The 72,089-nt window shown below is 44.8% G+C and overlaps 1 long non-coding RNA gene across 1 annotated transcript; it reads left to right on the top strand.

Moving 5' to 3' along the window:
- Positions 1 to 53,838: 53,838 nt before the first annotated feature.
- On the top strand, positions 53,839 to 59,320 carry LOC138750330 (uncharacterized). The gene is made up of 4 exons (XR_011349263.1): positions 53,839 to 54,002; positions 55,104 to 55,293; positions 55,899 to 55,979; positions 58,853 to 59,320. It is a non-coding gene; the product is annotated as an uncharacterized lncRNA (long non-coding RNA).
- The last annotated feature ends 12,769 nt before the right edge of the window (positions 59,321 to 72,089 follow it).

Genomic DNA, 72,089 nt, shown 5'->3' with positions numbered 1-72,089 from the left:
TCATTCAAACGTAGACGGATGAAGGGGGTTATGATAGAGGTATTCAAATTATGAAAGGAATAGATAGACTGGACGTGAGTAGACTCTTTCCCCTGAGGGCAGGGGAGGTTGGAACAAGAGGGCATGAGTTCAAGGTAAGGGTGCAAAACTTTAGGAGGAATGTTAGAGGATGCTTCTTCACTGAGAGAGTGGTGGCAGAATGGAATGATCTTCCAGAAGAGATAATTGCGGCAGGGTCCTTTCTGTCATTTAAGAGAAGGTTGGATGTGTACATTGATATGAGGGTGTTGGAGGGATATGGCCAGAGTGTTGGAGGGGAAAACTAGTGGAGTTGTTCATGTGAACTGGCACAGACTTGAAAGGCCAATATGACCTGTTTCTGTGCTGTAAACTGTCATTTGGTTATATGTGCTGGGCTCCACGGGACAAGGTGGGACATCATTAAGAGTTTGCTGCCAGCGGGTTTGAATTAAGCCCCGTGATTATCCCACGCATTCCGGCAGGAGACTCCAAAAATCGAAAAGATGTATTAACTATTTCCATGAACCCTCCACTTTTACATCTATTTTTCTAAATCCACCCCATAATCTAGACATCTTTACTTAACACAAACCACATTTCTTCTCCCATTCAAAGCACTCAGTAATACACCAAGGCAGTAAAATAAAAGCTCAATGCTGGAAATACTCAGCAGGTTATCTACTTGAAAAATAATCGGAGTTAAAACCTTCAGGTCGATAACCTTTCACTGGGATTCAGAAAGATGATCAAATAAACCTGATTCTCTTTGCTGAGAAAAAGAAGAGAGGGAAATAACAAATTGATTACATGGGATGAAAAGCCCGAGCAGCAGAAATGGCAGTGATGCTGGATGAGTGGAGTCCACTCATTGATCAACACATCTGTCTGGATGGAGGGGTAAAGGATAAACAAGACAAACACGATGCTGTCACTGTGAGGTACAATACGACAGCTGCAGAGAATCTGAAATGAAGGAATGGTGAAAATACTTGTTTTTGGATCAATGTGACAAAATTTGACCTGACAAAAGAAAACAAAATTGTTTTGCTCTGCCAGAACTCTCTAGATCAAGGGGCACAATAAAATAGTCCAGAAGCCAACATTATGAAATTGAACAGCCAAGTTACGCAAATCGGCAGCAAGAGATAAAACACTGTTACATAATTCCATGAAAGTGGTGTCACAGGACGACCGGGTTCTAAAGACAGCTTTTGTCATCTTGGCCTTCATTAATTAACATATTGAAAATAAGAGTTGGGAAGTTATGATGAGGTTGGATAAGATGATGGTGAGGCCCACTTAGGAGTATTGTGTGCAGTTCTGGTCACCTAGCTACAGGAAGGGTATTAGTAAGATTGAAAGAGTGCAGAGAAGATTTACTAGGAAGCTGCCAGATCTTCAGGAGTTGAGCTACAGGGAAAGGTTGAACAGGTTGGGACTTTATTCCTTGGAGTGTTGAAAAATGAGTAAGAGATTGCTTAAAGTGGAATATGAATGGGAAAAAAGGCTGAGAAAGACTGCAGTGGACCCAATTGTGAAGGAAATATTTTGCTTGAGAAAAATTGTCATTGGTCTATTTCCTCTTGAGTTATGAAACCACGCACAGAACAAGTCAATGAGGTACAATTAAAACAGTGGTTTTCAAACTTTTTCTTTCCAATCACATTCCACCTTAAGTAATCCCTTACTAACAGAGCACTTCTGGCACAGGGATTAAGTGGAATATGATCCGGGAGGTGGGGGTGGGGGTGTGGAGGAGGAGTTTGAAAATCACTGCTCCAGATGAAAAGGTTTCTCCATCTCCTTTTTCAGCAGACATCCTTTTATTCTGAGGTTGTGCCCACTGGTCCTAAACTCTCGCACGACTGGCAAAGTCCTCTCTATCCAGCCCTTTCACTAGTCATCAGATTTCAATGAGGTCCTGCCTCATCCTTCTAAACTCAGGTGAGTATAGGCCCAGAATCATCAAATGCTCCTCAAACATTATTCCTCTCATCCCCAGGATCATTCTTGTAAACCACCTCTGGGCCATCACATCCTCTCTTAGAAATGGGGCCTAAAATTGCTCACAACACTTACGAGATCAGGACAACCAGAAGGTGGTCACGGGAGGGAAGACAGCTGCAGGAGTGCCTAGAGTCCGTGGATTGGATGGTGTTCAAGGAGTCAGCTGAGGGGGGGGGGGTCGGGTCGTGGCAAGATGGCGTTGATAAAAGACGTGAGAAGACACCTCTCCCTGACTGAACTGTTCAATACTCGAACTGTAGTGACTTTTTTGACTTTATCAATGTTTTGAACAGAAATTTACTACAATAGGATTCTGGAAATGAAGAAAAGAAAAAAGCAGTGTTGGGCACGACCAGTTGGCCCAATAATCACAGAGACAAAGACTGAGGGGAATGATAGGCTTTATTACACACAAGACTGCAGGCCCGGGTCCAAGTGAGGGAAGTGAAGGGAAGGAAGAGGTGGCTTGACCTTTATGGCCTGGGTCACAGGGGAGGAGTCTAGGAGAGGATGACATCAGGAGGGGGGGGCAGCCCATGCCTGTTGTGGTCAGTACATACAATACCATATCATAACAAGCAACTTAGAAAAAAACTAGGTTGTCAACCTGTGAAAAGTACAGAAGAAGCAAGGCCGACCTTCCAGAAGGAACCTCGAGACCAGTTAGAAATGAATCTGAAGCCTCAACGTGCAAGTCAGGACCAGCTGGAAGAAACATCTACATCCTCTGCACATCTGGAGATGAAAGATAGCACCGAGATCTTTGGCCGATCCTGGAGGAGCAAAAGTGTGGAATTCGACACGAGCCAGGCTTGACTAAGGAGAGTTGGGCGTGAGTACCAAAATGCAAGCATGAGTTACCAGGTAGGGGACTGTCTGTATGCAGTGGCGCATCTGAAGATGTTCTCACTTGAAAGAATTTCTGGATCCGATCCATAGTCCGGCTGCCAGGTAGGAGGTGGAAGAGAAGAGGTGGAGGAGGACAACTCAGAAGTTCAAGAAGAAGAAGAGCAAGATTTACTACTTGCTGCAGTTGGACTCAATGAAGGGAGGCCTAAGGCTTTAAGAACATCTCCTTCTCCAATGAAAGCTGTTGTTTCACCAGATACCTTCCCCAGACTTCAAGGCACATGTAACAGGGATGGAAGTCAACCTCATGTCTACAGAACTGATCCAACAAAATGAAAAGATGATGTCTTCTGTGAACTAAGGTTGTGAAACTTTAAATGATCAATTTGCTGTTATGGAGGAAATAAATGGCTGGTATGTGTGAAGAAATTACATCTATTCAAGTTGATATTAATAAGAGTTTAACAGCAGTGGACACTGGACAAGATCAATTTAAGAAGATAGAAGACATTTTTATTGACTGTAAGGACCGTGTGGACCATTATGCGGAGAGAATGGATCATATTGACAATTTGTTTACAGGCTGAGATGTCCAGAAGAGAGATTTGTTAAAAAACATTGATTCGTTGGAAAATCAAAGTTCTCGTAATAATATTAAGATAGTTTGTCTGCCGGAAGATATTGATGATTCAGATCCTGTAAAATTATTTCTGGATCCACATGGGCAGGCTTGCATCTGTCCACACTAAACAGCTGTGAATGCCCCCCAATGTCCAAAGTATACACAACCCCATCCTTCTTCAACACAAGGAAAGGGCTCTCATACGGTCATTGTAATGGCGCTCCTGGGACCTATCTGTGCACAAAAACATAATCAGTGTCCAGGAGTTTTGGGGGCACATTCTATTTAGGGGAACCAGGCCAGTGGGTAGGAAAAGATTTGCTGATCACAACACCATGTCGAAGATGCTGAAGGACGTTCAGATCAGAGTTGGTGTGAAATGAATGTCCCATGAAACTGTAAGGACCGTACCATAAACCATCTCTGCGGACAATGCAGACATCTTCATTTGGAGCCGTGCACACTCCCAATAGAACCCATGGCAATTCATCGACTATATTGTGTCCGGTGAGTAGGGCCTTCAGTTGCCGATGGAAACGTTCCACAAGTCCGTTGGACTGTGGGTGAATTGTGGTGCGTGGTCTGATGCAATGTGGGTCGGGAAACCAAATCTAGCCATCCAATTAATGATGAATGCTATAGCCCTTGTCTCAGTGTCACAAGATGGAAACGAGATGGCTTCTGGCCAGCGTGTGAAACGTTCTACGACTGTTAGAATGTATCTCATGTTTTGAGATTTTGGCAATGGTCCGAGCAGATCCTCATGCACATGTTCCAACCACGTGTGTACCACTGGGAAAGGTTGAAGAAGTGCCTTAGTGTGCCGTTGAATTTTGGCAGTCTGGCATGAGGTACATGTGCAGACCAATTGCGCGACGCCTCGTGTACTGGTTTTCTGCCAGGGGATTAGCAACAAATTCTCTTCTACGACATGCTTTAGCAGCATCCAATGCACCTACTATGTACCAGAATTTCATGTCCTCTGCCATTATGACACAAGACAAAACTAAGTTTCATCCTTGGTTGATGGGTCTGGAAAGGAGGCAAGTGAAGTCCTAACATCGATTGGGAAACACAGTCAGTGAGAGGTCAGCATGGCTTAGAGTTTAGACAACGTGTTCAGGACTGCTTTTTGCAGCAGTATGTGGAGATGCCCACGAGATGGGGGGCAGTGTTTGATCTGTGGTTAGGGAATGAAATGGGGCAGGTGGCGGAGGTGAGCATTGGGAAGAACTTCAGATCCAGTGATCATGGGTTAATTAGATTTAGCTTAATTATGGAAAGGGATAGGTCATGTCTGAACTCAAAGGTCTTTGAGTGGGGGAAGGCCAGATTTGAAGAAATGAGAAGAGATTTGCAAAGAGTTGTGTGGGCTGATCTTTTAGCTGGAAATGATGAACAGGAAAATTGGAGGGTATTTAAAGGTGAGATTTTGAGAGTACAGGATCATTTTGTTCCAGATCGGCTGAAATGTAAGATTATAAGTTCAAGGGAGCTGTGGATTTCTAGAAAAATTATGAATGATTCGGGATAAGAGGGAGGCCCATGCTCAATATAAGAAACAAAAGATTGATGAGATTTATGATCCTTACTTATATTGAAGAAAGAACCTCAAGAGGGAAATTAGAAAGGGAAAAAGAAGGTATGAAGTATCCATAGCTAATAAGGTGAAAGTGAGTCCTTCGGGTTTTTACAGATACGAGAACAGTACAAAGAGGGTTAAGGATAGAGTCCGTCCACTGGAAAATGGGAACGGTGGACTATGTGTAAGTGAGAAGCTGTATGAGATGGGGGAGATATTGAACAATTTTTTTTCTTTTCTGTATTCACGAGCAAAAGGGACACTGGACTATGTGAGATAAATGAGGTGAATGGCTTAGTTATGGAAAGGATAGGGATTAGTAAAGAGAGGGATTTGGAGCTTCTAGGGTCAATAGAGTTGGATGTCTCCTGGTCCTGATGGGATTTTCCCCAGGACATTAAGGGAGGTCAGGGAGCAAATAGCCGGGGCTCTGACAGTGATGTTTCAAACATCACTGGAGAAGGGTGTGGTGTCGCGGGATTGGAGGGTTGCAAATGTTGTTCCACTGTTTAAAAAAAGCAGAAGGTGCAGGCCAAGTATTTATCGGCCAGTAAGTTTTACTTTGGTGGTGGCAAAAGTTATGGAGGGTATTCTCAGAGATAGTATGTACAAATATCTAGATAGGCAGGGAATGATCAGGGGCATCCAGAATGGGTTTATGAAGAGAAAATCATTTTAATGAATCTTGTTGAATGTTTTGAAGAGGTGACAAGGCAAGTGGCTGAAGGTAGGGTGGCTGACGATATCTATTTGAATTTTAGTAAGGCTTTTGATAATGTTCCGCATGTAAAGTTAGTTAGGAAGGTTCAGTGACTAGGGATTAATAGATAATGAGATGGGTTCAGAGGTGGCTGTAAAACAGACAGCAGAGAGTCATGGTGGACAACTGTCTGTGAGGATAGAAGCCTGTGACGAGCGGTGTGACTCAGGGATTGGTGCTGGGTCCCCTGATGTTTATCATTTATTTTCATGATTTGGATGAGGGGGTGGTTTACTGGGTAATCAAATATGCAGACGATACAAAATTAGGGGGACTGGTGGAATGTGAGGAAGGTTTTCTTGGATTACAGGATTTGGTTTGTTTGGAAAAGTGGACTGAAAGATGGCAGATGGAATTTAATGTTGACAAGTATGAGGTGCTGCATTCCGGAAAAAATAATGTTAATATGACATATGAAGTTCAGGGATGGGCATCGAGGAAGGCAGAGGAACAGAGGGATCTTGAGTTATGGTACAGATTTCCTTGAAAGTGGTTTCCCATGTAGACACGGTAGTTAAGAAGGCATGTGACATGCTGGCCTTCATAAATCATAGCATAGACTAGAGTATAGCTGTTTAAGGCATTGGTGAGGCCATGTGCAGAGAAGATTTACAAAAATGTTGCCTGACTTACAACATCTAGGGTACAGAGGAAGATGAAGGAGACAGCGACTTTATTCATTGGAACGTGGACAATTGAAGGGGGTTATGATAGAGGTATTTAAAATTATGAAGGTAATAGATAGGCAAGACATGAGTAGACTCTTTCCACAGAGGGCAGGGGAGGCTGGAACAAGAGGGCATGAGTTAAGGGTAAGGGGGTAAAACTTCAGGAGAAATGTTAGAGGATGTTTCTTCACTAGAGTGTGGTGGCAGAATGGAATGATCTTCCAGAAGAGATAGTTGCGGCAGGGTCCTTTCTGTCATTGAAGAGAATGTTGGATGTGTACATGGATATGAGGGGGTTGGAGGAAATGGGCAGAGTGTGGGAAGGGACTGGGGAATGGTTAGGGAGTGGAGTGGTTCATGTGAAATGGCATGCACTTGGCTGTTATGGCTTGTTTCTGTGCTGTAAATTGTCATATGGTTATATGTGCCGGACTCCACGAGACAAGGTGGGACATAATGAAGTGTTTGCTACCGGCAAGTTTTAAAAAAGTCCCGTGAGTATCCCACACTTTCCGGCAGGAGTCTCCACAGATCAACGTGCCATTCCTCGGCACGCTGCACCAAGCACAGTCCATTAAATGGGTGAGTACACAGCTGTCTGTCTTATGTTTTCGTGCGCCCACAAAACAACTCTTATTCTGCCTTGTCTCACTGACGAGCATCCAGTCCAGAGACCTCCATCCCCCTCGTATCCCTGAACTTGTCCAAATTCTTCAATGCTAACATTGAGCTCATATTTCCTCATGCAGCTGGCAGCTTGTTCCACTCTCCCACCACCTTGTGTGGAGAAGTTCCCCCTCATGTTTCAACTAAACTTTTCCCCTTTCATCCTTGGCCCACGTATTAAGGACTTTTCCAAGAGGCGGAGTCTGAAGAAAACAACCTCTATCCTCAAGGACCCTCACCACCCAGGCCAAGCTTTCTTCACCCTGCTATCACCAGGGAAACAGGTCCAGGAGCCTGAAGACGAACACCCAATGGTACAAACACAGCTTCTCTCCCTCTGCCATCAGATTTCTGAATGGACAAGGAACCACAGTCACTCTCTCACTTACTCTTCATTTTGCACAAATAGATTTCTTTTTTAAAAATGTAATTTATAGCAATATTTGCACCTATATTGTTGCCACAAAATGACAAATATTGTGACATGTTCATCATAATAAATTTTTAATTCTGAACACTGCGCGTACATCAGAAAACAATCATAGCTCAAAAAACAATTTTAAAAGATGAATTAACTATTTCCATGCTCCCTTCCCTTTTATGTCTATTTTTCTAAATTCACTCCATAATCAAGACATCTCCACTTAACCCAACCCACATTTCTTCTACTATTTAAAGCACTCAGTAATACACCAAGGCAGTAAAATAAAAATTCAATGCTGGAAATACTCGGCAAGCCATCTACTGGAAAAATAATCGGCTTTAAAACCTTCAGGTTGATAACCTTTCACTGGGATTCAAGAAGATGATCAGACAAACCTGATTCTCTTTTTGAGAAAAAGAAGAGGAGAGATAACAAACTGAATAAGTGGGATGAAAAGCCCAACAGCAGAATTGGCTGCTGGATGAGTGAAGTCGACTCGTTGATCAACACATCTGTCTGGATGGAGGGATAAAGGATAAACAAGACAAACATGATGCCATCACTGTGAGGTTCAATACGACAGCTGCAGAGAATCTGAAATGAAGGAATGGTGAAAATACTTGTTTTTGGATCAATGTGACAAAATTTGACCTGACAAAAGAAAACAAAATTCCTTTGCTCTGCCAGAACTCTCTAGATCAAGGGACACAATAAAATAATCCAAAAGCCAACGATATGAAATTGAACAGCAAGTTATAGAAATTGGTAGCAAGAGATAAAACACAGTTACATAATTCCATGAAAGTGGTGTCACAGGACGACAGGGTACTAAAGACAGCTTTTGTCATCTTGGCCTTCATTAATTAACATATTGAAAATAAGAGTTGGGAAGTTATGATGAGGTTGGATAAGATGATGGTGAGGCCCACTTAGGAGTATTGTGTGCAGTTCTGGTCACCTAGCTACAGGAAGGGTATTAGTAAGATTGATAGAGTGCAGAGAAGATTTACTTGGACGCTGCCAGGTCTTCAGGAGTTGAGCTACAGGGAAAGGTTGAACAGGTTGGGACTTTATTCCTTGGAGTGTCGAAAAATGAGTAAGAGATTGCTTAAAGTGGAATATGAATGGGAAAAAAGGCTGAGAAAGACTGCAGTCGACCCAATTGTGAAGGAAAGATTTTGCTTGAGATAAATTGTCATTGGCCCATTTCCTCTGGAGTTATGAAACCACGCACAGAACAAGTCAATGACGTACAATTAAAACAGTGGTTTTCAAACTTTGTTTCCCCAATCACATAGCTCATTAAGTAATTCCTTACTAACAGAGCACTTCTGGCAAAGGGATTAAGTGGAATTTGATCCAGGGTGTGGGGGTGTGGAGGAGGAGTTTGAAAATCACTGCTCTAGATGAAAAGATTTCTCCATCTCCGTTTTAAGCAGAAATCCTTTTATTATGAGGTTGTACCCACTGGTCCTAAACTCTCCCAGTACTGGCAAAATCCTCTCTATCCAGCCCTTTCACTATTCATCAGATTTCAATGAGGTCCTGCCTCATCCTTATAAACTCGGGCGAGTCCAGGCCCAGAACCATCAAATGCTCCTCAAACATTATTCCTCTCATCCCCAGGATCATTCTTGTAAAACAAGTCTGGGCCATCACATCCTCTCTTAGAAATGGGGCCTAACATTGCTCACAACACTTACTAGATCAGGACAACCAGAAGGTGGTCACGGGAGGGAAGACAGCTGCAGGTCTGCCTAGAGTCCATGGATTGGATGGTGTTCAAGGAGTCAGCTGAGGGGGAGTCCCGTGGCAAGATGGCGTAGGAAAAAGAAGTTCGAAGACACCTCTCCCTGACTGAACTGTTCAATACTCGAACCGTAATGTCTCGTTTGACTTTATCAATGTTTTGAACAATAATTTTCTACTGTAGAATTCTGGAAATGAAGAAAGAAAAAAAACAGTGTTGGGCACGATCAGTTGCCCCAATTATCACAGAGACAAAGACTGAGGGGAACGATAGGCTTTATTACACACAAGACTGCAGGCCCGGGTCCAAGTGAGGGAAGTGAAGGCCTGGATCACAGTGGAGGTGTCGAGGGAGGAATCCAGGAGAGGATGTCATCAGGAGGGGGGTTGCCAGCCCGTGCCTGTACTGGTCAGTACATACAATACCATTTCATTACAAGCAACTTAGAAAAAACCTAGGTTGTCAACCTGTGAAAAGTGCAGAAGAAGCAAGGCCGACCTTCCAGAAGGAACCTCAGGACACGTTAGACATGGATCCGAAGCCTCAACGTGCAAGTCGGGAGCAGCTGGAAGAAATGTTTGCATCCTCTGCACATCCGGAGATGAAAGATGGCGCCAAGATTTTTGGCCGGGCCAGGAGGAGCGCTAGTAAGGAATTCGACACGAGCCGGGCTTGACTAAGGAGAGTGGGGGGTGAATGCCCGAATGTGAGCTCTAGATACCGGGAAGGGGACTGCCTGTATGCAGCGGAGCATCTGGAGATGTTCTCACTTGCAGGAAATTCTGGATCCGATCTACAGTCCGGCTGCCAGGTATGATGTGGAAGAGAAGAGGTGGAGGAGGACAACTCAGAGGTTCAAGAAGAAGAAGAGCAAGATTTACTACTTGCTGCAGTTGGACTCACTGAAGGAAGGCCTGAGGCTTGAAGAACATCTCCTTCTCCAATGAAAGCTGTTGTTTCACCAGATACCTTCCCCAGACTTCAAGGCCCCTCTACAGAACTGATCCATCAAAATGAAAATATGATGTCTTCTGTGAACTAAGGTTTTGAAACTTTAAATGATCAATTTGCTGGTATGAAGGAAAAAAAATGGCTGGTATGTGTGAAGAAATTACATCTATTCAAGTTGATATTAATAAGAGTTTAACAGCAGTGGACACTGGACAAGATCAATTTAAGAGGATAGAAGAAGTTTTTAATGACTGTAAGGATCGTGTGGACCATTATGCAGAGAGAATGGATCATATTGAAGATTTATTTACAGGCTGGGATGTCCAGAAGAGAGATTTGTTACAAAACATTGATTCGTTGGAAAATCAAAGTTGTCGTAATAATATTAAGATAGTTGGTCTGCTGGAAGATATTGAAGATTCAAATCCTGTAAAATTATTTTTGGAAATAGATTCCAGAGATGTTGGGAGTTGAGTTTTTTTAGATCGGGCTCAGAGGGCGTTAAGGAGAAAATCTTTTCCGGGTCAAATGCAAAGAGCGGTTCTTTTAAGATGTTTGTGATATCAGGATAGAGAAATTATATTGCGGCTTGCGGTTCAGAAAGCTCGCCTTGATCAAAGCCCTATGATGGTTCAAGGCAAAATGGTTATATTTTATGCTGATTTAAGTCAGGAGATTATTAAGTGACGGAAAGAGATTAATCTGGCCAAAGCAGTTCTGTGGAAGAAAGGGTATAAGTTTACTTTACTTTATGGGCCTGATCAGTCTCAATGTTTTGAGAGTCCTTATGGTGCATTAACTTTTGTGAATTCCTTCCCAGATTTGAAGGAATCAATGGGGAAAATGTCCGAGGATAAGATTGGGATGGGTATGGGGAAAAGAAGTTGGAATCAGAATTGGTGAGTGATGTTGAAGATGAAGCTCAAGCTCAATGTGGGTGTTATCACTGGGATGACTGATGGGTTTTAATGTTCAGTTGGGGGGTGGTGGTTGACTCGACTACTTCTAAAGTCATCTGCCACTTGTGGTATTAGCTGCACCTGGTCCACAGAGGGGGATCCGACTCTTATACTCGTAGGTTTTTTTACAGGATTTTCTTCTTTGAAAAGAGGGGTTTGTGAAGAGCATTTACTTGTGTGAAGTGTCAATCTCAGGAGGAAATTAAGTTATGGCTCATTTCAATTTTGTGATCTTTAATGTTAAAGGACAATAATCCGATTGAATGAAAGTGAATATTGGCATATATAAAGAAAATGAAGGTTGATCTTGCTTTTTTGCAAGAAACTCATATGTTTGAGAAAGAACATATGAAATTGAAAAGAGATTGGGTCGGACATGTTTTTCATCTCCATTTAATTCGAAAGCTCGAGGTGTTGCTACTTTGGTTCATAAGAAGATACCGTTTCAGTTGGAATCATTCTCTGCCAAATCATTTTCTCGAAGACAATCAAGATAACTAACCTGTTCATTGAGCACTGTGCCTGGACTCAGATTCACAAACTCACCTGGCAAGGTCAGCATACAGCCATTGACTAGCTCTACCACTAAACATCCATGATCTGCCCTAACAGCAGTAGGCATGCAAAGGAGAACCATGGCCAAACGTTCGCTCCATGGAGGTGCATCACCACCTGCTTTCAATTGTCAATGGAAACGCTCAAAGAAGCTGTTTGCCTGAAATGCTCAGCGATAATTCAGGTTGTGCCCAGAGGATCAGTGAGAGCTCGGACCAATGCTGACTCGAACTGAAACCTTTGATCTGTTGTAGTAGTGCCCAGAACACCAAAAGATGGAATCCAATGATCCACAAAAGCCCAAACAATTGTCTCTCCAGAGATGCCGATGATAGGAATTTCATCCTGCCACCTGGTCGTCCAGTCCTCACATGTGAGCAGATAAGTACATTGCCGAGTTGGCAGAAGTGGACCTTCCAAGCCACAAGGTGCACGTGCTGGAAATGGGATTCCAAAACAACAAAATCCCCCAGCTTGAATTTCATGTGCCTGGAGACTTTAGGCCATTGAACCAGCAAGCGAGTCCTTGCCCATAATACAACATTCTGTTCAACATGAAACCAGATAAAATCTTCCTTAACCAGTTTGATTGATGCTCTTCTACCAGGAAGAGATAGATTATGAAGAGAAAATCTCCTGCCTCATAGCTGCCACACAAACGGCAGAGTCCTTCCTGTTGGGGGAAAAAAAATCACAGGCCAACTTTTCACCCGATTCATCCAGGGTCACATCTTGAAAATGGAGACCAGAGTTGACCTGATGAAATCGGCATCAGTGTGCCGTGCATGAGCCATGGCAGTGAAATCGATGGCAATTGTTGGATGTAATGTCGCGCCTGGATCGGGCACCAGCCACAGCATTCACTTTTCCTCAGATATGCTGTGTGTCCGATGAAAATTGTAGGATGAACTCCAAGTGCCAAATCTCTCTGTGCAAATAGAGATGTGTGCTTCTACTTTCAGTATGCAGAAGAGGCTGGTGGTCTGTACAAATTGTGTAAGAATGACCTTCCAATAAAAAGCTGAAATATTGAATTGGAAATTTGGATTCATGAGAGAATTACAAATAAATTTGTTTCAAAATTGTATCTACTATTTCAAGAGGAATCTCCAAACCCAGACTTGAATAAATCAAAAGAAAGATGGGAATTGCATTTGGGAACTGAAATTGACCCTTTTTGCTTGTCTGACATTTGTTGAGACAGTAATTAATGTTTTTGATAGATTAGTTAATTACAAATTTATTCATCAATTATATTTAATGCTATATCAATTAATTTATTGCAATTTTTTCAAATTTATGTCTTAGATGTGGCACAGAAATTGGTACGTTTATACATTCTCTTTGGTCATGTCTCAAGGTGACATCATTTTGGAAAGATCTGGGCAAGTTTTTGGAACAAATTATAATAATGTTTACCATCAACACCTGAGCATTTACTTTTGGGAAATGTATATGATTTGGAAGCCTAATTCAATTTCTCAAAGAACAATTAATTATTTTTATAAGTTGCATTGACAGTGGCCAGGAGATGTATAGCAATTCCATGGAAATCTGAATCCCATCTTAAAATTGATTGTGGGGAAATGCAAAATTGTATTCCCTTAGCAAAGGTGACGTATAATATTAACTGGGTATGATACATTATTCAAAATATGGAAACCATATTTAGATATGGGTTTGGATATCTAATGTATTAACTTCTCCACCCCACCACCACTTTTCATTAATCTTAATGGTTGAACCTTATCATGTTGGTTTAATTCTAATATTTTTTTAATGTCCTGCCTTTCCTTTTGGGAGGAAATAGTTATCACAGGAGCTTTGAACCTAGATCTGTTTTTTTTTTCATTATACTTTTCTTCTCTTCTCACTTTTATGGACAGTACAACCATTTATTTGTTATTCTATTTTGATCAATGTATCATTTGGATACGATTCTGGTATTATATTGTACTGTATACAAAACTATAAATTAAAAAAAAAACTGAAATGTTTCACTGCGAGATAGATAGCTCAGAGTTCTTGCCCAAATGTACTATACTTTGCCTGAGCCGGTGACCGCTTGGCTGAAAAAAAACACCGGAGGTTCCAATTGCCCACAGACTCGTTGTTCGAACACTGCTCCCACAGCACTGTCAGATGCATCTGTGGTAAGAGAGCAAGATCTTGGGCATTTGATGTACAACCTTAGTGACATATGTCAGAACAGTGTTCACATCATGGAAAGCATAAACAGGATGGTCTCCCAAAGATAATGTCTTTTTGAAGCAGAGATCAGATCCTTTGAGTCGTACAGCAAGAGGTGTAGTGGCATTCACCAGGAAACAGCAATAAAAATCCCTCATACCTCAAAACCATCACAACTGGCCAAACGTAACAGAGGGAGGAAATTCTCAAATTTCACGCACTTTCCATTCATCAGGCAAAATACCATGTGGCATAACTCTAGCTCCCAAAAATACAAGATCAGAAACACCAGAAACACTTTCCTGGGATTGATCATGGTACCACATTCCTCAAGCCTTAGAAACAATGAGATAAGGTGGCTCTTGTGCTCCTCTTCATCCACACTTACAACCAGATCTCCTCAATCAACACAAGCACCAAACAAACCCATGGACAGTGAGTTCGTGTTCCATGAACCACTGGAATTTCTGAGCTGCATTCCATAGACCGAATGGTTTTCTCAGAAACACAAACATGCCGAACGGGAGCATCACTGCTGTCTTTGTGACATCCAAAGACTCAAATGGAATATAATAGTAAGCACATTCTAGATCTATTTTGGCAAATGCAGATTTGCCATGGAGGTTTGCTGAGAAGTCTTGTCAATTTGGAATATTGTATCAGTCAGGCATGGTGGAATTGTTCAGGGGACGATCATCTCTGCAAGGCTGCCAATCTCTAGTTTGTTCAGAACCACATACAATCGTGAAGCCCAGCAGCTGTCAGATCTGTGGGCTAGGCACAATTCTTGCCATTCCAATTTTGAGATTTTAAGATAATCCGGGGTATTACAAGCCTGCGTCTCATAGACCCTGCCTTTATATGGTGGCTTATTGCATGTCTGCACACCATTATGATGGGGACACGAGGCGAGGAAAAGACTTGAGGAAGGCTTGGAAAGGGCAGGAGCCAGGTTGAAGGCTTGTCAGGCAGCAGATGGCATTGGAAGGACAATAAATGTAGCTCACTTGCATTCAAGAGCTGCAGTCCACACAATGGCATTTTGACAAATACATCACTGAAAAATGTGACAAGAAATTCTCTCCCAAAGTGGAACTGGCCACATTTACAACTGAAAACCCACCCAAAACGATGTGAAGCTGAAATGAAATGCAAGTGACCTCTGGGCATATTTGAATAAGAGAATCATTTGTAGCTGAATGAACACATGACATATTAGCAAATCTATGTTCCTCAGGAGTTGGAGGGACAGGCACCGCTCCAAAGTGACAGATAGTTTTGGAGTTTTACATAGAGATGCCAAACTAATAACCTATTCTAACAACTGCCTAGAATTGTTCCATTTTTCTCAGTTGCCTTCGATAATCTCTCCCAAATGAGGACAAAGGAACATCGAATCTGCTCCGTAAACTGAAACAAAACTATTTCTTGATTTAATACTCAGTGATCTGGCTTCCACTACTGTATGTGGCAGCCGTTCCACAGATCCACGACCCTCTGGCGAAACAAGTTCTTCCTAATCTCTGTTTTATAGGATAACCTCTAATTTTCTTGTCCTCGATTCACCCACCAAGGGAACCATCTTACCCGCATCCACCCTATCTAAACCTTTCAATACACAAAATCCCTCCATGAGATTTCTTCTTTAATTTCCTGTACTCCAATGAATACAACCCAAAAGCTGTCAAACACTCCTTGTACGTTATCCTTTGCATTTTGGGAATCATCCTAGTCATTCTCCTCTGCACCCTCTCCAACAACATCACATCCTTTCTCACATAGGGGGCCCAAAACTGCACCCAGTACTTGAAATGAGGTCTCACCGGTGCCCCATAGAGCCTCATCAACACCTCTTTACTCTTGTACACCATTCCTCTTGAAATGAATGCCATCATAGCATTCGCTTTCTTCATGACCAATTTCACCTGGTCATTAACTTTTAGGTTTCCTTGAACAAGGACACCCAGGTCCCTTTGCACATCCAAGGTCTGAATTTTCATCCCATCCAAATAGTATGCTTCCTGTTTATTTCCACTGCCAAAATGTACAACAGTAAATTTCTTGGTGTTAAATCTCATCTGCCATCATTTTGCCCAGTTTCCTAATCTGTTTATATCCTTCTGCAACTTTACGGTTTCTCCACTTCCTACTCTGTCCCCTATCTTGGTGACCTCTGCAAATTTGGCCACAAAACCATTTAAATCACAATCCAAATCATTAATTTATTTTTCCTTGGAATATATCTATCCTGCATTCCTTTTATTACTGCCACATGCCATTCCAGAATCGATCATCACTGAACCTGAACATGTTTATTGTGATGAACGTCTTCCAATAAATGTTCTGGGTTTAATTTTTTAAAATCTTGTTGTGGTTCCTCTTCATCACCTCTTTGGAAGCTGAATTCACAAAATTTTCCAAATATTTTTTCAGCAATAATTCTGTGGTACAGAGGATTACTCATCTTTCCTAGAGGTTAAAAGTTGCATTTTGATTTTGTTGTCTCAACTGAACATTGTACAAGGTGAAGGCTGATTAAAATGGATTCCGTAATGATGGCCTTCAAACTTTGCATTATTGCTGTGGCTACACAGCTTGAATGATAAACTGCTGTTTCTACAGGGAATTAACTCATGGAAATGTTCTAAATATATTCATTGGAGATAGACCTCTGTGAAAAGTTTACTGCCCATCGGCAACAATCCTTGAAAAGAGATGAATCATCACCCAACAGAGCAGCCCAGGAATAGGCCATTTGGTGAACAATATCTGTGGTGACCATGATGCTCATTTAAATTAATCCCATCTGTCAGCACATGGTCCATACACATCACCCATTCCTTCTTGTTCATGTGCCCAACCAAATGCCTCTTAAATTATGGTGATTTCACCACTATCCTGGCTGTGTGGGCCCTACCCCCACCGCACTGTGCAAAAACCTGCCTCACTTTTCTCCTTTTCCCCCTCTCATGTTCAATATAGGGATCGTAGTATTTTTACATCTCCCACGGGGGCCGGGAAAGAAGAAATCTGTCTTCTCCAGGACTACAATAATTGGATAAATTTCAACCAGGTCATCTCTCACCCTCCCATGCTCCAAAGAAAAGTATCCAAATTTGTCCAACTTCTCCTCAGACCCAATGCTCTATCCCAAGCAAACCCCAGATGAATTCCTTTTGTCATGCAGCAACTAGAATTGCAGAAAATACTCAAAATGTGGCCTAATCACATTTAATACTTAATGCCCTGCTCAATGAAGAATACTTTCTTTAACACCCTACACTTGTTTTGCCACTTTCAAGTAGCTCACGCTTGTACCCCAAGATCCCTCTATGCAACAGTATGACAAGTCCTCTCGAAGAGCAAGACACTTGTCCAGATTAAACTCCATCTGCCATTTCTCTGCCCACATTTAAAAGTTATCGGTTTGGAAGGGAGAATACGAGGGGAACTCGGTGAATCAGCAGGAGAGAGAGTGAAACCTGTGGAGGGGGGAGGTGGTGGACAGGTTACATGATTTTGGAAAATTCCATATGCATACTATCGAGTCACAAATGCAATAAGAGATGGTTCCTCTGGATTTGACCTCACCCTGACAATGGAGGAGGCAGAAGACAAAGGTCAGTGTGAGAATGGAATGGAACTTAAAACGGCTTGTGACCATGAGCCAAGATGGCCATTGTGATCAAATTGGAGGTGCTCAGCCAATCTGTCATTTACTCTGCATTGGGTTTCCTGCCACAGAGAGAACAGACATGGTTGCAGGAGGTGATTGTGAAACTTTACCCTGCATGAGAATCCCTCGATGGTGGTAAATGATGTAGATTGCAGGAGAAAATGACTGAGGAGGGGGAGGAATTAGGAGTCTGTAATTAGTTGAAAGATCCTACTGCAAGATTCATCAACAACGAGTAGTAAAGTAGCTTCAGTCTATTCTCCCTCTCAGAAAGATTTAGTTAATAAACAAAACAATGTTTCAGCACAGCCAGGGGCAAAAGGGCTCTTAATTTATTCTTACAATCAACAGACTTTGAAATTACCCACCGTAAATGCCTCAAAATTCAATTCACTTCTGGTGGAAGTATAAGAGCCAGTGGCTTGCTTAATCAGATTAGCCTATTCTGAGTTTCCATTTTGACTTTCACACCATCAAATGCAAGCCCCAGTTTTGTTCCCCAACTATTTTCTATCCTTACCCTCTTTGCAATCTCATCTACCTGAAATTGGAACAAACAACAGCCAATTTTGCCATGTATAAATCAAAATAATTTACCCACAGTTTCACATCACTGTAGCCACTGAGGGATAACTTGTGCCCATCAGGAAACTGCACCACCCACTACAGGGTGCTATTTACCTTGGTGTTAATGACTCTTTTCCAGTGTTACTTTCAGACATAATGACATATTCAACATGCACAATATTTATTTTCTTACTGACCAGAACTATAAAGCATTGTGTGAAAAGGTAAAAAACTCAAGTCAACCAGGAGATACAAATTTCTGACTGCAATGTTGCTGCCCAAATTTGCTACATTATTGAAGTCTCACAGAGCTTACAACAGATATTCAAATCAAGCAATAACAGAAATAACAGAATATTACGGCACGGTACAAGCCCTTTGACCCACGATGTTTTGTTGATCTTGATATTTCCAGCAAAAAAAAAAACCCTGTAGCAGCTACTGCGGTAGATGCTACTAAATAAAGGAAAACACATACAAAGGTAGTCAACTCAAGACTGGTTTATTGCAGACATACAGACCTTTTATTCCCTGCCTCTCAATGAGAACATTAGTGAACACCTGGTCCAGAGGACCAGCAGGTTAAAGCTACCAGCCATTTGTGCCCCATGCCTTTAGGCAGGGGCTTCATCTGATCCACTCACTGTACTTTGGTGCCCAGCACTGTTAGCCTGCTACGTGTCAGGTAAGTCTGTGAACTGACGGTGACATTGCGTCCGCTACAACCCTGTTTTTCTTTCACCCATGTAAACCTGTCTTAGAGTCTCTTAAATGCACCTTACGTGATATTGTAATGGATAAATATATTTGGAGAATTTGGTAATATTTGGGATTTTGGTAAGATTTAGAGTAGGTTACATACATACACACACATATATTATAAAACATTTTATTTGAAAGACTGAAGAAATATTGAAGATCTCTGGAGAAAGTTATTCACATTCACAAGTTGGTGTTAGTCGAACTGATGTCATAAAATGAATGACCATTGTTTGAAAATGGAGCCAGGATGGCTACAAGTACTTTTCTGCAGGGTGCTTAGAGGAAAGTCACACGTGGGTTTTGTTTATCTAACAACAGCTTGAGCAGAAGAAAGAACTCCTGTTGTTTGGAATAAGAGGAATGGAACTATGTAGTAGCTTGCAAAAATAAGTTACCATCTGGAAAATCCTGATGGGGCAAGTTTCATCATCCAGACATTGAGATGACTAATGAAGGTACCTCAGTTGTGGAAATCCTGGAACAACAAATCTTTAAAAACCCTACAAGAACCTTCTGAGCGGGAAACATTTACCTTTTGAGCACCAAAACCTGGTGAAATTTAGAAACGTTCAATTCTGTGCACAGCAGAAGAATTGCCTGCATCCAGATAACTTGGAAGAAGGAGAAGTGAGATTGAACAATATCTGCTTGGATAATGACATTGGGAATGTTCAAAGTAGGAAATGGGTTCTACCAGCAGGAGTTTCTATTTGACAAAAAATATTGATAGGTGGCTGGCAACATACGTTTCTTAAAAATTAATACTCTACCCTCTCCCTCCCTAAACCACATTCAGCCCTAAGACATCTTTCTATGTTGCATTACTGGGACCACCAAGGACCTGACCCATTTCCCATCTCTCCTTACAATGCCAATATGGCAGCTGCCATTAAGAACTGACAAATCATATGCAAGATGAACATCATCATGACATCCTGCTTAAAAAGAAGTGTCAACAAACCTTCCTAATTTTGTCACTACATTTTTATTTCGATTCTCATGGGGCATGAGCAAAAAATGTCCCATCCATTGGCTCACCAAATTATGAGTATAATCATGATCCCTGTTCAAGAAAACCCATAACCTTCAATGGTACACAGATAATCTAGGAAGAATTTTGTAATAAAGTTGAATGAAACATTGAAAGAATTTCCCGCTTATAAACACTGAGATTGTAGCATGCCAAGAGACCAGGTGAGCAAAAAGAGGCCAAATCTCTGCAACACTCGGATAGTCCAAGATGGCACGGACTCCCCTTCACTGCCAAGAAGGAGCCCGCACCTAGCACCATGTATGGGCTGAGGAGCCCTACACTTCCACGTAGAGGCAGACAGCTGGAGAGTGATGCCATGACACAATGACGTAAAGCTGGAAGTCAGGGAGTACGTCACCAGAAGTGGGTGGGCCAGCGAGCACACATGGGGAATTTAAAACAGTAAAGCCAGTCTTTGGTTTACTCTCACCTTGGGTGGATGTCTCTTTATTTGGTAGCGCTGCCACAGCGGATGCTACAAGGCGATAACTTCTTACTTGCTGCAACCAAACAGGTCTGCATGATACACTAACCTAAATAGAAAACATGTCCAGAAATCCCAGAGATCATAAATTCAAAAGGATTGGTGAAATCTTTACCTTGTATTTTTAACACCAAAGTACCTATATTTTTAAGCTATTCGGACAGGTAACTGAGAAACATTACATTTTAAACACATGGTATGCCAGGATCAGAAGGATTGGAGCATTATTGTTCAAGAGACACAACTTTTAAAATAATATCATCTAACTTTATGAAGAATGTGATACTACAACAGGAACAACGGATGGAATCAGACACATTCTATGAACATTTGGAAGCAAAAAAAAATGCATTGGTTTTCCATCCCTTCCTAAGCGACCCAATGACCCCAAGTCCTTCCCGACTTGCGACCGCAATGGAACCCAAAAGTTCAATCAGATACCACAATGGTCGCAAGTCGGAGTTTTGCCCCCGTGCGAGGAACCCTGAAGTCTTAGAGCCTATTTTTAAAATCAAATGATTTTCAAAGGTGAACAGAGACACAGGACACGTAAAACCCAAAATGTGCGGATTGACTTTGTGATTCAGTTTCTCAGGGTCCATCGGCTGGGGGAAGCCATCTTAATTTCAGTGCGCATGCGCGACTTGTGGCTTTGCTGAGTGGCCCGTCAGTCGGCACGTGCATATTAGCCGCACATGCGTAAACCCAACTCCAAGTCGCAAATCGACCGCCCATGCGCCAACCAGACTTCCAAAACTTCTTCTTGCCCCTCCCCCGCCCCTTTCCCACTGCCAGTTACCCCACGGCCTCCGGCCTCACCCTGTCGGCGCCATCAGGCCTCGCACCGATGCCTCGGCTCCATCCAAACATCCCGCCGGTACCGGCCACTCCCGGGTGGGGCCCACCGGGCTGCTGGTCGCCCGTTTTCCCTGGACCGCGCGGCTGAGGAAGGACCCGGCGCCTCCGCCAACTTCCTCCCATTCGCGCCCGCGGCGACGCGACGGACCCCGAGCAGACGACGTCGCCGCCAACGTCCCGCCTCCTCACAGCAAGAGCCAATCAGCCCGCGAACCCACCCATCAATCCAACCCAACCCCAGCGTCTCATCCAATAGCGGCCTCACCGAATCAACCCTTGACTCGCTCAACTACTTGTCCTGGTGAATGTCTATTGCTGCTGGGTTTTGGGGTCCTTTGGGATCATAACATGATAGTCTGACGACGTACATGGACTTCCTTCCCACTCCATCCATTTTGGACCCCCACATGAAGAGTGAAACTGCTCCAGCCAGGGCAGAGGTGTGTGAGATGGGCCTGGTGGGAGATGGGGGTTTGGAGATGGGCCTGGTAGGTGACAGGGGACAGTATTGGGGATGAACTCAGAGGATGGAGACCACCCCCGGAGCTCCGGTTCACCAATGGGTCACTCACCTTGGCCCACGGTCGTGCGTTGATCTGCGGGAATGTGAATTAGATGCAGTTGAGGTTCATCTCCTGGGTCTGCTCCCTGGTTGAGGTCCCCAACACCTGTTGGGACAGAAACCACTTTCACCACTGGCTCGGGGTGGAGCAACAGGAGGGTGACAAGGGGAGGGGATGCAATGTATGCGTACCAGGTCAGGGACATGGGACGAGCCCAAGAAGTGGAGTGGTGGTGAAGGCAGAAATCTTAGGGGCATTTAAAAGGCTCACCAAGTGTCACAATTTCCCAATAACCGATCGGCTGCTTAGACTTTAAGAAATGTCTTCAATGAAAATTAAATATCCTTGGAATTTTCTACCCTATTGAATGTGACTGTGCACCTGGCTGGAGGTATTTGGACATACTATATAAACCTTGCTAAGTGCCAGTGCAGGTTGGAAACGTTCGACTTCCTTGGGGGTCAAATCAACAGGCACGGAACTAAATCCTGCTTGAAAAGGTAGAGGATGTTCAGTGCTTCCCCAAACCCCGCATAATGAAGGGGCTGCAAGAATTCACTGGTACCATTAATTTTTATCACCGATTCATACCGGTAGTGGCCCACATCATTCGGAGAAAGGTAAAGACATTACCTGGGACAATGAGGATTTGGAGGCGTTCCAGAAGGCCAAGGACGCACTGGCCAACACAACCCTTGTGGTACACGCCAGTCCAGAGACACCCACCACTCTCACAGTAGGTGCTTCCAGCACAGCAGTAGGGGGTGCACTGGAGCAATTCATCGAAGGGGAATGGCAGCCTCTATCCTTCTTTAGCAGACACCTCTGGCCACCTGAACTCAAATACAGTGTCTTTGACTGAGAGCAATTGGTGCTGTACCTGGCAGTCAGGCACTTAAAGTATTTTTGGAAGGTAGACAATTCAGTGTCTTCATGGACTAGAAGCCATTAACTTTTGCCTTCCATAAAGTGTTGGACCTGTGGTTGGCCAAGCAGCAGCGACTCCTCTCATATGAGTCTGAGTTCACTACAGACATTCAACACATCGTGGGTGACGCACTGCCCCACCGCCGCAATCAAGTCTGACCAGGCCCTGTCCCAGTGAATAGACTACTTAGCCCTCGGCAGGGGACAGCAGTACGACCCTGAGATCCTTGCAAGCAAGAGAGCAGTGTCCAGGCTCAGGCTGGAGGATGTTAACATCGACCCTGGTAAGTAGACGCTCCTCTGCGGCATTCCAATGGCAAACCCCACCTCATCGTGCCGACAGCATGGAGATGGCAGTTTTATGATGAGGTGCACAACCTGACGCACCCGGCCATCAGTACTGCCAAAATGGTGGTCAATAGGTTTGTCTTGCTGAGCCTTCAGAAACAGGTTGTCAGTGGGCCAAGGCCTGTACACTTTGCCAGATGACCAAAATGCAGACATACATGAAGACACCACCCCAGACATTCGAGCCAGCACCACATAGGTTCAGCCACATCTACAATGACATTGTAGGGTCACTACCGGCCTCCCAAGGGATGAGTTACCTTCTCACCATAATTGCCTGCTCCATGAGGTTCCCCGAGGCCGTCCAGCTGGTTGACACAACCACTTGTGTCCTCCATTAAATTGGAAGCAGTAATAAATATAAAGGAAAGTTTGATAATAAATAGTCTCCCTTGCAGTTGGGGTACAATGTATTTCTTAAGATCAGAGGAATCCTGGAGCCAAGACAAAGTGATCCTGTGTTTCCCAAAGATTTGATTGAGTTGTTGGGGTAGTTGAAAGTGGAAGGGCCGAAAGGTCTCCTGCTCCTTCCACTGCCTTTGTTTTCTGTCTTGCGATGCAGATTGGGTTCACCTGTGTGTTCGCTCGATCGCTCGCTGATTGGTTGCTTCAGTTGCGCGAGCCAATGGCCTGATTCGGTGAGGCCGCTATTTGATTGGACGCTGAAGTCGGGTTGGATTGATGGGCGGATTCGCGGGCTGATTGGCTCGTGCTGTGGGGAGGCGGGACGTTTGCGGCGGCATCGTCTGCTCAGGGTCCGTCGCGTCCCCGCTGGCCCAACGGGAAAAGTTGGCGGCGGCGCCGGGATCCACAGCCGCGTGGTCCAGGGAAAACGGGCTACCAGCAGCCCGCTGGGCCATACCCGGGAGCGGCCGGTAGCGGCGGGGTGTTTGGGTGAAGCCGAGGCGTCGGTGCGAGGCCTGATGGCGTCGGCAGGGCGAGGCTGGAGGCCGCGGGATTACTTGCAGCGGGAGGGGGCGCGGGAACGTGATTGGCAAGTCTAGTTGGCGCATGCGTGGTGAGTTCGCGCATATCTTGCAGATACGCATGTGCCGATTGAGGGCCACGAAGCGAACTGTTTGCGCAAGCGCCAACTGACGTCTGGCGCATGCGTACAGAAATTAAGATGGCTGACCCAGCCAATAGACCCTGAGTCACAAAGTCAATCCGCACATTTTGGGTCTTTTGTGCCCTGTGTCTCTGTTCTCGTTTGTCAAATCATTTGATTTTAAAAATAGGCTCTAAGACTTCAGGGGTCCTCACACGCGGTCAAAACCCCGACTTGCGTCCATTATGGGATTTGACTCCATTACGGTCGCAAGTTGGGGAGGACCTGTCGGGGTCATTGGGTCGCTTTGGAAGAGATGGAAAACCAATTCATTTTTCTTTGCTTCCCAATGCTCATAGAATGTGTCTGATTCCATCCATTTTTCCTGTTGTTGTATCACATTCTTCATAAAGTTAGATGTTATTTTTTAAAGTTGTGTCACCTGAACAATAATGCTCCAATCCTTCTGATCTTGACGTACCATGTGTCTAAAATGTAATTTTTCTCAGTTACTTGTCCAAATGCCTTGAAAAATATAGGGACTTTGGTGTTATTTTGGCCACATTTCGAGTGTTTTCTGCAATTCTAGTTGCTGCATGACCAAAGGAGTTTATCGGGGGTTGCTTGGGTTAGAGCATTGGTTCTGAGGAGAGGATAGTTTGGATAGTTTTCTCTGGAGCATTGGAAGCTGAGTGATGACCTGGTTGAAATTTATCCAATTATTGTAGTCCTGGAGAAGGTAGATTTCTTATTTCCCCACCCCCCCCCACCCCCGTGGGAAATGTAAAAATACTATGATGCCTATATTGAACATGAGAGGGGAAAAGGAGAGAAGTGAGGCAGGTTTTTGCACAGTGTGGTGGGGGTCTGGCCCACGCTGCCAGGATAGTGGTGAAATCGCCACGATTTAAGAGGCATTTGGTTGGGCACATGAACAAGAGGGAATGGGTGATGTGTATGGACCATGTGCTGACACATGGGATTAATTTAAATGAGCATCATGGTCACCACAGACATTGTTCACCAAATGGCCTATTCCTGGGCTGCTCTGTTGGGTGATGATTCATCTCTTTTCAAGGATTGTTGTCGATGGGCCGTAAACTTTTCACAGAGGTCTATCTGCAATGAATGTATTTAGAACATTTCCATGAGTTAATTCCCTGTAGAAACAGCAGTTTATCATTCAAGCTGTGTAGCCACAGCAATAATGCAAAGTTGAAGGCCATCATTACTGAATCCATTTTAATCAGCCTTCACCTTGTGCAATGTTCAGTTGAGACAACAAAATTAAAATGCAACTTTTAACCTCTAGGAAAGATGAGTAATCCTCTGTACCACAGAATTATTGCTGAAAAAATATTTGGAAAATTTTGTGAATTCAGCTTCCAAAGAGGTGATGAAAAGGAACCACAACATGATTTTAAAAAATTAAACCCAGAACATTTATTCGAAGATGTTAATGACCAGGTGAAATTAGTAATGAAGAAAGCGAATGCTATGTTGGCATTCATTTCAAGAGAAATATGTACAAGAGTAAAGAGGTGTTAATGAGGCTCTATGGGGCACTGGTGAGACCTCATTTTGAGTACTGGGTGCAGTTTTGGGCTGCCTATCTGAGAAAGGATGTGATGTTGTTGGAGAGGGTGCAGAGGAGAACGACGAGGATGATTCCCAGAATGCAAAATATAATGTACGAGGAGTGTTTGACAGCTCTTGGGTTATAGTCATTGGGATATCGGAAATTAAAGAAGAAAGCTCATGGAGACATTTTTTATTTTGAAAGGTTTAGATAGGGTGGATGCGGGTAAGATGTTTCCCTTGGTGGGTGAATCGATGCATGAAAATTAGAGGTTATCGATCCAAAACAGAGATTGGGAAGAACTTCTTTTGCCAGAGGGTCATGGAGCTGTGGAACTTAATGCCTCATACAGTAGTGGAAGACAGATCACTGGGAGTATTTAAACAAGAAATAGACAAGTATCTCGTTAGTGAGGGCATGAAGGGATATGGGGAAAAAGCTGGAAAGTGGAAGGAGTGTAGAGTAGCTCAGTGTGTATTTATGGAGCAGGCTCAATGGGCCTGGTGGCATGGTTCTCCTCCTTTGTTTTGGGATCTTGTTCTCATTTGAGAGAGATTATCGAAGGCAACTGAGAAAAATGGAAACATTCGAGGCAATTGTTGGAGTAGGTTATTTGTTTGCCATCTCTATGTAAAAGTTCAAAATTATCTGTCAGTTTCGATCGGTGCCGGTCCCTTCAATCCTTGAGGAACATAGTCTTTCTAATATGTCATGTGTTCTTTCAGCTACAAATGATTCTCTTATTCAAACATGGCCAGAGGTTACTCATGCTTAATTTCAGTCTTGCCATCTTTTTGGGTAGTTTTTCAGTTGTAAATGTGGCAAATTCCATTTTGGGAGTGAATTTCTTGTCACATTTTTCCGTGATGTATTTGAAAAAACGTTGTGTGGACTGCAGCTCTTGAATGCAAGTGAGCTGCATTTGTTGTCCTTCCAATGCCACCTGCTGCCTGACAAACCTTCAACCTGATTCCTGCCATTTCCAAGTCTTACTCGTGCTTTCCTTGCCTCATGACCCCACTGTAACGGTGTACAGACATGCAATTAGCCACCATATAAAGGCACGGTCTGAGACACAGGCTCGTAATACCCCCAGATTATCTTAAAATTGCAAGATTGGATTGGCAAGAGTTGAGTGTAGCCCACAGATCTGACAGCTACTGGGCTTCACGGTTGCATATGGTTCTGAAAAAAACTAGGGATTGGCGGCCTTGCAGAGATGATCGTCCCCTGAACAATTCCACCGTGCCTGACTGATACAATATTCCAAATTTACAAGACTTCTCAGCAAACCTCCACAGCAAATATGCATTTGCCAAAATAGATCTAGTACATGCTGACTATTAGATTCAATTTGAGTCTCCGGATGTCACGAAGACAGCAGTGATGCTCCCGTTCGGCATGTTTGAGTTTCTGAGAATACCATTCAGTCTATGAAATGCAGCTCAGACATTCCAGTGGTTCATGGACCACAAACTCACTGGCCTTGGGTTTTTTTGGTGCTTGTGTTGATCGATCAGATTCTGGTTGTAAGTGTGGATGAAGAGGAGCACAAGAGCCACCTTATCTCATTGTTTCCAAGACCTGAGGAATGTGGCATCGTGATCAATCCCAGGAAAGTGTTTCTGGTGCTTCTGATCTTGTATTTTTGGGACCTAGAATTATGCAACATGGTATTTTGCCTAATGAATGGGAAATGCGTAAATTTTGAGAATTTCCTCCCGCCGTTAAAGTTGGCCAGTTGTGATGTTTTTTTAAGTTGGAGGAATTTTTATTGCTGTTCCCTGGTGAATGCCACAGCATCTCTATTACCTCTTTCTGAATGACTCAAAAGATCTGATGCCTGTTTCAAAAAGACCTTAACTTTGAAAGACAATGCCGTGTATGCTTTCCATGATGTGAACACTGTTCTTACAAAGGCCACTCAGCTTGTACATCAAATGCCCAAGGCCTTGCTCTCTTACCACAGATGCATCTGTCAGTGCTGTGGGACCAGTGTTCGAACAACGAGTCTGTGGGCAATTGGAAACTTTGACATTTTTTTTCCAGCCAAGTGGTCACCAGCTCAGGAAAATATAGTACATTTGGGCAAGAACTCTTAGCTATCTATCTCGCAGTGAAATATTTCAGTTTTTAAAAAAAATATATGTATAGTTTTGTATACAGTTCAATATAATTATAGAATCGTATCCAAATGAAACTTACAATTATGAAAATAGAATAAAAAATAAATGGTTGAACTGTACAGAAAAGTGAGAAGAGAAAAAAGTATAAAAGATAAAAAATACAGATCTAGGTGCAAAGCTACTGTGATAACTATTCCCTCCCAAAAGGAAAGGCAGGATATTTATAAAATAGTAGAATTAAACCAACATGATAAGGTTCAACCATTAAGATTAAAGAAAAGTGGTGGTGGGGTGGAGAAGTTAATACATTAGATATCCAAACCCATATCTAAATATGGTTTCCATATTTTGAAGTATGTATCATACCCAGTTCGAATATTATAAGTCACCTTTGCTAAGGGAATACAATTTTACATTCCCCCACAATCAATTTTAAGATGGGATTCAGATTTCCATTGAATTGTTATACATCTCCTGGTAACTGCCAATGCGACTTATTAAAATAATTAATTGTTCTTTGAGAAATTGAATTAGGCTTCCAAATCATAAACATTTCCCAAAAGTAAAAGCTCAGGTGTTAATGGTAAACATTATGATAATTTGTTCCAAAAACTTGCCCACATTTTTCCAAAATGATGTCACCTTGAGAGATCTCCAGATACAATGTATAAATGTACCAGTTTATGTGCCACATCTAAAATATGAATTTGAAAAATTAGGAATAAATTAATTGTTGTAGCTTTAAATATAATTGATGAATAAAGTTATTATTAACTAATCTATCAAAAACAATAATTATTGTCCCAACAAACGTCAGACCAGCAAAAAGGGTCAATTTCAGTTCCCAAATCCAATTCCCATTCTTCTTTTGATTTATTCAAGTTTGGATTTGGAGATTACTCTTGAAATAGTAGATACAATTTTGAAATAAATTTCTTTGTAATTCTCTCATGAATCCCATTTTCCAATTCGATATTTCAGTTTTTTATTGGAAGGTCATTCTTTGACCATTTGTACAGACCACCAGCCTCTTATGCATACTGCAAGTAGAAGCACACGTCTCTATTTGCCCAGAGAGATTCGGCACTTGGACTTCATCCTTCAATTTTCATTGGACACACAGCACATCTGAGGAAAAGTGAATGCTGTGGCTGGTGCCCTATTCAGTCTCGACATTACATAAAACTACTGCCATCCATTTCAGTGCCATGGCTCATGCACGGCACACTGATGCCGATTTCATCCGGTGAAACCAGATCAACTCTGGTCTCCATTTTCAAGATGTGATGCTGGATGAATCAGGTGAAAAGTTGGTTTGTGATTTTTTTACCCCAACAGAAAGGACGAGGCTGTTTGTGTGGGTGGCTATGAGGCAGGAGATTTTCTCTTCACAATCTATCTCTTCCTGGTAGAAGAGCATCAATCAAACTGGTTAAGGAACATCTTACCTGGGTTCGTGTTAAACAGAATGTTGGATTATGGGCAAGGACTTGCTTGCTGAGTCAACACCCTAAAGTCTCCAGGCACATGAAATTCAAGCTGGGGGATTTTGTTGTTTTGGATTCCCATTTCCAGCACATGCACCTTGTGGCTTGGAAGGTTCACTTCCGCCATCTCGGCAATGTACTTCTCTGCTCACGGGTGAGGACAGGACTACCAGGTGGAAGGACGAAATTCCTATCATCGGCATCTCTGCAGAGACAATTGCTTGGGCTTTTGTGGATCATTGGATTCCATCTTTTGGTGTTCTGGGCACAATTACAACAGATCGAGGGTCTCAGTTCGAGTCAGCATTGGTCTGAGCTCTCACTGATCCTCTCGTCACTACCTGAATTACGGCTAAGTATTTCAGGCCAACAGCTTCTTTGAGCATTTCCATTGACGATCGAAAGCACCATTGACAGCAGGGGGAAAATCATCTACATGGAGCGAACGTTTGCCCATGGTTCTCCTTTGCGTGACTACAGCTCTGAGGGCAGATCATGGATGTTTAGTGGTAGAGCTAGTCTATGACTGTATGCTGACCTTGCCAGGTGAGTTTGTGAATCTGAGTCCAAACACAGTGCTCCATGAACAGGTCAGTTATCTTGACCGTCTTTGAGAAAATGAGATTACTCTGATGTTCTCCTATGTGGCAGCATCTTCTGCAGTGGATGTGCCAAATGATTGTCAACACTGTACTCGTGTGTTTCTTTGACATGATGTTGTTCGTAAACCACTTAATCCCATTTACGATGGTTCTTTCCAGGTCTTATGACACCATCCATAGTGTTTTGTTATTGACAGGAATGGAAAAGGTAACACTGTTTCCATGAACAGGTTGAAGCCAATGTATTTCGAATGTCCACATTCTGCATCAGGGCCAGAGCAAAAGGACCAGTCGTACCCCTGCATCGCCTGTCTTCCAGTATCATACGAGATCAGGTGAACTGTCAACCCTCCAGACCGTTACACTGGGGACAGTTCCATTCAGTCGCCTCCTTGCATGGCTCGGAGGCTGGAGGTGGGGGGAGGGGCTGTCACGGTGATGCATCTGCCTGCTTTGGGAACGGTGCCATTTGCCGCTGATAATGTATTTGAAGCATCGCGCTGGAGTAATAGCCCATGTGTCCGAGAGTGTTAAACATCAGTGTATGGGTGATGGATCTCCGATGCAGGAGGAGTAGAGAGAGAGGGTCAGGATTACAATGTGGCAATGAGCCAATGAGAAGGTCAAAGGGGTTTGGCTGGGTGGTCTTTCGGGAGTTGAAGAATGCAATGTTGTGTCTGAGGAGGATTGCCTTCTGGAAGAAACGAGTGAGGGTATTCTTTAATTGTTTGTAAACGATGGTATATCAGTGCCATTACAAATCTAACTCTTCCCTACCTCACACTCATTACCCTCTATTATATTTCCATCCATGTATCTTAGAGTGTTTTGAATGTCCTCATTGTACCAGCCCCCACCTCCACCCCAGCAATGCATCCCAGACCCTCACTGCTCTGAAATTTTTTTTAAGCTTGTTTAGACGATCAAATCAAAAGATGAATGAAGTTCTACTGCTACATCTTGTGATCTCATCATCATTTCTTTGCAGATTATGTTTGTCTTAAATAGACACTATGAAGGAGAGGGGGAAGGGTGGATCCCTTATTATATCTGCTGTGCAAATACTGCGAGCTGCATTGTTACACCTCATAGCAACACATGTAACACCTCATCATCAGATTTTTAAGAATACTGGGGAATATTAATGATCTAAAATGCCCAAACTGGAGAAATAAGTCGAGATAAATGCCTCGTATTCCCAAATCGGAATGCACTTTGGAAGGCATCATTGGGTTTTAGTGACTTGCTCGTGAACCAGAATTTCTCTCACATGGGTTCTTGCTCCTAAGACCATTCTCTTGCCTCCATTTCAATAAAGTGGCTACTTTCCCTTCCTGGCTCCCATGCAAGCTCGCTGTGGCTTCTTTTGTACTGTCTGTCATTATGTTGTTGCAAAGTACTGTCCATCCATCTTTTCTCAAAATCTGAACTAATCCGTACCAATTCACAAAATATTGATGCTCTCCATTTATTGACTTTCTTGATTTGAGTTTCTTCCTGTCCAACATGGTTCGACAGTGGATGGCACAATCGGAACTCTGTTGCGCTGCCAGTGATAGGGATGGGGTTCAAATCGTACTCTCTCTATGAGGAGTTTCTATGTTCTCCCTGTGTGTGCTTAGGTTTTCCCCAGGGTGGGGGAGGGGCCTCCAAATTTTTCCCACTGTTCAAAAAGTATGGGGGTGTTGAAGGTCAACTGGGAAGCACAGGCTTGTGGGCCTAAAGGGTCTGTTGCTGTGTTGTAACTAATCTTAAAGTATCCCATTGACTCTGATATGTCACTAATGTAAATCTTGGTAGTAATGGTGTGCATGATTCTGCTTTGTCTTGATCTCTGCAGCTATTGGCCTCGTCTCTCATATGGAACCCTATAACTTGGATGATTTGGAATTACCTAGTTGTAAGCAGTATATTTGAATGAATAGCTTTGCTAATTCCTCAACATGTTCATGTTTAAAGTCTATCTATCCTTGTCTGCCCAGGCTGGACTGGAAATTTGTAAATGTTACTCCACTCTTTAAGAAGGAAGAGAGGCAAAAGACTGTAAATTTTAGACCACATCTTCACATAAAAAAAATAATTATCACGTAAATTATGTTATCTTTTCCAAACAAATACGTTTTCATTTTGCCAACGATTCATATTTAAATCCACATCATTTTTCCACGTAATAACAATACATTCCCCAACCAATGCTGATGCGAACCGAATAAACTCAATTTGAGATTTATCCATTCTTAAACCCATTGTTAAAGTTGTAATATACCCCATTTAAAAAAAAGCAGTGGATCTAACATTAAAGTAGTCTCTAATAAATCTGCCTTAAACTCTTTAATTTTTATCCAAAGAGACTTACTTTATCACACAACCAGACAGAATTGGAAAAAAAAAGTACCAATTTGAGTCCCACAATTAAAACATAAATCCGAATGACTAAATCCATATCTTTTTAACTTTTCTGGTGTTTAATTCAACTGATGTAGAAAATTGTAGTTCACCAAATGTAGTCACACTATCTTCACACAGAGTAGTCCATCCTTCTTGGGATAATTCTAAGGATAAATCTTTCTCCCATTTAAGCTTTGATTTATCTCAATCCAGTTTGGCCATTTTCTCTTGCAACAAAGAATACATTTCTGAAATAAATCCCTTTCTGCCTCATTTACAATTAAATTTTAAATTTAGTTAACTTAGGCATGTTCGATTCCCGCCCAAAATTCTTCACTACTGGAGCATGTACTTGAAAATATGCAAGCAAAGAATTTAACAGTACCTCAATTTTTTCCTGAAGCCTAACATAGGAAAAAAATATCCCATCTTCAAAACAATCTGCTAACACTTGAATACCTTTCATCTGGCAAATCTTTAAACACTGAGATTATTCATCGAGAAGGATATGTATTTATCCTGATATGATGGAATTTGTAATGAAACCTTATCTCCAGTTCCTATTGACAGATTTCTTTTATACCAAGTATCACATAAATGTCATAATACTAGCACATTATAATAATGCAAAAGATGAGGAGTCCATCTAAATATACATTGATGTATTATTGAATGTGAAATCTGTGCTAATAGCACATTAGCCCAGTGTGGAGATTGATTAACATCGAACATCATATTAATAAATTTTAACTGATAATAAACTAATAATTTAATGAATAATTCTGAAAATGAGGCCATTGTTGTCCCTAATGCATATTACCATGTTAAGTTTTGAAAAAATACTCTAGCCAATGAACCTTTCTATAAAAATATTCTGATTGCTGCATAACTCTTTAAAAAATATGTTTGGACACGAACATGGAATTGATGGAAAAAGATATTGAATTCAGGGAAAAATATTCATTTTTAATACAATTCACATGTGCCATTCATGTCAAAGGAAGATCTTTCCATTTAATTAAATCAGCTTTAATTTTATCAATAGAGAAACATAGTTAAACTTACACATAAACCACATCAACCATTACCTTTAAATATTTAATTTTCTTAGTCCATCTAAGCTGATTAATCTGTTTACAAGCAGGATAATCTTCCTGTGTAATTGGTAATATGTTCCTCTTATCCCGATTAACCTTATAACCAGACATTTTTCCATATTGAACCAAACAGGTTTGTCGATGTCATAATGATTACTGAGGATTTGTTAAATATATTAGTACGTCATCTGCAAACAAATTAATCTTACGTTCCTCTTCATTTATTTTAATCCCACTAATTTTATCATTTTGTCTTATAGCTTGGGCTAGCGGTTCTATCACCAATGGTGACAAAGGACAACCTTGCCTTGTGGAGTGTGTTAAATTAAACGTATCTGAAATTTGTCCATTTGTCACCATACTCACCAAAGGCTTTTTATACAAGGCTTTAAACCAACCAGGTAAAAAAGTTCCAAACTTAAATCTTTCAAGTATTTTAAATAAAAAGTACCTTTCAACTCGATCAAAGGCTCGATTAAACGTGTTAAATACTTCGCAAGTCTATTGGCCAATACCTTAGCTACTAACTTATAAACTACATTTAATAAAGATATTGGTCGATATGAGGCAACTTTCAATGGGGCTCTTTCTTTTTTGCAATAACTAAGTCTAGGTCTAGAAAAGGATTCTGGAAATGCTTTTGCTCTTCTGTAGCTTATTTAAGAACATCCACCAAAACAGGAGACAAGACTTCATAAAATTATTTATAAAACCCTCCTGTAAACCCATCTTCTCCAGGTGATATTCAATATCGCTTCTTCAATTTCTAAATCACTGTAAGGAACTTCCAATTCTGTCCTATATTTATCGTCCAAAACCGATAACTCCAAACTACCTAAAAAAGACTCAACACGTTCCTCATCCTGACTTACATCAAAAGGATATAAATTCTGGTAAAATGAGTGAAATTCATCATTCATTTCCTGAGGTTTAAAAGTAACTCCTGAATTATTTCTTATCGCATTTATTGTCCTTGATGCCTGTTCAGTCTTTAATTGCTGAGCGAAAACCTTATACACTCTTTCTCCTAACTCATAATAACGCTATTTGGATCATTGTATTAATTTTTCATATTTATATGTTTGCATAATATTGTAACAGTTTCAACTGAATCAAAAAAGTCTTTTTATCCACAGTCGAATTTCGTTGGAATTCCTTCTCTCAAATTGTTATTTCCTTCTCCAAATTTTGGCTCTCTGCCAAATGCAGTATAATTGATTATCAGACCTCTTATATAACCTTTTAAAACATCCCACAAAACAAATTTACTTTGTACTGAATATGTATTAATTTGCAAATATGGTCTTTGATATAACTTCGAAACTTTGGTTGCTTCAATAACATCCCATTAAACATTCACCGATAAGGGGTGTCTACATTATGCAAACCAGAACATGTGCAGGTACACAATCCTTTATCCAGAACCCTTGGGGGTGGGGGGGGGTCACTGTGTTCTGAATTTCAGATTTTTCTAGATTTCAGAAACCCAGATTTAAGCCCACCCAAATTGTGCTGCTGTATCCACCCCCACTCCCTTCCAGTCATGCTGCCATTTTCCCCCCACCCCTCTCCCGCCTGCCTTGCGCTGCCGTCTCTCTCCCCATTTGCTGGTGTTGGGAACTTTCTGGATTTTAGATGTCCAGATAAAGGATTGTGTACTTCTACTTAACAATGAGGAATGATCAGACAAATCCTACTCTTATACTCTGCATGTATAAATCTACCCTGTAATTGTCCTAACATTAAGCAAAACTCAGTTCTCAAAAAAGGATCATGTCTGGGTGAATAAAGAGATAAGTTATTCTGTCAGATTTAATTTCCTCCATATTTCTACCAAATTCAAATCTTTCATTGAGTCTAACATCCATTTTGCCATTTTGGTTCTTTGTACAGTTTTGGAAATTTATCCAACACACAATTAAAATCCCCACCAACCAAAATATTTTCATTAGCTTGACCCAGATTCAAAAAAGTTTCAGAAATAGCATCTTCATCATTTTCATTGAGTGGATAAACATTCATCAAAGTCCATGCTTCAGCAAAAATTTTACAATTCACCAACAGCTCTCGACCCAATGTGGCAGAGAATGATTCCAACTGAAACGGAATCTTCTTATGAACAAACTAGCAACTCACCTCAAGCTTTCGAATTAAATGGAGATGAAAAACATGTCAGACCCAATCTCTTTTCAATTTCATATGTTCTTTCTCAGACAAATGAGTTTCTTGCAAAAAAGCAAGATCAACCATAATTTTCTTTATATATGCCAATATTACCTTCCTTTTCATTGGATTATTAAGTCATTTAACATTAAAGGTCACAAAATTTAAAAGAGCCATAACTTAATTTCCTCCTGAGTTTGACACTTCACACAGCAATTACAATTAGATATAATTTTTTTAAAAACCCAAACCCCCCTTTCAAAAAATACGAAACCACTGTAAAAACATGTAAAAACCTAAGAGCCCAAGAGTCAGCCCCCCCTCTGTGGACCAGGTGCAGTCAATACCACAAGTGGCAGATGACTTTAGAAGTAGTATAGTCAACCACCACCCCCCAACCGAACACTAAAACCCATCAGTCATCACAGTGATAACACCCACATTGAGCTTGAGCTTCATCTTCAACATCATTCACCGATTCCCATTCCCTTCCCAATCTTATCCTCGGGCATTTTCCCCATCAATTCCTTCAAATCTGGGAAGGAATTTGCAAAAGATAATGCACCATAAGGACTCTCAAAACATTGAGACTGATCTCGCCCATAAATCACCTTAAATATAATCGGATACCAAAAAGTAAACTTATACCCTTTCTTCCACAGCACTGCTTTGACCAGATTAAACTCTTTCCATCACTTAATAATCTCCTGACTTAAATCAGCTTAAAATAAAACCCTTTTGCCTTGATACATCTTAGGGCTTTGATCAAGGCGACTTTCTGATCTGCAAGCCACAATATAATTTCTCTATCCTGATATCACAAACATCTTAAAAGAAGCGCTCTTGACATTTGACCCAGAAAAGGTTTTCTCCTTCACGCCCTATGAGCCCGATCTCAAAAGACTCGACTCCCAACATCTCTGGAATCCATTTCCAAAAATAATTTTACAGGATCTGAACCTTCAATATCTTCCGGCAGACATCACACTCCTCCTGGCCCGCCCCCAGGCCAAACAACTTGACGACATCTTGCGTCACTGGATGCGCAGAGGATGTGGATGTTTCTTCCAGCTTCTCCCGAGTTCCACGTTGAGGATTCGGATCTATCTCTAACTGCTCCCGAGGTTCCTTCTGGAAGGTCGGCCTTGCTTCTTCTGCACTTTTCACAGGTTGAAAACCTAGGTTTTTTCTAAGTTGCTGGTAATGAAATGGTATTGTATGTACTTACCAGTACAGGCATGGGAAGGCCCACCCTCCTGATGACATCCTCTCCTAGATTCCTCCCTGAACTCCTCCACTGTGACCCAGCCATAAAGGTCGAGCCACCTCTTCCATCCCTTCACTTCCCTCACTTGGACCCGGGCCTGCAGTCTTGTGTGTAATAAAGCCTATCGTTCCCCTAATACTTTCTCTGTGATTATTGGGGCAACTGGCAGTGCCCAACACTGCTTTTTTCCTTTCTTCATTTCCAGAATCCTACTGTAGTAAATTACTGTTCAAAACATTGATAAAGTCGAAAAAGTCACTACAGTTCGAGTATTGAACAATTTAGTCAGGGAGAGGTGTCTTCTCACGTCATTTTCCGATGCCATTCTTCCACAACAATCCCCCCTCCCCTCAGCTGACTCCTTGAACACCATCAAATCCGTGGACTCTAGGCACCCCTGCAGCTGTCTTCCCTCCCGTGACCACCTTCTTGTTGTCCTGATCTAATAAGTGTTGTGAGCAATTTTAGGCCCCATTTCGAAGAGAGGATGTGATGGCCCAGAGGTGATTTACAAAAATGATCCTGGGGATGAGAGGAATAATGTTGGAGGAGCATTTGATGGTTCTGGGTCTGGACTCGCCTGAGTTTAGAAGGATGAGGCAGGACCTTATTGCAATCTGATGAATAGTGAAAGGGCTGGATAGAGAGGATTTTGCCAGTAGTGGGAGAGTTTAGGACCAGTGGGCACAACCTCAGAATAAAAGGATGTCTGCTTAAAACGGAGATGGAGAAACCTTTTCATCAAGAGCAGTGATTTTCAAACTCCGCCTCCACACCCCCACCCCCACCCCCCAGATCATATTCCACTTAATCTCTGTGCCAGAAGTGCTCTGTTAGTAAGGGATTACTTAAGGTGGAATGTGATTGGAAAGAAAAAGTTTGAAAACCACTGTTTTAATGGTACCTCATTGACTTGTTCTGTGCGTGGTTTCATAACTCAAGAGGAAATGGGCCAATGACAATTTTTCTCAGGCAAAATCTTTCCTTCACAATTGGGTCTACTGCAGTCTTTCTCAGCCTTTTTTCCCATTCATACCCCACTTGAAGAAATCTCTTACTCATTTTTCGACACTCCAAGAAATAAAATCCCAACCTGTTCAACCTTTCCCTGCAGCTCAACTCCTGAAGATCTGGCAGCTTCCTAGTAAATCTTCTCTGCACTCTTTCAATCTTACTAATACCCTTCCTGTAGCTAGGTGACCAGAACTGCACACAATTCTCCAAAGTGGGCCTCACCATCATCTTATCCAACCTAATCATAACTTCCCAACTCTTGTTTTCAATATGTTAATTAATGAAGGCCAAGATGACAAAAGCTGTCTTTAGAACCCTGTCTTCCTGTGACACCACTTTCATGGAATTATGTAATTGTGTTTTATCTCTTGTTGCCGATTTCTATAACTTGGCTGTTCAATTTCATAATGTTGGCTTCTGGACTATTTTATTATGCCCCTTGATCTAGAGAGTTCTGGCAGAGCAAAACAATTTTGTTTTCTTTTGTCAGGTCAAATTTTGTCACATTGATCCAAAAACAAGTATTTTCACCATTCCTTCATTTCAGATTCTCTGCAGCTGTCGTATTGTACCTCACAGTGACGGCATCGTGTTTGTCTTGTTTATCCTTTTCCCCTCCATCCAGACAGATGTGTTGATCAATGAGGTGACTCCACTCATCCAGCACCACTGCCATTTCTGCTGCTCGGGTATTCATCACACATAATCAGTTTGTTATTTCCCCTCTTCTTTTTCTCAGCAAATAGAATCAGGTTTATTTGATCATCTTTCTGAATCCCAGTGAAAGGTTATCGACCTGAAGTTTTTAACTTGAATTATTTTTCCAGTAGAAGATCTGCTGAGTATTTCCAGCATTGAGTTTTTACTTTATTGCCCTGGTGTATTATTGAGCGCTTTGAATGGGAGAAGAAATGTGGGTTGGGTAAAGTAAAGATGTCTAGATTATGGAGTGGATTTAGAAAAATAGACGTAAAAGTGAAGGGTTCATGGAAATAGTAAATTCATCTTTTCGATTTTTGGAGTCTCCTGCCGGAAAGTGCGGGATACTCACGGGGCTTCATTCAAACCCGCTGGCAGCAAACTCTTAATGATGTCCCACTTTGTCCCGTGGAGCCCAGCACATATAACCATATGACAGTTTACAGCACGGAAACAGGCCATATCGGCCCTTCGAGTCTGTGCCAGTTCACATGAACAACTCCACTAGTTTTCCCCACCAATACTCTGGCCATATCCCTCCAACCCCCTCATATCCATGTACACATCCAAACTTCTCTAAAATGACAGCAAGGACCCTGCCGCAATTATCTCTTCTGGAAGATCATTCCATTCTGCCACCACTCTCTGAGTGAAGAAACATCCTCTAACATTCCTCCTAAAGTTTGCCTCTTAACTTGAACTCATGCCCTCTTGTTCCAACCTCCCATGCCCTCAGGGGAAAGAGTCTACTCACGTCCAGTCTATCTATTCCTTTCATAATTTTGAATACCTCTATCATAACCCCCTTCATCCACCTACGTTCCAATGAATAAAGTCGCTGTCTCCTTAATCTTTCTCTGTACTCGAGATGTTGTAAGCCACGTAACATTTTTGTAAATCTTTTCTGCTCCCTCTCCACGTTATCTATTTCCTTCCTATATTTGGAGACCAGAACTGAAAACAATTCTCCAAACCTGGCCTCACCAATTCCTTAAACAGTTGCAGCATCACTTTCCAGCTATACTCTAGTCTATGCTATGATTTATGAAGGCCAGCAGACCATATCTCAGGATAAGACCCACTGTCTTAATGTCCCTCATATGCAAGATTTTGCCTCCCATCTGCAAAATTTCTGTGCTTTCATCAAGGTTGATCTTGTCATGAGATACCATCAGATCCCATCCATAAGGAAGATATTCCGAAAATGGTGATTATTACCCCTTCTGGGCTTTTTGAATGTCTTAGGATGCCACTTGAGTTGAAGAATGGTGTTGAAACCTGCCAGCGGGTTATAGACACTTTGGACAGAGATTTAGAGTTCCCTTAGATCTACTTGGATAACATCTGGTAAAAACAACCTCGTCATGAATATTCTGACAAGACCGACCGTATAACATATTTTGGGTGACATTGATATTTCTGAATTAGCCTGTGTCCAGGCAATGGACCCCGATGTTCAGGCATACAGTACAGCCATTACTAACCTGGACATACAGCAGTGGGCAGCACAACTGGGTGGCCAACCTTACTTTGTGACATGTTTTTGGGCTACATTAGACCAATGTTACCTGCATCTTGGAGGAAACACCTTATTGACCAGATACACAGCTTATATCATCTGTCCATCAGAACATCTGTCATGCTCATGTCAAATAAATATGTATAGCATGGACTGAGAAAAGGCGTCATGCAATGGGTTTGCACGACTATCTCCTGCCTGACTGCCAAAATTCAGTGCCACACTAAGGCACCTCTTCAACATTTTCTGACAGTATGCAGGCAGTTGGAACATGTGCATGTGGACCTGCTTGGACCATTGCCAGAATCTCAAAACATAAGATACATTCTAACAGTTGTAGAACATTTCACGTGCTGGCCAGAGGCAGTCCCGTTGCCATCCAGTGACACTGACAAAAGGGCCAGAGCATTCATCGTCAACTGGATGGCCAGATTTGGTTTTCCCACATTAATTCAGTCCATGGAACACAATTAACCCACGTTCCCACCGGCAACTGAAGTCCACTTTTAAGGCCTGACTCACTGGTCCCAATTAGGTTGATGAGTTGCCATGCATTCTTTTGGGAGTGCGCACAGCTTCAATGCAAGATATATCTGCATTGTCCGCAGAGATGGTTTATGGTCTGGTCCTTCCAGTTTCATGGGACATTCATTTTTCAACCAACTCTGATCTGAACATCCTTCAGCAGCTTCGACATGGTATCGTGATCAGCAAAGCTTTTCCTACCCATTGGCTTGGATCCCCTTAACAGAACATGCCCCACCACTCCTGGACGCTGATTTTTTTGTGCGCAGACAGGACCCAGGAGTGCTGTTACAATGACCCGTATGAGGGCTTTTTCTGCGTGGTGAAGAAGGATAGGTTTGAGTATACTTTGGACATTAGGGGACATTCACAGCTGTTTAGTTTGGACAGATACAACCCTGCCCATGTGGATCCCGCTTCACCCATTCAGTGCCCCCAGCCCAGACAATGAGGGTGTCCACCTAAGGTGCATGCAGCTGCTGTTTTACTTTCTGGCGACGGTTCTGTGGGGGTGTAGCAGCTGTATAGTGGGCCGAGAGGGCAAGGGTCTTTAGCGAGCACATGAAATCATAAGGCAGACAGCTGGGAACTCATCCATTTAATTGACCGCATGCACGTGGAGCTGCGTGCCGAGGAACGGCACGCAGATCTGTGATTTCCCCTGCCGGAAGGTACAGGACACTCACAGAGCTTAATTAAAACCTGTGGTCCCGTGGATCTGCAGCAAACTCATAAATGATGTCGCACCTTGACCCATGGAGCCCGGGAGACGCTGTAAATAGAAGAAACCTGTAAAGAATGAATAAAGCAGTCTTGTGTTGACTAACCTGGTATGTGTGTGTGTGTGTGTGTGTGTGTTGCTTTAGTAGCTCTATTGAAGTATCCGCTACATATATAAATATTTGGGAGATTATCACACTTACAGAAATATTTAGATCCTGCTCCATAAATCGCTCAAGGTTGCTGTGAAAATTGAGAGGGAGTTTAAGATGGTGTATTGTGTGCTGGCCTTCAGGAGTCAGGGGATTGAGTTCAAGAACTGAGAGGTAACATTGCATATGTATAAAATTCTAGTCAGACCACACTTGGAATATTGTGTGCATTTCTGGGGCGAGAATACCAGTGGACGTCTAAATAAGGTGAGATGAGGGAACTTTAGACAAGATGTGAGGGGGATATTTTATTCACACAGAATGTAGTGGGTGGCTGGAATGCATTGCCAGGGGTAGTAGTGGAGGCTGGTCCAAAAAAGGCATGAAAAAGATTTTAATATAGGGAGAGGAATAAAAGAAAAAAAACAGAAGGTACTGGTGAGAGGGAGGGAAGAGTAATATTGTTGTGAGGTAGGTTCCAATGGATCAACTGAAGGGACTCGACTGATTCATCCATGATTTGTCCAGCATCTTCCTGCCATGTCGTGGTGAACCAGGGTGTTGCCTGATGGAGACACGGTACTCTGAGATCTGCAGATATAGATTGTGGTTTTCTCCATAACACACTTCCTCAGGTAAAGCAGAGGAAGGGAAAGGCCCTAGTGTGCAGGGGTAGGGAGGGGGGTGATGGGGGAAGAGTTGGGGCCCTCCAAAGTCATCGTGATCAGGCCTTGGAGACGGCATCTCTATCACTCGTATTTCTCTTCCCAGGAGAAGGAGCGATCTCAGAGACAAGACACGAGTCCAGAAGAACATTGCATCCCAGCTGAACAGAGGACGGACAACATCATGATGGCCTGAACCTCTCCCCTTCTCCCTCTGGCCCTGCCAACTCCATTCCCCACCTATATCCCTTCACCCATTTCCCCCCCCAATTTCTCCCCTACCTCTCCTCCATTCCAACCCCCTCCAGCTCACCTTCCCCTTCACCTACCCTCACACCTATGCCCTAAACTCAGCCCTCCTCCCTTCACCTCCCCTTCCCCTCTCCTTTCCCCCTCCCCTTTGCCTCCTCCCCTTCCCCTCCCCTTCCCCGCTGTAAACTTGGAGTCACAGTATATTCCACAGTTTATTGTACATCACTGATATACCTTCTCCTCGTTGTGAATGCGGTGTCACCATATCTGCGTCAGTCTTCCGTACATCATCATAAACTTCACCCCAATGTGAACCTGGTGTTTCACTTTATCTGCCACAGTTAATATTACATCACCGTAAAACCTTCTTCCAACTGTGTACCTGGTATCACAGTATCTACCACAGCTTATCATGCATTACTGTTAAACGTTCTCACTACTGAAAACTTGGTGTCACAGTATCTGCCAAAGTCTACTGTATATCACCGTTAAATATTCTCCCAACTGTGAACCTGGTGTCACAGTGTCTGATACAGTTCATCGTACATTACTGTTAAACCCGCCAGATAAGCTCCAGATAGCGAAAGAGGAGTTCTCGCATCTGCAGAAACTGGGGATCATTCGTCGCTCCGACAGTCCTTGGGCCTTGCCGCTCCACCTGGTCCCAAAAGCCTCCGATGGTTGGTGCCCCTGCGGAGATTATCGACGGCTTAATGACACGACAGTACCTGACCGTTACCCCATCCCTCACATTCAGGACTTTATGGCCAATCTGCATGGTGTGAGAGTATTCTCCAAGGTCGATCTGGTGTGCGTGTATCATCAAATCCCATTGCACCCCGAGGACATCCCCAAAACAGCCATCATCACCCCCTTCGGCTTGTTCAAATTTTAATGCATGCCTTTCAGACTCAAGAACACTGCCCAGACCTTCCAGCACCTCATGGATATGGTGCGCAGGGATTTGAATTTTGTGTTAATTTATCTGGATGACATTCTTGTCGCCAGCAGAGACTGGGCACAACACAAGTCTCACCTGCACACCCTCTTCCCCCGACTGGCCGAATTCAGCCTAATGATCAGCCCGGCCAAATACCAGTTTTGTGCAAAAGAAAATTTGGATGAGATAAAACTAATCCAGAATCTATTGCACAAGATTGGAAAAATTAGATTGAGCGTCTTCAAATACTTGGAAGAATTTGACGTCAACAGACTTTGGAGTGGCCACATTTGATCAGTTACACCATTTTTCTGATGTAAGTGAAGGTGGTTTTGATCCTGTCAGTTACTGAGTCCTGTGAAATAACCAAGTGCGAGTAGATGGTGGATTTGTAATGGGAAAAGCCAGAGTGGCTCCATTAAAGTCAGTCACCAGACCTTGAATGGAATTGACTGCTGCTATTATGGCGAGTAAAATGGACGCTATGTTAAGAAGAGAATTACAGATGGAGTTAGTAGATCCTGTGTTTTGGACTGATAGAACATTAGTGCTTAAATATATTAATAATGAAATCATGAGGTTTCATCTCTTTGTGACTGACATAGATAATGAAAACCTGGACAACAACAAATGGCAGATTTACCACAGGACAGAGTTTCACCTGATGAATTCCCATTTACATCCGTGGAAGTTGATTATTTTGGTCCTTTGCAAGTAAAGTGAGGACGAAGTGTTGAAAAACGATATGGAGTTATTTTCACTTGTTTGACTATGAGAGCAATTCATATTGAAGTAGCGTCATTGCTTGATACAGACTCTTTCATTAATGTTCTTTGGTGTTTTATTCCTAGACATGGTCAAGTAAAAGAATTATGTACTAATAATGGATCTAACTTTACAGGAGCTGAACTTGAATTATGAGAAGTTATTCAGAATTGGAATCAACATCAAATTCATGACTATTACTTCAGAAAGAGGTTAATTGGTATTTAATCCACCCATAGCCATGGGTGTGGTACGGGTAAGGGTTAGTTTGTTGTGGAGAACATTTATAAAGGTCTGATGGAGACACGGTACTCTGAGCTCTGCTGATATAGATTGTGGTTTTCTCCATAACACACTTCCTCAGGTAAAGCAGAGGAAGGGAAAGGCCCTACTGTGCAGGGGAGGGAGGGGGGTGATGGAGGAAGAGTTGGGGCCCTCCAAAGTCATCGTGATCAGGCCTCGGAGACGGCATCTCTATCACTCGTATTTCTATTCCCAGGAGAAGGAGCGATCTCAGAGACAAGACACGAGTCCAGAAGAACATTGCATCCCAGCTGAACAGAGGACAGACAACATCATGATGGCCTGAACCCCTCCCCTTCTTCTCCCTCTGGCCCTGCCAACTCCATTCCCCACCTCTTCCATATCCCTTCACCCACTTCCCTCCCCCATTTCTCCCCTACCTCTCCTCCATTCCAACCCCCTCCCGATCACCTTCTCCTTCACTTACCCTCACACCTATGCCCTAACCTCAGCCCTCCTCCCTTCACCTCCCCTTCCCCTCTCCTTTCCCCCTCCCCCTCCCCTCCTCACCTTCCCCTCCCCTTCCCTTCCTACTTCCTACCCCTAACTTAGGGGAATGAGGGATAGGGGAAGGGGGTAGGTTAAAGGGCGTATTGAGAGGGTAGGGGTAGGTAATGGGATAGTGGTAGGGGGTGCGGGTATGGGGTAGGGTTAGGTGTAGAGGATAGGGGTAGGGTTTAGGTTAGGGTTGGGGAAGGTGCGTAGAATTAAGATAAGGGTCAGGGATGGGTAGAGGTACAGTTAGGTTTATGGTTAGGATATGTGGGCTTGGGTTAGGTTAGGAAGGAGGTAGGAATAGGAGGTAGAGGTGGGGTGTGGGTTGGGGTTAGGGGAAGGTGGGTAGGATTAGGGTCGGGTTTAGGGGACATGGTGGAAATAGAGTTAGGGTTGGGGGCGTGGGGTAGTGGTTAGGGGTATCGGTACTGTTAAGGTCAAAGTTTGTTTGGGGTTAGGGTTAGGTTGGGGAGGGGAGCGGGGGAGTCGAGCGGGACACGGGAAATGGGGAGGTGATGGGGGAGGGGAATGGGCAGGGGAATGAGGAGGGGTGCGGTGTAGAGGAAATGGGAGGTGAACGGAGGAAGGCATCCCTACCTCCTCCACCCCACCCCTTCCCCCACATTATCCCTGCCTCTCTTCTCCTCCTTACAGAGGAAGCCGGGCCTCATTCCGGTCAGAATCTCCCTGTGGTTTCAGAGCCTCCATTTCTGGAAGTGCCTTCTACGCTTGCTGCTGGACAGACATCTTGTTTCTTGATTCATTCTATACCATTGATATTAAATTTAAAAATGATTGGGTTCTTTAAAGCTTGAACTCAAAAGGCTGGTCCAGATAGACAACACAGAAACAGGCCCTTCGGCCCCACTCTCCTGCTGCCTGTGCTGTTGTAATCAGTCCATATTCCTCTCCCCATTTTCATTCTTAGCTCCCATCCAGCTCATGTTGCCGTCAATCTCACGGCCTGTAGGAAGAAGCTATTTCCCTCCCGAGTTTCTCTGCTTTTATTCCTCTATATCTCCTTCCTGATGGCAGGGTAACAAAGATGCTCTGCGCTGGATATCTGTGAGTCTATTTACAGAGCCCTTCCCTGCAAAAAATCAGGGGTCCCCTGCCTTGAGGTTCCACCCATGTTGTCTCTCCCTCAGTACTCTCTTATCAGAACACAACTGCACCCTCCTTCCCCTCCTCTCCCAGGTCTCAGTATCCCGCTGACAATTCCAGTCAGCTGCCATGTCTACACCCTGCCCCACCTGCTATCGAATGCCCCCTCCTTCTCTGTTGGTTTCCTCCTGTTATCAGGCATCAGGATGGACCCCACCCTGTTGAAACTACCCGTATTCTCACTGATCTCTCTGCGCCTCTGCCCTCCATCCAGGGATCTTGGTTGTCTTGTGGGGATGGTGGAGAACAAAGTACCAACTCAAGGAGATGTGGAGCAGTAAGGAGACCCCCAGTTCCAGGAGACAGGGAGAACCACAGAGATGCCCAACTCTGTCAATCTGGTAGAACCTGGTCAACAGGTTCAAGGAGCTCTTGGTACTGCAGCACGTGGGGCAGGTGTGGCCCATCCCCACACCTCCACCCTGTCAATTCCCAAAACACATTTCCTATTCATGTGGGGTTCCAAAATGGATAGAGTCTGGAGGACCATGTATGTCATCAATCATTGGGGGCATAACCCTAACCAGCATGGCTATTGTGTATGGCTGTGCTTGGAAACAAAGTGCAAGGGCACCAAAACCCGCTATGTGCTGAGGTTCTACCTGGCTCAGGTGTTGCGAAAGATTGGTCTGTCCCTGATGCCACACAATGTCCTAGTCAGCAGGACTTTGCCCCATCACCTTCATGGGAATGGTTGCATAGACAAACACTATTGACCACAGGGCCATCAGGCAGTGGTCAGTATGGAATTCCTGCTGACACAGAGACTAGTACTTGATGAGATACTGCGGGGTGGTCCCCTGAGCAGAGCATCCAGAGACAGACATCCAGAACTGCTGGAAGACCAGAATCTCAGTGAAAGATGCCCTTTGGTCTGCCTGAAACCCAGATAAGAGAAGCAAACACTAGATGCCCAAAGCAAAGGGAGGAATGTTTAGGGGCAATATCAGGGATACTTGATTTTACACAGAGTTGTGGGTGCCAGGAATGCCTTGCCAGGAGTGGTGATGAAGGCTGAAATATTAGCGGCATTTAAGGGCTTCTTGGACACATGAATGAAGGAAACATAGAAGATAGGAGCAGGAGTAGGTCATTCGACCCTTTGAGCCTGCTCCGCCATTCAACGAGATCATGGCTGATCTTAAAGTTCAGTACCACGTCCTCGCCTTCTCTCCGTAACCTTTAATACCTTTATACCGAAGAAATATATCTAATTCCCTCTTAAATATATTTAATGAACCTGCCTCTACTGACCTCTGTGGCAATGAATTCCACAGATTCACCACCCTCTGGGTAAAGAAATTCCTCCTCATCTCGGTCCTAAATGGTTTGCCTATTATCCTCAAACCATGGCCCCGGGTTCTGGATTTTCCCATCCTTGGAAACATCCCATCTGCATCCATTCTGTCCAGTCCTGCCAGAATTTTATATGTCTCTATGAGATCCCCTCTCAATCTTCTAAACTCCAGGGAGTACAATCCCAATTTGCACAATCTTTCCTCATAAGTCATTCCTGCCATTCCAGGTATCAGCCTCGTGAATCGCCTCTGCACTCCCTCCATTGCAAGAATGGAGGGATATGAAGGAGGAAGGGTCTAGTTTTTATTTTGCTTGGAATTGATAGGTCAGCACAACATCGAGGTCCAAAGGGCATAACTGTTCGACGTTAACCTGCTGGTCTTTTAGCACATGGAGATGTGGGTGAGGGAACGCTGCCCACCAGCCTATTCCAGGTTGCTGAGAGATGCACTGAGGCTTGGCGCAGCCAACACGAGGGCGCTGTGGGGAAGGACTCTCATCCCCCGTGTCTTGAGGGGCGGAGACTAAGGGGAACCCCTTCAACCACAGAGTGCAGGGAGTAACCACAAGGTGTCAAAGTGGTAGAATGATGCTAAACAGAGAACGTGTGCAGTGAAGGGAATATAGGCATGCAACACGAGGATGAGAAAAGACATGGAACAGTTGTCCTCTTGGTCAATAATTTTAGAATAAAGTTAATTTTGGGGTGAAAAAGAGAAAAGCCCGAACTCAGTCAACTTTGTTTCATGAGATACATTCTCCTATCCAGGAAAGCTCCTCTGTACCCGTTCAAATTTAACCCGAGGAAACTGCGTTCATGGTGAAACCTCTGCAAACACACAACCGGACCTATGCACAGAGAGACAAATGATACACGTGCAGTCCCTCCCAAAAAAGAAATAAATTCTGTTGAATCAATAGCAGAGTCATGGAGTCTTTGAGCCAGTCATCCATCATTCTCCATCCTCAGTGCTCGCAGGAAGAATCTGTTTCTGGGCCTGGTGCTACTGGCTCCGATATTCCTCGACCTCTTTCCTGGTGAGAAGAGCTGCCAAATGCTGTGGGCAGGTGGAAGGGATCCTCGACGATGTTGACAATGAACCCGGTTTATCCCATTGATATTTGGGGTGGGTGGGTTGGGGGGGAGAGAGTCCGCATGATCCTATCTGCCACCCACAAAAAAATATTTTAAAAAAATATTTATAAACTTAAAACCACAACAAATTCACACTATTAATTATAATGTTCATCTAATGTGTGGCATCTATAAAAGAAAGAATAAAGAAACCACCCCCCACCCACTTCCCCAATATCCTACCCCCTCCCCCTTCTCTCCTCAACAGAAATGTCTGTTACTTTAAAGTTTCATTGAATAAACGGAGGCCTTCAGGTGAAAGGGAGTGTCAGGGTTTCATGTAAATTTCCACACCCACACTTGGTAAATATGGGCTCCATTTTATTCTGACATATCAAGTTGGAGTGGCCTGTTAACTGAGACACGAGCCACTATACTAGAGAGCTGACAAACACGCTGACAGCGCAGACCCCGTTGGGGCCAATGCCCTTCATCCCAGGGGACGAACCACGTGGTGGGAAACAATGAGCAATGGGAGGATCGCCTTCCAACCCGAGGCTGGAGTTGCCTGTTCAAGCAACTTATCTTCCATTTCCACTTCTTGGGTGCATGTCATTCTTTCCAGAGTTTGCGGGAACGCGCCTGCTAGAGTAGTGACCTCAGCAGGACCCAGCCCTTCAGTTGGACGTGAAGATCACGGTCAAGACGGCTCTTCAGATGGTTTGGTTGAAGCTGTCAACATTCTGGATGTCGCAGCCACACGTGGATTTCAGAAAACAGGCCGAGGACCAGTTCACCTCCAAGAGATCACCGCTGATGACATCCATTACTCCTCCATGATGATCTTGCTCATCAGGACATGGCAGCAAGGCTCATCGACTTCCGACATAAGCCTCCCGAGCAAGGCAAATAGGATGCCCTCAAGGAGCTCTTAACCCGCACCTTCAGGCCACGCCTTCATCCTCCACCTCATTCTGTTCCTGCTCTCACTGTCGCATGGCCCAGACAGTCATCCCAACATGACTCCCTTTGTTCTATTTCTTTTCAGCTCTCACCAAAGGCCCTGGACCCACTTTTCAGGAACTCTTCCCTCTTCCTCCCTATGTCATTGGTATCTCCATATACCACAACCTCTGGCCCACTTTAGGATGTCTTGGACACCAGCAGCAACACCCCAGACACTGGCACCAGGGAGGCACCACCTGGAAAAGGTCCAGGGTCCTAATCCAACAGTCCTTTTCCTGAGAATCCAGGCAGCAGAGAAATATCAATGGTTGCTCAAAGCAAAATCCTCATTGCGGTGCCCACCAACAAGTTGAGGCACAAGGTTTTGTGGGTCTTTTGGGTTACTGGTGCCAACATATTCCCCATCTCACCCTGCCCCTCCATCTGTTGCCCAGAAAAAAAAACTCTACGTTTCATTGATGACCTGAACAACAAACGGCTTAATGGCAAAACACGGTTGAACACCACTGCCACTGACCACAAGCACCCCCCAACCCCTCAAGACTGGAAGACCCTTTGAATGACTTGTCTCTGCCATGAAGACAATGGCCTAGTGGAGCCTCGAGCAAAAGAGGCAAGGTCGCCTAGTCCCACACAGCTTCTGGTTCAATTGCTTTCTGGAAGCTGCCTCCCACGACTCCCCATTTGAGTGTCAGATGCTCGCCTGCTCACCACAGAGAACCAGATGGCAGCAGAGACAGTCACACTCCAGCCACACCTCCCCAACATGTGGTGGGTTAAATCTGCGAATGCCACTCACAGCAGACCGAAGAAGTGGTACAAGGCAGACCGCACAGAGGCCGGGGCAAAGGGCTGAGCCACTTGCAAGAACAGATCATGTCCTGCCCGAAAGTGACAGCCTCCCACCTGAATGACCCCGAGAAGAGCCTGGCACCATGGCCTGGGACAAACCATTCAACACCCTCGATGATGGACACCAGGAAAAAGCTTGGTTTACTGACGGCTCCGGCTGGTGGAGGTGCGGAAAACAGTGGTGTATGGTGGCAGCGCTCCAGCCCACCACAGATAAAGTACTGACACAAGAGGATGTAATGGAGGGGAGAGCCAACTGTCCAAGCTAGCAGCTGTGGCACTGATCTGAAAAGGGACAACCAGGCGGGCCCAGGAGCCTCTTTTCCAATCAGTGCCACAGGATTTCTGGGCTGGGTCGGCGGCAGGAGACAGGGAGGAAGATCCATGGCTGCCTGCTCTGAGGACAACAGCACTGGCAGATCTTCTGAGAGGTGGAACAACAAAAGAATAGTCAGGGTCCACCACGTGGATGGACACACCTCCAGGAAAACCGCTGAAGCTGACGTGATGCCACTGTGGACTGAGCTGCTCAAATATGCTCTGCCACTATTTTCCCCAATAAGAGTGACCCCGGAGCCTTGGCAGCATTGGTGCATCATAAATGTGGGCATATGGGGGCACTATAATGGACAGAGGATCTGGGGGTCTCATGATGTTGCAAGAACTGTCAGCAAGTAAAACCAAGGGCTGCATTCGCCGGGGTTCGGGTGCCGGCCAAGTCTGATAAATTGACTATATCAGGCCTCTCCCCTGCCAAAAAAAGTGATAAGTTCTCATGATGGTCAGCACATACTCGGATGTCCTGCCAGCGGGCCGACCAAGCACCATTTAAGCGTGCTCCATATGTGAAATACCCTAACGGGTAACGTCCGATAGGTAGTGCCAAGTATTTGCGGCCACCTGCATATCCCCTACCACCCACAGACATCCAAGATCAATGAGTGAATAAATGACCTGTTCAAGGTATCGTATGTGACAAGTTCGGCATCGTCTGCAAAGAGTAGTTCACGGACAAGTTGCTCTTGTCTCTTGGTGTGAGCTTGCAGGCGTCTCAGATTGAAGAGACTGCCGTCCGTGCAGTACCGGATGTAAACAGCGTCTTCATTGTTGAGGTCTTTCGTGGCTTGGTTCAGCATCATGCTGAAGAAGATTGAAAAGAGGGTTGGTGCGAGAACGCAGCCTTGCTTCACGCCATTGTTAATGGAGAAGTGTTCAGATAGCTCATTGCTGTATCTGACCCGACCTTGTTGGTTTTCGTGCAGTTGGATAACCATGTTGAGGAATGATGCCGCTTTAGTTGCCCATTCAGAGCCAGCTCTTCAGCGCTTGATGTCCTGTTTTGCGGAAACTGCCAAAATGTTTGGCCTGGAAGTCAGCCTGAAGAAAACTGAGGTCCTCCATTAGCCAGCTCCCCACCATGACTACCACATCTCCATCGGGCACACAAAACTCAAAACGGTCAACCAGTTTACCTATCTCGGCTGCACCATTTCATCGGATGCAAGGATCGACAACAAGATAGACAACAGACTCGCCAAGGCAAATAACGCCTTTGGAAGACTACACAAAAGAGTCTGGAAAAACAACAAACTGAAAAACCTCACAAAGATTAGCGTATACAGAGCCGTTGTCATACCCACACTTCTGTTCGGCTCTGAATCATGGGTCCTCTACCGGCATCACCTACGGCTCCTAGGACGCTTCCACCAGCGTTGTCTCAGCTCCATCCTCAACATTCATTGGAGCGACTTCATCCTTAACATCGAAGTACTCGAGATGGAAGAGGCCGACAGCATCGAATCCATTCTGCTGAAGATCCAACTGCGCTGGGCAGGTCACGTCTCCAGAATGGAGGACCATCGCCTTCCCAAGATAATGTTATATGGTGAGCTCTCCACTGGCCACCATTACAGAGGTGCACCACAGAAGAGGTACAAGGACTGCCTAAAGAAATCTCTTGGTGCCTGCCATATTGACCACCGCCAGTGGGCTGATATCGCCTCAAACCGTGCATCTTGCTGCCTCACAGTTCGGCGGGCAGCAACCTCCTTTGAAGAAGACCACAGAGCCCACCTCACTGACAAAAGACAAAGGAGGAAAAACCCAACACCCAACCCCAACCAACCAATTTTCCCCTGCAACCGCTGCAACCGTGTCTGCCTGTCCCGCATCGGACTTGTCAGCCACAAACGAGCCTGAAGCTGACATGGACATTTACCCCTCCATAAATCTTCGTCTGTGAAGCCAAGCCAAAGAGAGAGAAAGATGTGACAAGTTGATTGTCAAGTCTTCTATCCACGAGTGGTTGCAAGTGTATCGATTAACCCGGCGAGTTTCTCTCTGTGTGTGTCTTTAACTTCTCATGCGACTGCACTACATGTGTCAATAAAAGACAACTGTGTTCAAATTCGTCACCCTTGGGACCCCTTGAATCAGTTTCACACACATAATAATTGGTGCAGTGAGCAGGGTCCTTCGAGTTCCGACTGAACACAGCTGCAGTGGAGATGCTTTGGAATCGGGGCAGGAAATCTAGTGCAGGCAAGGAGAACAAGATCTGGGGGTGGACTGATGAGAGTGCAGGGTTGGGGAGCTTGGAAAGCATGCTGGCGGACCATGGCAAACTGGTAGACTGGTCCAAGCTCCTGGATCCACATCTTGAGAAAATAGGTCACCACGTGTTGTCCCACTTCAAGAAGTTGGGGTTCCCAAAATCTAAGGGGAATCAGAGGATGCCTTTTGGCTGCCAGTGTTTCTCCTGAGAAACCAATGTGAAATCATAGAAAGGAAAGATTTGGAGAGGGCCCAGGAAAATAAGGAGATAAAGGTGGTCCAGTAGTGCTGCTGTGCACTGCAGGAGGCAGCACAGACTCCCCCAACCTGAGCCACTGATGTCGAGATGAGAGGGACAGAGGTAGCCAACAGGCATGCCAATCAAGGTCTGACTCCCCCCCCCCCCACACCCGCAGTGAGTGAGTTTGTACTGGCCATGGAGCGATTACCCGAGGCCATTTCCCAGGATTCAAGCATTAAAGGTTTCAGAACAGGCCAGGAAGAGCATGAAATCAATTTATTTGCAGAAGTTGTTCTGATATATCTGACAGACCCGACACACTCATTGCCCAAGTTGTGCTCCACCCTGGAGGACTATGGGGAGATCTCTGGGTATAAGTTCTTTTGGGATATGTGCAAAATCATGTCACTTAGGAAGGGGGATTAGAGCCAATGTCAAGAAAATAGTCAACAAATGTGGTGGCAAAATGGGATCAAATATCTAGGAGTTAGAATAGATAACAACGAGTAATTTAGACCAGCTGAATTATTCTCCCCTTGCTTGGGGAAATTGAGGAGGATTTAAATGGTTGGATGTCCCTGCCCATTACACTAGTGGTGTCACAGAGAGGGGAGGTGTCACAGAGGGGGGAGATGATGACACAGAGGGGGTGATGATGTCACTGCATGGGGCAGCCATAGCTGAGTCGTGCCATGGCACAGCAACATGCGAAAGATGCCTCTCCTGGAAGGGGATTCTGGCCTGCATGTCGGAGTAGGACTCTGTCTCATCCCAGAGACCCTCTGATCAACAGAGTTGTGTTTGGAAGCACCTTGCACCAATGGGTGAGATAAAGAGCCTGTTACAGGCTCCCCTACTGGGACAGAGCCTCCTCTGGCACCATCCTTCACCCAGTGTGGGCGGAGAGAATGGAGGCTGCATTTAATCCCCTCTCCCCATCCTGAGTGCAGGGCACTTTATGAGGCAGCTGGAGGGGACTGGGGAGGGGAGAACAATGGCATGTGAGGGGATACAGGGATGGGGTCTATCGGAGTGGAGGGGAGAACGAAGGAATGGGATTTCATCAGGGGCTAATGTCAAGGGTGATTGGATCAGAGGTATGGGACATAGGGTTGAGCTGGGGGGATGGGGTGCGAGGGGACGGAAGGCACTGGGGAAACCATGGGGGTGGTGTTGGGTGGGGGATCAGAGTGTGGTAGAGGAATCGGGGCAGGGGAGAGTGTGAGGTGTCTGAGGGAGAAGAGAAGTTGCGAGGGGGATGGAAGGTAGACCTTTCAACAGAAATGGGACAGAGCTCCCCCTCCACCTGGAATGGGATCTGTCCACTGAGAGACAGGACCGCTCCTCCACCCACCCCCACCCCCCCAGGGTTACAAGATCCCTTCCACCCTTGCATACACCCCCACACCCCCCAAACCGGGATAGGATTCTTTCCCCCAGTGGACCTGGATCAAGGTGCTAGAAAGTGTTTCTGCTGCGGCGGACCCAACAGAGTTGAGTGACGAAGCATGGGTCTATCTCCGCACCACCTGCTCCCTCATGCGACGAGGTCTCGCTTGCATCATGGAAGATCACGGTGTTGCTGAGCTTCTGGGAATGTGGAGGGCTTCTGCTAAACCCGTGGTGGGGTTCAGAGTGCTTCATCTCCCCGGGACGTGCTCTCATGGAGGGAGGGTTGTAGACAAAGTGAACGGCTGCGGAACTGGCCTCAGTCTGAGGAGAGTGATCAAAGAAGGACCTGGAGTGGAAATATTTCTACTGAGAGGCTGGAAAGAACCACCAGAGGATCAATTCTGACATTTAGGTGATCCTTGGAAGGGAGTTAGAGGGAGGGGTAGAGACTAACTTGGACAGCAAGGCTGGGTTGGGATAAATGACCTGTTGTGTACCCTCTGGGTGTGTAAATGCTGCTGCTTCTGCCCCAGAGGACATGGCAATAAGGTCACAACAGAGGTGGCCACACCGGGTCACGGACCCAACATCCCCAAGGTGGTGTCCTGCACAGATGTTAAAATCATCGACAATGGATCATTCGGTGTGGTGTACCAGGCAAGGCTGGTGGACTCCGGAGAGCTGATTGCCATCAAGAAGATCTTGCAGGACAAGAGATTCAAGGTGAGGGGGAGGAGCAGTTGTGGGGAAATGGAACACCCTGATATTTAACTTTAGGGCCTACAGCACGTTCACAGGCCCTTGCGACACATGACCCGTTTCACACAATTACACCCAATTGACAAACAACACCCCAAACACATTTTTGAAGGGTGGGTGGAAAGAGGAGCATCTGACAGAGACCAAGGCAGCCATGGGGTTTGGAAACAGAGAAAGTCACACAAACCAACAACAGACCCCCCATCCCCACACACAACCCCCCACCCACACACACACACACACACACACACACACACACACACACACACACACACACACACACACACCTGGCAAATATCAGAGATTTCATTGTTTAGTAGAAGCTGGGAAAACAATCATAAAAACTGAAATGATACTTCATTGAACCCCCTGACGAATCCCCGCTCCAGCGACACGAAAAGTCCCCCCCACTGACTCTCGAAAAGTCCCCCACTTCGGCCTCCCTAGGAGTTCCCCACCTCTGACCTCTTGACGAATCTCCTCCCCGCCTCCCCCCTCAACTTGGACATGTCGCCCCTCAGGGCCCCGACCCATCGCCCATCCTTGCTGATGTTCCTCTCTCGCCATAGAACCGCAAACTGCAGATCGTGCGAAAGTTGGATCACACCATCATCGTCCCTCTTCTCAACTTCTACTCCTCTGTAGTCAAGGTAAGATCCACCTGCACCCACCCCACCCCCACTCTGATGCATATCATTTGCTGCTACCTTCCCCATTCCTTCAATCGATCTGTCTCGCTGCAGCCTCTCTGTTGCCTCCATCCTGCCCCTCTGACCAGTGCCGACTCCTTGATGCTGGCTGCCCTGCTCCTCACCCATTAACTCATGACCTCTTGCCATTTCAACTCCAGACAGCAGCAGCCAAGACCACAAAACAAGATCGCCAAATTCGGCCACTCAGCCCCTCCAGTCTGTTTCCCCAAATCATTTCACGAATGTATTTTCCCCCATAACTCACTTCCCCAGAACCTTTTGGTGCCCTTCCAAATCAACGCCTGCTCTGAATCGTCCCAACAACTCAGCCTCCACATGTTCGACCCCAGCCAACACCCGGCTGCAAACATTTCTCATCTCGAAACGTCAATGGTTTTTCTCTCCTGGTGAATCCTTGCCTCACGAGGGAGGGCGGTCAGAGCTGCACATTTTGTGCAGTCTCACCAGAAGCCGAATGATGGGGCAGCGGACGGGTCCACTACGGCCTGTTGACGCTCTGCTCGCTGAGCCCTTGGATTCATGCCACGTTATGTTGAGCACTGGGGGCATCAGGCCTACAGAGAGCAGGAGGGGCTGGCACTCCTGTTGGGAGAGGCGCTGGGTGTTGGAGGGTAAATCCAACTGACATGTTTGTATTGTGTCCAAGAGAAAGAGGAGGTTTATTTGAATCTGGGTCTGGACTATGTTCCAGAGACGGTTCACTGCATGGCCCAGCACTTCAACAAGGCCAAGCAGCCCATTTCCATGATCGACATCAAGGTGGTTGTGGGTCTGGGTGGTCAAGTTGTCCACTGGGGCAAGCTTGGATGTTGGGGTTGGAGGATATGAAGGAGTTCACTGGCTGAGTCTCACTGGGGACTGGATATCGATGAAGGGTGCATGAGGGTCTCAATGGGTATTGGTGAGGAGAGAAAGGGTAGTGAGGGGAGAGGGGTGGAGAGGATGATGAGGATGGACGTTGATTGGCAGGGTGGGGCCCTTCACCCACCTCCCCTTACCCTCAGGATCCAGACCCGGCCAGTGTGGAGGCAGAGTGGGTCATGTTATATCGTTGTGTTGCCAGATGTTCAGGTACCAGCTGTAGCAGAGCCTGGCCTACATCCATCCTCAGGGGGTTTGCCATTAAGACATCAAGCCCTAGAAGATGCTGGTAGATCCCGAGATGGCCTTCTTATTGCTCCTTTATTTCGGCAGGTAGATCCACCCATGTCTGCCCGTTCACCACCTCAACGCGGTCCTGATCCCTCTCCCCAACACGTCCCCTCCGCACCAGCTCTCACCCCTCCCACACCAGCTCTCTTCCCTCCTCCCTCTCCCAACTTTCCCCTCCACAGCTTAATAACTTATTCTAAATAAGATTGTGGGGGGCTTAGATGGAATGAACAGCCAGCAAATTTTCCTAAAGTGTCAGGTGCAAATCCCAGAGTGCACCCGCTTCAGGTGAGGGGAGATTTTTTTTATGCAGAGAGTTGTGAGTGGTTTGAATGTGTCACCGGAGAAAGTGGTAGTGGCTGGTAGAATAGGTACATATAAAAGTCTCTGAGACGAGCATGTGGATGTAAGCGAACAGAAGTTTTACATGATAGAGGAATTTGGGGATATGGCGAGAAGGCAGGGTAGGTCGAGTTAGGTCATAAATTAGATCAGCCATGATCGTATTGAATGGCGGAGCAGGGTCGATAGGCCATTTTTGTCCTACTCCTGTTCCCACTTCCTATGTTCCTATGGGTGTGGTACAGGTAAAGGTTGTGGAGAACATTTACAAAGGTGATGGGAGTGGAAGGGTGGGTATGTCAGGGGATGACACAGAGGTAGAGATGTTGCAGACAGTGTAGAAGGTTGTCATAGGTCATCCAGTTTGCCGAGAAGTGACAGATGGATTTCAATCCTGTAAATCAGATGTACTTAAATAAGCAACTGGTCCAGGTTTATTTCCAGAGTCATTTTCAAGGGCACGAATAACAGTTATTCCAAAGAAGGTTGGAGACCCATTAAAAGTAGCTTCATATAGACCAATATCTTTATTGAATGCGGATTACAAGAATGTGTGGGCAGAGCACTTGGTTAATGGCAGGATTATGAACAGTGTGCAGGACAGAGAAATATTTAGATCCTGCTCCATAAATCACTCAATGTTGCTGTCCAAATTGAGAGGGAGTTTAAAATGGTGTATTGTGTGCTGGCCTTCAGGAGTCAGGGTATTGAGTTCAAGAACTGAGAGGTAACATTGCAGATTTATAAAATTCTAGTCAGACCACACTTGGAATATTGTGTGCATTCCTAGGGCGAGAATACCAGAGGACGTCTAAATAAGGTGAGCTGAGGGAACTTTAGGCAAGACGTGAGGGGTACATTTTATTCACACAGAATGTAGTGGGTGGCTGGAATGCATTGCCGGGGTAGTAGCGGAGGCTGGTCCAAAAAAGGCATGAAAAGGATTTTAATATGGACAGGAATTAAAGAAAAATGGAGGGTACTGGTGTGAGGGAGTGGAGGGTAACATTGTTGTGGGGTAGGTTCAGATGGATCAGCTGAACGGTCTCGACCGATCCATCCATGATTTGTCTAGCATCTTGCTGCCATATCGTGGAGAACCAGGGTGTTGCCTGATGGAGACACATTGCTCTGAGCTCTGCAGAGAGAGATTGTGGTTTTCGCCAAAACACACTTCCTCAGGTAAAGCAGAGGAAGGGGAAAGGCTCCAGTGTTCAGGGGAAGGGGGGATGATGGGGGAAGAGTTGGGACCCTCCAAAGTCATTGTGATCAGGCCTCAGAGACAGTATCTCTATCACTCGTATTTCTCTTCCCAGCAGAAGGACCGATCTCAGAGACAAGACACGACTCCAGAAGAACCTCGCATCCCAGCTGAACAGAGGACGGACAACATCATGATGGCCTGAATCCCTCCCCTTCTTCTCCCTCTGGCCCTGCCAACCCCATTCCCTGCCTCTTCCATGTCCCTTCACCCACTTCCCCTCTTCTCCTCTACCCCTCCTCCATCCCAACCCCCTCCCGCTCACCTTCCCCTTCTCCTGCCCTCACACCTATGCCCTAACCCCAGCCCTCCACCCTTCACCTCCCCCTTCCCCTCTCCCCTTCCCTTCCCCTTACCCCCTCCCCTTCCCCTCCCCCTTCCCCTCCCCTAACCCTCCCCCTTCCCCTCCCCTTCTCCTCCTCCCCTTCCCCTCCCCCTTCCCTTTCCCCTTCCTACCCCTAACCTAGGGGAAGGAGGGGGAGGGGAAGGGGGTAGGAGAAAGGGGGTAGTGGTAGGGGGTAAGGGTAGGGGTTGTGGCAAGGGGTAGGGTAGGGGGTACTGGTAGGGGTTGCGGGGATGGGGAAGGGGTAGGAGGTAGGGTTAGGGGAAGTGGGAAGGTTGTAAGGGATAGGGTAGGGGTAGTGGTAGGGGGTGCAGATATGGGGAAGGGGTAGGAGGTAGGGTTAGGGGAAGGGGGTAGATTGTAAGGGATAGTGTAGGGGATAGTTGTAGTGGGTGTGGGTATGGGGAAGGGGTAGGAGGTAGGGTTAGGGGAAGGGGGTAATTGTAGGGGGTGCGAGTATGGGGAAGGGGTAGAAGGTAGGGTTAGGGGAAGGGGGTAGGTTGTAAGGGATAGGGGTAGGGTTTAGTTTTGGGTTGGGGAAGTTGGGTAGAGTTAGGGTTTGTGTTAGGAGCATTGTAGAGGTAGCATTAGGTTTAGTGTTAGGAGACATGGGGTAGGGCTATATCTTGGTTTATAGTTAGGTTTATAGTTCGGGGAAGTGGGCTTGTGTTAGGTATAGGGGAAGGGGGTAGGAGCAGGGGGGTAGAGGAGGAGTGAGGTTTGGGGTTAGGGGATTGTGGGTAGCATTAGGATTGGGGTTTGGGGGCGGCATAGGCGTAGGGATAAAGTTAGGGTTAGTGGACGGGGTGGGGGTAGAGTTAGGGGCCGTGGAGTGGTGGTAGTGGGTATCGGTAGTGTTAAGGTTAGTTTTAGGATTTTGTTAGGGGTTAGGGTTAGGAGTAGGAGGAAGGGAAGGGGGAGGGGAATGGGGAGGCGAGAGGGGGATGGGAACTGGGGAAGGGAAGGGGGGAGGGGATGTGGGAGGGGAACGGGCAGTGGTAAGGGGAGGGGAACGGGGTAGAGGAAAGGGGAGGTGAACGGTGGACGGCATCCCTAGCCCCTCCCCTCCCCTTCCCATCCCCCGCATTTCCCCTGCCTCTCCTCTCCTCCTTCCAGAAGAAGCTGGGCCTCTTTCCGTCCAGAACCTCCCTGTGGTTTCAGAGCCTCCGTTTCAGGAAGTGCCTTCGACGCTTGCTGCTGGACAGACATCTTGTCTCTTGATTCATTCTGTTCCGTTGATATTAAATTTATAAATGATTGGGTTTTTTAAAGCTTGAACTCAAAAGGCTGGTCCAGATAGACAAAACAGAAACAGGCCCTTCAGCCCCTCTCTCCTGCTAGCTGAGCTGTTGTAATCAGTCCATATTCCTCTCACCCTTTTCAGTCTTTGCTGCCATCCAGCTCATGTTGCCTTGTCAATCGCATGGCCTGTGGGAAGAAGCTATTTCCCTCCCTGGCTGCTCTGCTTTTATTCCTCCATATCTCCTTCCTGATGGCAGGGGGACAAAGATGCTCTGAGCTGGATATCTATGAGTCTATTTACAGAGCCCATCCCTGCAAACAATCAGGGGACCATTGCCTTGAGGTGGCACCCATGTTGCCTCTCCCTCAGCACTCTCAGAACACTACTGCACCCTCCTTCCCCTCCTTTCCCAGGTCTCAGTAACCCGCTGACAATTCCAGTCAGCTGCCATGTCTATACCCTGCCCCACCTAAACCGATGGATCGACCAGCACCTTCTCCCCTCAAGAGTTCGAGGAATCCACTCTCTCGCAATGTCCTGCTATCGAATGCCGTGCATCCTCCTTCCCACTTGGTTCCTCCTGTTATCAGGCACCTGGATGGACCCCACCCTGTTGAAACTACCCGTGTTCTCACTGATCTCTCTGCGCCTCTGCCCTCCATCCAGGGGTCTTGGATTTCTTGTGGGGGTGGTGGAGAACAAAGCACCAACTTAAGGAGATGGGGAGCAGTACAAAGACCCCCAGGTCCAGGAGACAGGGAGAACCACAGAGATGCCCATCTCTGTCATTCGGGTAAAACCTGATTATCAGGTGCAATGTGCAAGGAACTTTCGGTCCTGCTGCACGTGGGCCAGGTTTGGCCCATCCCCACACCACCACACTGTCAATTCCCAAAACAAATTTCCTATTCATGTGGGGGTCCAAAATGGATAGAGTCTGGAGAAGGACTCAATCAATGGGGACAAGGGTGTAACCAGCATGGCCATAATTGTGTGTGGCTGTGCTTGCAACCAAAGTGCAAGGGCACCAAATGCTGCTATGTGCTGAGGTTCTACCTGGCTCAGGTGTTGTGAAAGATTGGCCTGGCCCTGGTGCTGCACAATGTTCCAGTCAGCAGGACTTTGCCCCTTCACCTTCCTGGGAACGGTTTCATAGACAAACACATTTGACCACAAAGCCATCAGGCAGTGGTCAGCAGAGAATGTCTGACACAGAGACTCTAGGACTAGATGGGATACTGCGGGGTGGTCCACGGAGCAGAGCATCCAGAGACAGACATCCAGAACTGCTGGAAAACCAGAAACTCGGTGAAAGATGCCCTTCAGTTTGCCTGAAACCCAGATGGGAGTAGCAAACACTAGAAGACATCTGTCCAAAGCAAAGGGAGGAAGATTTAGGGTAGATATCAGGGGTATTTTATTTTACCCAGAGTTGTGGGTGTCAAGAATGCCTTGCCAGGAGTAGTGATGAAGGCCAAAACATTAGGGGCATTTTAGGGGTTCTTAGTTACATTGAGGGGCTGAGACCAAGGAGGATATTCTCCAACAGCAGAGGGTGGCAGTAAACACAAGATGTCAAAGTGGTGGCAATGAAGCTAAACAGAGACCATCTAATGTGACTGTGCGCCTGGCTGCGGGAATTTGGACTTACTATATAAACCTTGCTAAGTGCTAGTTCAGGTTGGAAACGTTCGACTTCCTTGGGGGTCAAATCAATAGGCACGGAACTAAACCCTGCTTGAAAAGGTAGAGTTTGTTAAGTGCTTCCTCAAACCCCACATAATGAAGGGGCTGCAAGAATTCACTGGTACGATTAATTTTTATCAACGATTCATACCGGTAGTGGCCGACATCATTTTTTTGTTTTAAAACTTTATTTAAGATTTTATAACATGAATAACATATAGAATTATATTAAAAAAAATTAAGAACAAAATAATAAAATTACAATACAGTATCAGTAATCTAAATAAAGTATACCCTCCCCAATAATTATTACACATTAATAACCCAACTCAAATTAGTCCAACCCCCCCTTCCCCCCAAAACAAAGAGTGAAGAATTAATAAAGTTAATGATATATGTGAGAAAAAAACCCACTTACAAAAAAAAAACAAAAACATAACCGATTAAAATACTAACAAAAAGAAAAGTAATTAATACTAAGATATCAGACTTAAAAAACATATTTAAATCAAACTTAAATGCATATATTTAACAGAGTTAAGATGAAACCTATAATTAACTCAAACTTAATATAAAAAATTAGTAAAATTAGTAACATTGTCTATCAAAAATTCTTAAACAATAATCAATTCTTTAAAAAAATTGTAGCATGAGAAAAAAAAGATGAAAAAAAAACTTTCCTTATAGAGATAAACCTTCACCAAATATCAACTAACTTCACATCTATCATCATATTAGTCACATAAACCGCCATCTTAAAACAAAATTCCAAACTCATTAAACATTGTACAATTCAAATTTGGTACTCTTCCACCATTTTTCCCTTTTAACTTTGAATAATTACCCAATAAAAGCTTCAATACCACATTTAAATATCCCCAATCATTACGTTAAAATTCAGATATCCAAATAATAAAAACACATCTACAATGAAATCTATATCTTCAACAAATGGAGCATAAACCACAAACAAAATTCAAGCCTCATTAAGAATTGTACAATTCAATTTATAACTTTCACCATTATTCCCTTCGTTCTATTGCTAAAATAGCAAAATAATATACACCAGAATTACCACTCCTTTCACCTTAAAGTTAAAGAAAAAATATTAAAAAAAACTTATCCATCCCATTCACATTTAAATTTCAAATATTCCTTATCTACTGAATAAACTTTACAAAAAAAACCACATGAATTTTTAGTTTTTTAAACAATCAAATACTTTCTTATGCTTTTTTTTATAAACACAAAAGAAAACCCTTAACTCTTTAATCTAATAATACAAAAAAAGGAAAAAAAAAATGGGTAGGAGGTTAAAAATACCCCCTCACATCTAAACCGCGCAATGCGGTAACTCCCAGAAAAAAATGGGTGTGAGATAACTCACACGAAGCAGATGACTTTCAGGAAATAGTACCTATCCAGTTCTCTCCCCCAACTCTCACTTCATCTTAAACTACATCATCATTTTTTAATATCCCTTTTATTTAAAAAAAAATTAGAAATAAAAAGGACAACTCTTCTTTTAATCAGCTCCAACTGCCGAGTCACCATTACAACCATTCCTTCTTGGAGCACGGCTCTTTTCTTCCATCTCTTGTCTCCTTAGAGATCGCGGCGGACTACGTCTCTGTTGAAACCGAGTAATTGGCAGCTCTTGAGCAAATGCTATAGCTTCCTTTGGAGAATCAAAGAATTTTGGTTGGCAACCATCTTGAAAAACCTTCAAAACAGCTGGATATCTAAAGGTTGCCTTATAACCTTTCTTCCACAACAACTCTTTAGCAGAATTGAATTCCCGTCGTTGGAACATAACTTCTTGACTCAAATCCGCATTGAAGAAAACTCGATTATTTTGAATCATCAAGGGTGATTTTCTCTGTTGTGCATTTCTAATAGCCACTCGTAAAATTATTTCTCTGTCATAATAATTCAAGCAACGAACCAAAACAGGTCTTGGACTTTGACCTGAAATAGGTCTTCTACGCAAGACCTTCCGGGAAATGTTCTTTTTTTTTTTAAATTTATTTATAGTATCTCCATACGTTCATTTCAAATTGACTTAGTATAATATTACATAATAGATACTAAATAATTTTCAAATTTTCATCCCCCCCACCTTCCCTAACCCCTTAGGAAACCACCTTGTGGTGGTTAATTCCCAAAAACCCAAATGGGTGTGGTATAAACCACAAGTGGCCTATGACTTTCAGGAGCTGAAGTACCACTCCCTCCCCCCCACCCCCCCAGGCAGACAAAATACACGTATAAACCGAAAAATCATCATTTCTTATATCCATAAAACCCCGGTCCATCAATTTAACCAATCTTATTCATAAACTCTTTTTTTTGAAAATCCAAACTTGATATTAAATTTTGCACCCTTTCCACCCTCCCAACACTGAGTTTAACATTGTTTACAATCAATAAAAGTTTTTTTTTAATTTTTTTTTTCAAGTCTTCCTGAATTTCATCCACTGAATTAAAACACCTCTGAACATCCCAGTTCAACACCGAATCTTCCATTCTTCTCAGTCTCAAGTTGAATTTGTAGCTTACTTTCAAAAAAAGTTTTTTTCAAATCTTTTAAAATTTTCTTGAACATAATTCCTTCGGTCTTGATCTTCTAAAGCATCAATGTTATTCATAAGTTCTTTCTTCTGAGTTTCCCAATTTAATACCAAATTTTCCACTTTGTCAATCTTCTCAATGTTAAGTTGAAATTATTGTTTATTTTCAAGAAAAACTTATTCAAAATTTTTAACTCTTCTTGGACATTGCTCCTTCGACTTTAATTTTATAAATCATCAATCTTGTTCATAGTTTCTTTCTACTGAATTTCCAAATTTAATAATAAAGTTTCCGTTTTTTCCTATTTTCTCAATATTAAACTGATCTTGTTGTTTAGTTTAAAAAAAAACCTTTTCAAAACTATTAAAATCTGTTTGCAATGTATGCATACTCACAGATAATAAATTCACTCTTCCAATATTCCATCCAAAAAAAAAATCACTAATAAACCTTCTTGCAGGTCAAGGAGTTCCATATATATGTTTATCTTCAGAAAATATTTCAAATATTTCAAATCAACATTCGTCGCCATCTTTCGAAAAGGAGTCCGAAATCAACTTTAATAAGTTCTGTTCTTGAGAAGATTCCAGCACCAACTCCGGCTCTGTCTGGGCAAATAGGTCAAATTTCTTCCAAAGTCAAAGATAATAAATTACACATACAAAACGACACATCGACCAGGTGAAATATCCTCAGGAAAGGATATCCACTGCCCTTCAATATGAATTCACAACACTCAGAGGTTCTTGATGCAAAAACATGCAAACACACATCAGACACAAGACACATACAGAACAACGACACATCGACACAGAACCTACGTAGCAAAATGCTGGAAAACAATTCTGTGAGACGTCTCTTTTTCTACACTCTATGTAAACCCATTACACCTCAATGCATGTCTGAAATACATTTATTAAAAATAAATATTCTTCACAAATCGTCGAGTCATGGGAAGTTGATTCAGCAATTCATCCGTTGTTCAGCAGCTCTTCTCACTGCCTGTGGGAAGAAGCAGCTCCTCAGCCGGTGGGATCTGGCTGAAATCCTTCTGTATCCCTTCCCTGACAGGAGGAGCTTCATCACTTGTAACTTAGTAATCATCCATATACTGCAAATCTCGAAAATAAATCTTCCTAAATTAGTCCAAAGTGACTGATATCCCCCACCACCCCTCACATTAACAATAGGTCAGGAGACACAAATGGAGCATGTATCTCTACTCTATTAATTAGACTTTGTTTTGGAACAATGCAGAATTCGGATCCAAATTTATTGTCATGAACATTTCACGGAATTGGTGGTTCCGCAGCAGTATCACAGGTGCAAATATTGCTATAAATTACATTTTCAAAAGAAGAGAATACGAGGTCGTGTCTATGGTTCATTGAACATTCGGAAATCTGATCACAAGGTAACGGGACAGAAGCAGGTCACGAGGCTCATCGAGTCTGTTCCATGACTCTACACTCAGCTGAACAATGCTCACACCTTGTTCAAATTTCCAGCCTTTTCCCCAGGTCCCTTGATACCCTTACTAACGAGATACTTATCTATTTCCTATTTAAATTCTCCTCGTGATCTGGCCTCCACAGATCCACGACCCTCTGACTAAAGAAGTTCTTCCTCCTCTCTGATTGAATAATTTCTAATTTTAAGACTATGACCTTTGTCCTCGATTCACCTATCAAGGGAAACATCTAATCCGCATTCACTCTGTCAAAATCATTTAAAATTCAAAATATCTCTTTGAGATTCTCCTATACCCCAATGAATACAACGCATGAGGTGCCAAATGTTCCCCATATGCCAGCCCCTCCATTCCAGGAATCATCCTAGTAAATCAACTCTGCACCATCTCCAACAACATCACATCCTTTCTGAGAAAGAGACTCATTAACACCTCTCTGTCTTCTGGTATTTGCTCCTCTCACCGCAGAAAAATGTTGCCGCCTGTCCGTCCTACCAATACCCTCATAATCTTCTAAGTCTCTATTGTCACCTCCTTTCCTTCTTCACTCCAAAGAGAAAAGCTCTAGCTCTGTTAAGCTCGCCTCATTTTTCAATTCAGACAACCTCCTCATAAATCTTTTCTGCACCCTCATAGCCTGAATACGCCTCAGATTGCCTGATCTTGGAAGCAAAGCAGGCTCAGGACTGGTCAGGACTTGGAGGGGAGACCGCCTAGGGACACCCGGTGCTGTAGGATTCTGAGGGGCTCTGTACAAAGGGGCAACACTCTGTCCGCCTTCTGGTAGAAAAAAGTTAAAGAATTTCATGTATGTTACATTCGAAATGTAGTGTTACATGATGATAGTGAAACATTTACATTTACCCTCTCCAAAACTTCCAGTAATGAGGAAACCAGAACTGAACACAATATTCTAATTGTGGTCTAACCAGAGTTTTCTCGAGCTGTAACATGACCTCTCAACTCTTGAGCTCAATCCCCAACTAATGAAGGCCAGAATACCTTAAGCCTTCTGAACGATCCTATCAACCTGCAAGGGCAACCTTGAGAGATCTGGAATTGAGGGAACCATTCAGAAGTGGATGAAGTTGCATCCTGTAAAAATATGTATTAGGAGTTGGCAAGGCAGCCAGCAGGAACCAAAGGCTTTGAAATCATGCAGGCTCGCAATACTGTCGCCTTCTTCATAGATGTTATCAGTTTATTGCCTTGTTTCACAGAATAAAACACTTTGAATATGCCAGCCACTGAGGTGACAACTGACACACCTCTTCAACAGTCAGCTCTCCCTCATTCAGCATCTCTGTTTTGAGTAGAAGGCTGTTCTCACAAAAATAGCCATCACAGTCGGCACTTTGTTGCCCTTAGAATGCCTGGCAGTGCTCCCAGCATGCACGGTGCTGCTCCCAGCATGCTCCAACCACGGCCACCCCATGCCTGACAGCACTGGCAGAGCGAGGGACACAAGGCCATGCCTTGTAGATGGTCGTATTGCACAAACCTTCTGCCTGACACCCCCACCCCCACCCCAAGCTTCAAGAACAGTGTTCATGAAACAGGTATCAGGCTCCTGTAGGCAAAAGGGAAGAAGCTTTCCTGGTGCTGTTGGGTGTTCATCAGGCTTCTGTACCTCTGTCCCGATGGTAGCAGTGAGAAGATGGCACGGCCCGGGTGGTGGGGGTCCTTGAAGATCGAGGCTGGTTTCCTGAGACACCGCCTCTTGTCGATGTCCTCGATGGAGTGGGGACTAATGCCCATGGTGGCGCTGGCTGAGTTCACCACTCTCCGTCCCATTTTCCTGTCCTGTATATTGGCAGCTCCGTACCAGAAGGTGATGCAACTCGTAGAAATTGGCAAGTCTTTGGTGAAATCTCAAAAGTTTATTACCACGCGTTGTGCCGGCCTGATCTCCACAGTTGTGGGATTATCTTTACGTAGCATTTTCCAATCATTTTGATCTATTTTTCTGCCCAAAACATTTTCCCACTTTCATCTTGATTTATGCAATTGTGTGTGAGTCTGTGAGACCATGTGTCACACCATGTGTACGCATGTGCATGCGTACGTGTCTGTGCATGAGTTCATGAGATGGCAGGCGGACATGCATATGAGTGTGCATGTGTACTTGTGTGTGTTTGTCTGTGTGTGTGTGTGTCTGTGTGTGTGTGTGCATCTATTCATTTGTGTGTGCACATGAATGCGTGTATGTGGGTGCATAATTCTGCATGCTTTTGTGCAGGAGTGGGTGAGTGTGTATGCGTGTGTACATCTGTGTGATTCTGTGAGTGTTTATATGTGCACGTTTATGCATTCACGTGTGTGTGTGTGTGTGTGTAATGAAGAAGTAGCCTCCAACACTCATGTTAGGAGGACCCACTCACTACCTGCCAATCCAGGTCACCCCAAACCATCAAGTTGACCCTTGCGTTTGGCCCACCTAAATCACCAGGAGCTGCAGAACAGGCAGCCTGGCCAGACTCAGCCCTGACTTTCACCCAATTGGCCAACCTAAATCACCAGGAACTACAGTCCAGGCAGCCTGGCCAGACTCAGCCCTGACCCTCACCCACATTGTGGAATGCACTGAGCCCAGCCCAGAAGGGGTCAGCCACCTCCATGAACAGGTCATGTCCTTCCAACAAACCCAGGAGCCGGCTCCAGAACTAGCTGAAATCCCACACTCCCCATGCCCCTTTGATTCCCTCGACCCCCAACAATTGACACAAGCCTGGGTCACAGGCGGCTCGAGCTGCTGGAAAGGGGGTAATCAATACCGGAAGGCAGTGGCTCTCCACTCTACCATGGGGAAAGTCATCACCAAAGAGGGAGAGGGGGGCTCCAGCCAGCTTGCTGAGCTGGCAGGGGTGGCATTCACACTTCAGGACACCACTGGGCCCATTAACATCCACCCCGATTCATGGGCAGTGGCCAATGCCATGGTGGTCTGTATGGCCCAATGGCATGAGACAGGGTGAGAAATCCACGGATGCCCCCTTTGGGGACAGCACCATGGGCAGTTGCTCTGGGACCAAGCCCCCACAAGGAGATCACAGTTCACCACATAGACACCCACACCCGCAACACCACAGAGGAGGCAGCGGACAACGCGGCCGTGGATCAAGTTGCCCAAAGATGCACTGCCTCCACCTCCCCACCAGACACTGACAATGGGGCTCTGGCCACCTGGGCTCACCGCAAAAGTAGCCACCTAGGGGCTGACAGCACATGACAATGGGCAGAACAGTTCAGGGTCGCCCTCACCCTGGATCAGTCCAAAACTGACGTGCTCGACTGCCCCATCTGTTGCAGGTAAAGTTAAGGGAATGACCAATGGTGCCTCCGGGACACATTAGCTGTGGCAGGGGAGCAGGTCATGTATGGCTGATTGACGATATCAGATCGCTCCCATGCCAAGATTTAAAAAATTAGTATATCCTGACCATGGTGAATACATATTCTGGTGCACTGGTGGCAGTGTCCTGTGAGAAATCCGACCAGAATAACACCATTATTGGATTACAGCCCCTCTCCTCCATTTATAGAATCCCCTGGGAGGTGCGATCCAATCAGGGCTCACACTTTCCAGAGTCTAAAGCCCAAGACTGGACTGCTGAGGCAGGGATCTCCTGGCTGCTCCACATCCCCTATCACCCCCAGGCATCAGGGTCATTTGAAAGGATGAATGGCCAGTTCACGGAGAGCATCCACAAACTGACATCAAGGTGGGTGGGGGGGGGGGGGGCTGACCGTGCTGCAACAGGCTGTGGATCACTTTAACTCGCGCCTCACCGGCCAAGGAGACACCCACATATCTCACCATTTCTAACACTCCCCATCCCCGGATTGAGAGCCTCCCCAAAACCTCCGAGACAGGACTTGGGGAGAGTATGGGTACAACAGCCACAAAGTCCAGCCCAAAAGGGGGAGATTGTCGCATTCAGTCCAGGAGATATCCGGTGGTTCGCAATTCTTGGCCAAACCAAACTCTCCTGTCTCCACACCCACCATCTCACAAAGGGACAATGAGTTTTTTTTTCCACCCCACAGGAACATGCAAGCCCTGCTTCTACCCTTGCTGCTAGCGGCAACCATTTGCAATGTCAGATCGGTGATCACGTTCCTCTGCATTACCTATGATTTTGCCACCACCACGAATAGATCGGACTGCTGGATCTGTGTCCAAACTCCAGCACACACCAATCAAGCATTACCACTCACCCCCATCCAACTGGACGACTCTCAGATGAACTGCCTACTGAGACTCTTTGCTCCAGTGGGTTTGGGTTAACTGTATGGGGTGGGCCTAATGGCAGCCCACCACCCCTGGCATCTCTACTCAACACTATCCCTTCCACTGACTCCCGATGGTGTGGATGCTTCAGGAACTGGTATTTCTCTGCCTAAAATTGGACCACCACTCGAGTCCCGACACTCCGCATCATCCCACAACTCATCATAGACCAAAGAAGTGTTGGTGCAGACTCCCCCACAGACACAACTCCCCCCTCCCAGTCGGCAACAGTGACAGCCGGCACAGAGGGTACCCGGGCACCGCACTCACCACCTCAATTGGTGTCAGCAAGCTGGGGGGGCCACTGGACTTTGAATGGCACCACCTGGGTTGGAGATCACTGCCTACCCCTGGCTTCCTGCCACCTGGTAGGGCTGCCTTTTCCCCACATTCGAGGTGCCCTACATCCACTCACTTGCTGACCTAGGGGAGCACACAGCCTTTGGTGACCACCGCAACAAGAGGGTCTTTACTGCAAGTGAATGGTTCTGGATGAACGCCTTCCCCAGATAAGGCTCTCCAACGAAGATGACCACCCTACGAGACGGCAGTGTCCCTGCACCATACAAAGGACATCCTGACCTGGAAAGTTGTGAAGCTGAAGGAGAGGCGTATAGTGGCAATGCCAAATTGGATGGCCCTGGACTACCTGCTGGTGGCTGTGCTGTCATTGGCCAGGAGGGCTGCAGCTACATTCCCAAGGAATCCTCTAACATCACCCACCTGACTGACCACATTAGGGACTCAGTGGCCAAAATTCAACCCCGTTAGACCTTCTTATTACCTGTCGCACTTTATTGGCAAGCAGCATGTCTTCCGAAGGGGTGGATTGTCTTGGAGAGGCAGTGTCCATCACCTGGTGGCGCTGCTGTGCTCCTGTTCGGTGGACATACTACCTGCCAATCAAGGTCAAAGACTCACTCCAAGCCATCAAGGTGAACCTTGCGACTGGCCCACCTAAATCCCCAGGAGCTGCAGTCCAGGCAGCCCGGCCAGACTCAGCCCTTACCTTCACCCAATTGGCCCAGGTGAATCACCTCGACTGATCCCTGCTGAGCCCCTGCACTTAGCTTCGAACATTGGCCACAGCAGTCAATGGGGCTCAGCTTCCCCGAGTGATAGGCCCTCCCAGCATGGCCCCCAGAACTATAAAGGACCATGTCCCCCTTCGTTCTGCCTCTTTCGACTCATCGTGGCTAGTAAGGAGCATCTTCCACACTGGGTTGGGGAGAGTCTCGAGGTCAGCAAGGAAGACCCATGTCCATACTGGTCAAGGGGTGGGAGCTCACAGTATCACCTTGATCCTGAATGTTGAATGTATACATTCATGTAATTTCCCCCAGTCTCTGTCGGTTTCTCCCTCCTAATTAGAAGTGTATATTTACTCCCTGCGTACTCTGTGTGTAGAGGTTTGCCAAACATATCAACCCTATTGTCCTGTTTCCATCCCCAAACTAAAAGTGTGCTTTGTACCTCCGCTTTGGTCTGGTTCTTAACCTGTTGGACCCACACGAACCCGACCACAATGGAGGAGGGAAAGCTAAGTATTTTATCAATAAATGGAGAGTCAAATCACAAGAAAAAAAGACAGTTAATTCCAATCAGAAGTTGGCAAGAAATTAATGTATGTTTAGGGGAAAAAACGTAGGAATCTCAAGAAAAGCACCAGTGTGTAAAAATGTGTTAT

Source organism: Narcine bancroftii, unplaced genomic scaffold (genome assembly GCF_036971445.1).
Source record: "Narcine bancroftii isolate sNarBan1 unplaced genomic scaffold, sNarBan1.hap1 Scaffold_117, whole genome shotgun sequence".
Taxonomy (NCBI): Eukaryota; Metazoa; Chordata; class Chondrichthyes; order Torpediniformes; family Narcinidae; genus Narcine; species Narcine bancroftii.
Note: the sequence above shows the minus strand (reverse complement) of the source record. Positions and strands in the feature narration are given on the sequence as shown.